Genomic DNA, 72,089 nt, shown 5'->3' with positions numbered 1-72,089 from the left:
GTTTTCTTTTTTTGCCTTTATTTCATTGAATCACGTGTTCAATATTTTTAAGACAATGAATGAGTTAAAATTTTATAAATTAAAATTTCATCATTAAAATAAAAAGAAAAACAAAATTTCATGTCACTTTTGTAAACAGGAGAATTAGACAATGTTAAAATTGTTCTTATTTATATGTTTTAAATATTACAATAATTAAATTGATTTATTTAATAATATAAGGATTAATTTGATTGACTTACTATAAAATAAGTCTTTACAAGTACATTTATTGAATTCAATATGTCATATCAATAAATTTAAATTTAAAATTTAAAAGTATAAAATTAATTTCTTGAAAATAAAAATACAATGACTAAATTTCAAGATTTCAATACTTTAACCTATTCTTAACTACTTGCAATTATATTAATATAAATTTTGAAAATTAAAAATGGAAAAGGACTTTAATAATAATGATGCAAAATCTCAAGATCTAGATCAAATAATAAGAAATGAGAATTGAATATTAAAGACAAGATTTATGTATTTTTTTATTTATATATATTTTACATATTTTTTTAAATTTTTAAAATTAGGATCAAATTGAGACCATTTGTAAATTTTGAGGTTAATTTTTAAAATTATGACTAAATTGATATAATATGTAAAAGTTGAGGAGAGGACTAAATTTATTATTATACCTATCTTTAGCTTACTGTTTGTAATTTTAACGTAAGTGACCAAAATGATCAAACTTTGTACCGTGAGTGCTTAAATTATAATTTTTTTAAATTTTAAGTTTGAATAAAAAATTGTGATAACTAGATTACCCTTATCGAAACCCTTTTTTTTAAAAAAAGAGAGAATTTTGAAAACGGGAGTCGCCACCAACCTTTTTAGGTGTGATTGGATCACTTTATAAAATATTTTGGTCTACGAAAAATGTAAGGAAACGGGTTCGGGAGTCGGTTACGCACGAGGAAGAATTAGCACCCTCGCAACGCCCAAAATTGGTACCAAATTAAATAGTTTTCTATCTTAATGTCAAAAGTTTGAAAGAATTTAAAAATAGGATTCTTTTTTAAAAATCGATATGATTTCAGCCGAAAATCGAGATTCTTTCGCTCCAAAAGAGTACAAACATCATATCCAGCATGGTTGGACACGATATTATTAAACTTTGGTGACTAAAATTATCTCGTGATTTACAAAATCTATTTAAAAGGATACTCTAGACATTTAGATAAACGGGAAATCGCAACCCAACATATTAGGGCACTACTTCCCGAATTCTTAAATATAAAAACATTGCCTCATTTTTAAAATTTTTGATTAAATGAAATATAAATTTTTAAAGCAATGATGCATTTAACATATTACAAAAGATCAATATTAAATAAATTAAACTACCTAATATATATTTTAACATTTCATGCAAATATAGTATATAAAATGATAGATAACGACATAAATTACACAATATACATTAACATTTCATGCATATATATAATCATAAATAACATAAATATACATACATTATCATTTCATGCAAGATACAATGAATATAACAATATTGATTACATAATATATATACAACAATAATTCATGGAAATAAATCAACATGAATAATTAATTTTCATGTAAATATATAAAACAATAAATAACATAAAAATACAAATAATTTACGAAATAAAATTTACATAATAAAACAATATTAAATAAAAAACCGAAAATGAATTAACACGTTATGAACATATATAAAATAAGTCAAAAACAAAGATGAAAACTAAATATCGTTAAAAATAAATGAGGTATCAAAATATTTAAAACAATATAAATAATAGAAGAAAATTTTAAAAAATAGTTAATATATATAAATATACTATATGATATAATAGCTTATTATATATTTATAAAATAATATTATATTAAATAGGAGCAAAACTTTATAGTAAATTTTAGAGTATTACATACTAAATTTGAATAATGATATACAAATGCAATATTTAATAATGATTTACAAAATTTTTTAAAAATTATACATAATAATAAATAATAAATAATTATATAATATAAAATAATATAATGAATAATATATAATAAAATGATATATAATAAAATGTATAAATAAAATATATAATTAGAGGTGTGCATGGGCGGGCTACTGCCCGGCTCAAGGCCCCCCCAAAAAATGGGAGGGTTTGGGTAAAAATATAGGCCCGAAATATGGGTTTGGGCACAAAAATAAGGCCCGTTTAGAAAATGGGCTGGGCTCGGTAAAATTTTTGGCCAAAGTTCTGCCCTACCCAAATTATATAATAAATATATTTTTTTATTTTTAATTATATTTTAATTTTAATTTTAATTTTAATATAATCGATTTTTATTATATATTTTCAATTTGTGTATTGTTTTAATATAATTTTTATTTGTTTCTTGTTTTAATATTTGTTTTAAACGTATTTGATTATTTAATATATTTTAAAATTTTTTATTTAATAAAATAAGTTAAAAAAATTTAATATGGACCGGGCCAGGCCGGGCTCGGGCTTAACAATTTTATTTCGGGTCGGGCTTGGGCAAATTTTTAGGCCCATATTTTGGGCCGGGCCGAGCCCGGGACTAGAAAATGGGCCTGAAATTTTTGGTGGGCCCGACCCGAACCCGGCCCGGCCCGGCCCATGCACACATCTATATATAATAAAATATGAATAATACATAGATAAAAAATAATATATATATGATAATTTTTACATGTAAATAATATTTATAGTAAAATAAATAATATATAAAATATTTAAAATAAATTATATATAAAAAATTTTAAAAGGATTAAAATGAAATAAAATAAAACTCTGAGGTTAATCTTAAAATAATAAAATGAATTTTGGGCCCAATTGAAACACGCACTAAAAGCCGAGGAACTCACTGGGAAATTTAACCCTAATCCTAAAACGACATCGTTCCCAAAGTAAGTCTTATTATTGCAGCTAGGACTAAATTAAAACAAGAATAAAAGGTCAGGGCCAAATTATAATAAAGATAAAATGAAATTATAAACATTAAAAATACGGAAGGGCCAATTGGGCAATTTGCCCATTTACCAAAAAAATGCGCGGATCCTCCTCGGGTCACGGGTCAACGTGCGGATCCTCAATCTTGAAACGACACCGTTTTGAAGCCTATTGTTTTAAGCCAAAATGACGTTGTTTCTATGAGGCTATATAAGCCAAATTTTGGCTTCAAAAATCATTTTAAACCTGTTTTTAAAAAAAAAAAACAAAAAAAACCCTTTGAAAGAGAATTGAGAGCAGGCCCTCGGAGCTCCGTCGAGCCTCTGTCCTCGGGCTCCCACGTACGGCGGTCGGAAGCTGAAGAGCTCCGATTTTCAGCGCACATTCGGCGGTAAATTTTTACTTTAATGATATTTGTATGTATTTGTAGCTAAAAGAAAAGAAAAAAAATAAAGGCAAATCACCTCTGTTTCTTCGATAAGATGCTGGTATTTTATTGTATATGCGTATATATCAATCGTAGTTTTACATTGGTTCGATTCGGGCTTTTATACCACTGAAAATAATATTTACCATGTTTGATTTTATTTCTTGCTATATTTATATTGCCTTTGCTGTTCTTCTTTCTTTTTTTGTAGGTACTAGCAAGAAATCTGGTGACGATTGGGTGTTGATGGTGATTCACTGGCGCGCTGATTGAGGCGATGATGGCACAAATCTATCGATGGTGGGATTGGTGCATCGATTGCGGCGCGAGTTTGGGGCCTTCGTCTAGTGCTTGCGACGCCTAGGGTTTCAGAAACCCTAAGCCTCCTGTCTTCTGTTAACCATTTGGGCCATTTGGGCCTTGTGTATTTTGGGTATTTGAGTATTTGGGCTACGGTATAGGCTTGGGTGTAATTAGGGCATTGGGCTTTAAATATCTGTGGGCCTTGTAAAATGGACTGTTAAAAAACTTTATTTTTCTTTTATTCGGTTTATTCTCCTTTTAGGCTTTTAATAGCCCGGGCAAATTGGGCCTATTACAGCTGCCCCTCTTTGCTTATTACTGTGTAACAGGAATAGATCAAAGATTATAAAAGGACCAATTTTGCCCGGCCTGGCCAAGTCTCGAAGTCTTAACCCTCATCTTCCTCAAAAGTATTCTGATAGCTTCAAACTACTTTACTGTAACTCAAGAATGTCAAATCTACTATCTTCAACCTGATCCTTGCAAACTTAGGGACGCCATGCTGAAATCTTTGATCTGCTCCCCGCCTAATACATAGAAGCCAAATCTATCATCTTCAATTTGTTTCGATGTAACAACACAAATGTCAGATCTGTTATCTTTGATCTGCTCCCTGTCTAATACAAAGACGCCAAATCTATCATCTTCGATCTGCATACAAATGTCAGATCTGTTATCTTTGATCTGCTCTCTGTCTAATACAGAGACGCCAAATCTGTCATATTCGATCTGCTTCGATGTAAACGCACGAATGTCAGATCTGCTATCTTCAATCTGCTTTCCGTCTAATACAGAGACGCCAAATCTATCATCTTCGATCTGCTTCGATGTAAACATACGAATATCAGATCTGCTATCTTTGACCTGCTCCCCGTCTAATACAGAGACGCCAAATCTGTCATCTTCGATCTGCTTTGATGTAAACACACGAATGTCAGATCTGCTGTCTTCGATTTGCTCCCCATCTAATACAGAGACACCAAATCTGTCATCTTCAATCTGCTTCGATGTAAACACACGAATGTCAGATCTGCTGTCTTCGATTTGCTCCCCGTCTAATACAGAGACGCCAAATCTATCATCTTCGATCTGCTTCGATGTAAACACACGAATGTCAGATCTACTATCTTCGATTTGCTCTCCGTCTAATACAGAGACGCCAAATCTGTCATCTTCGATCTGCTTCGATGTAAACACACGAATGCCAGATCTGCTATCTTCGATCTGCTCCCCGTCTAATACGGAGACGCCAAATCTGTCATCTTCGATCTGCTTCGATGTAAACACACGAATGTCAGATCTGATATCTTCGATCTACTCCCTGCCAATACAGAGATGCCAAATCTACTTCTTCGATTTGTTCCCCGTCAATACAGAGATGCCAAATCTGCTATCTACATTGTCCCCTAAAGGACATAACCTGTAGAATACGTATGTGCTCATGCCTAATGAATAGGATGCCATGATCAAAATGAGTCAAATACTCCTAATTAGACATATTATGATGCAAAATGTTATGGAAATGACTCCTATTTCGGACGTCTTTACTCATTCATCCATCAAAGTTTCATCTTTATTCTACTTGAAGTATCAATCATACTCTGCTCATATGCTTTGAATCAAATTGGTCCTATTATACCATTCTTAAAATGTTACGACCTGCTGGAGATGATCCTTTAGATTGAAGAAGAAAAATTTTTTCGAGTACTTCCGGCCCTCACTCATAGGAACTCTTCAAACAATTGTTCTGTTTTAGTTTCTCGTATTCTCTAGAGATTTCCAGAGTAATATGCAAAACTTCATTTGTAAAAATATTTAGTTCATCAATCATTATTTCAATGCAACACACTTTATAAATAATAGAAGACAAATAATTTGATCTTGAGAATAGTTAGATAAATCATCAAAATACAACAGGAAATTAATCTGAAAACATATCTTTGAGAAGAAAAAGAATCTACAGATAGTAAACAGGACAAAAATTAGATGTCCAACATATCACAGCTTGGGCTTCTGTATACAAATTCCATGAAGACTGTTTTGAGTTTAACATGTGTTTAGAAGATCCAAAGTACTTTGTTGATGCCCCGGTATGTAACACACTCCACTTCTTGTCAAATCCGGTATAGTAAGGTCACTGCATCCTTTTCAAAATTTGAGCAGCCCTTTTGGGTTTTCAACTCAAAACCCCTTTGGTCTCAATGCGCCCTTTGCGGGTTTTCACCTTGGCCTCTCCATTTTTTTTTTTAAAAAAAGTCTCAAAGCGCCCTTTGTGGGTTTTCACCTTGACTTCCCTTCTCTTTAGACAAATTACCTCTTGACTGAGTCTGAATTCACTGGATTGGGTAAACTCTTCCCAACCAATTCTGTCAAAATCAGTGCACCACCAGAGAAAGCCTTCTTCACAACATACAGTCTTTCCTAATTTGGCATCCATTTTCCTCTAAAGTCCTTCTGTATGGGAAGAATCTTTTTCAGTACAAGGTCCCCTTCGTGAAATTCTCTTGGACGAACTTTCTTGTCATAAGCTCACATCATTCGCTTCTGATACATGACGAATAGACCTTAGCCTCTTTTCTTCAATCAAGTTCAATTGGTCATACCGCGATTGAATCCATTCTGCTTCATCTAGCTTTATCTCTGACAAATTCGAAGAGAAAGTATTTCCACTTCAATGGGTAACACTGCCTTCATCCCATAAACCAACGAGAAAGGAGTTGCCCCAGTAGAGGTTCTGACAGACGTTCGATAGGCAAAGAGTGCAAATGGTAATTTCTCATGCCAATCTTTGTAGGTCTCAGTCATTTTCCCCACTATCTTCTTGATACTTTTGTTGGCAGCTTCCACTGCCCCATTCATTTTAGGGCGATATGGAGATGAATTATGATGTTTGATCTTGAATTGGCTGCAGACTTCTGCAATCATGCTGTTATTCAAGTTCAATGCATTGTCCGATATAATCCTCTCAGGCATTCCGTACCGACAAATAATCTCCTTTTTCAAGAAACGACTTACTTCCGACTTGGTAACACTAGCATATGAAGCTGCCTCTACCCATTTCGTGAAGTAATCAATGACCACGAAAATAAAACAATGCCCATTCGAAGCTTTTGGTGATATTGGCCCAATGACATCCATGCCCTACATAGAAAAGGGTCATGGAGAAGTCATAACATGCAAAGGTGAATGTGGTACATGAATTTTGTCCCCATATATCTGGCATTTATGACACTTCTTGGCATAGCTGATACAATCTCCTTCCATAGTAGACCAATAGTATCCAAACCTCATGATTTGCCTTGCTATTGTAAAGCCATTAGCATGTGTCCCACAAACACCTTCATGTACTTCTTCAAAAGCACCTGATCTTTCCTTCTTTTATAAAGGACGTCCCCATCTAGTACATATTCGCAAGCTAACCTCCTCAAGGTTCTTTTGTCATTTTCGGTTGCCTGCTCAGGATATTCACAATTTCTCACATACCATAATATATCTTGATACCAAGGATGGTCCTCCTTTTCCTCTTTTTCGATGTTACAACAATGAGCTGGGACCTCAGAAATACTCATCTGAATTGGTCTCACATCCTATTTTTTATTTGCTTTAATCATGGAAGCCAGTGTTGCTAAAGTATCTACCATCTGATTTTCGTCCCGTGGGAGAAAATTGAAGGTAATGTTATCAAAATCCTCAAGTAACTCCAAAACTACCTTTCGAAAATTAATCAATTTGCGGTCACTTGTCTCCGATTCACCCCTAAGCTGGTAAATTACCAACGCAGAGTCTCCATATACTTCCAAGGTTCTAATTTTTTGCTCTTTAGCTGCTCGAATCCCCATGATGCATGCTTCATACTCGGCCATATTGTTCGTACAGTCAAAATCCAATTTACATGTAAATGGATAATGATCACTGTTTAGGGATACCAAGACTGCCCCAATTCTATTTCCTACCTTGTTGGATGCACCGTTAAAGTTCAGCTTCTATGGATATTCTTCAGTAGTTGCCACATACATCAACTCCTCATTAGGGAAATCAAAGCTCAATGGCTCATAATCTTTTAGAGCTCTACTAGTCAGAAATTCTGCTATCGCACTTCCTTTTATAGCCTTTTGACTCACATAGACTATATCAAACTCTAAAAGCAGTACTTGCCACCTTGCCATTCTTCTATTTAGGGCTGTTGACTCCATCATGTATTTTAACGGATTAAGTTTCGAAATTAGCCAAGTCATATGATATAGCATATATTGCCTCAACTTTCTAGTCGTCCAGATTAAAGCACAACACAACTTCTCAATTGGCGAATATCTCATCTCACACTCTGTGAATTTCGTGCTGAGGTAATATATCGCCTTCTCTTTTCTTCCTGACTCATAATGTTGACCAAGCACACATCCCATAGAATTACTAAACACTGATAAGTACAGAATTAATGGTCTATCTGGACTGGGTGGAGATAACACTGGAGCATTTAACAAGTATTGCTTGACTTTATCAAAAGCATTCTGGCATTCCTCATCCCAAGTACTTTGGTTGTGTTTTCTAAGGAGGCGAAATATAGGATCACATTTCTCGGTTAATTGTGAAATAAACCGAGCAATATAATTCAACCTTTCAAGAAAACCCCGAACTTTCTTCTGAGTACGTGGTGGAGGCAATTCTCGTATGGCTCTAACCTTGTCTGAGTCAACTTCTATTCCCCTTTCGCTGACCACAAAGCCTAATAACTTCCCCGACCTAGCTCTGAAGATGCACTTTGCCAGATTAAGCTTCAACTGAAACTTCCTCAATCTCAGGAACAACTTCCTCAAGACTTCAATAAGCTCCGTCTCTGTTCGAGATTTGGAAATCATGTCATCAACATACACCTCAATCTCCTTGTGCATCATATCGTGAAATAAGGTCACCATAGCCCTTTGGTATGTTGCCCCTGCATTCTTCAGCCCGAAGGGCATTACCTTGTAACAAAAGATGCCCCACAATGTTATAAATGTGGTTTTATCCATGTTCTCAGGATGCATCTTTATCTGATTGTACCCTGAGAAGCCATCCATAAAAGAAAACAACGAATATCCCACTGTATTGTCTACCAAAGTGTCGATGTGTGGTAAAGGAAAGTTGTCCTTTGGGCTAGCTTTCTTCAAATCTCTGTAATCAACACACATTTGTACCTTCCTATCCTTCTTAGGGACAAGCACAATGTTAGCCACCCACTCTAAATACTTAACCTCTTGTAGGAATCCAGCATCAAACTATTTCTTGACTTTATCTTTTATTTTCAGCACAATATCAGGCCTTATCCTTCGTAATTTTTGTTGGACTGGCTTGCAATATTGTCTTATGGGGAGACGATGTACCACGATATCAATATTCAACCCCGGCATATCCTCATATAACCATGCAAAGATATCTTTGAATTCACGTAGTAGCTCAACAAGACCTTGTCTCATTTCCTTTGCAATATGTGTTTCAATTTTCACCTCTTTTCCTTCCTCCAAGGCTACATTCTCTATTGCCTCTTTTTCTCGGGGTAGGATTTGTTTCTCCTCTTGTTTCACCATTCTCAACAGATCTGGAGACAGATCACAATCCCTGTTATCTTCAAAATCCTGAGGTTCTTCTAAACACATGTCTTGCTCAAAAGAGAATTCAGGATTTGTAGTATCAATGCTCATGTCATTGATATCTAGGGACTGCATGGGTACGAAAGAATGTACAAAGAATGAATGAATTTTAAGAATGTTTATTTATGTGTTATGTATGAAATGAAAAATTTGAAAGGATTTAAAAAAAAGGTCAAAAGAATATTGATCGGTATAAAAGAATATTCACTCGAATTGATAACAAAAGTCGTGTTTTATTGAGATGCAAATATCTGAACATGAGCCTATTGTACAAATGAAATCTTATTACTCCTAGACTCTAGAGCAGCAAGAGTGTTCTGAAAATTACTCTGAAAAATCTTTAAAAAGTACAGGAAGTTCTTCTGCAGTCCAGTTGTTTAAAGAGCTTCCCAGTTCGTAAGGACGAATGTCCTCAAGGTTTCTTCGTTTAGACTTTTCATTATATACAGCATTGATATGATGACTTCCTTTTTCAAGCAATCCTCTCTTAGGGTGAATCATCCCTCCTGATATAAAGGTCTGGGATATATATGGGAACGTCATTGATTCCCACTCTACTTCTCTTCCACTTAAACGCGCCCTTCTTCTTTCTTGACGTTTCTCTATTTCCTTTCTCCTCTACCTGTGATCTGGCCTGAAACCCAAGCCAAAATGGTCTCTCTTCTCCTTTAGTTCTGAAACTTGAATCCCTCCTTGGAGATATCTTCCTAATCCTTTTCCTGGTAAGGCTCCTTTCTCTACTGTCATCTCTAAACCCATTCTTGTGGTTCTGGATATCTTAGGCACCGGCACCTCATTCCCCTCTGAAATAAATGTTGCATTAACGAACTCTAAAGAATGAAAAGAACACTTAACAGCTTCCTCGTTTGCCTCTACATAGGGTGCATCATTGGTGACTACTGCTATAATGTCTTCCTCCGCATTTATAGTGACCAGCCGTCCGTCTGTTACTAGCTTTAATTTCTGGTGCAAAAATGAGGGCACTGCTCCTGCCGAATGTATCCAAGGCCTCCCCAACAAGCAATTATAAGAGGGCTTGATGTCCATCACTAAAAAGTCTACCTCATACATATTTGGCCCGATTAGCAAGGGGATATCAATTCTTCCCATGACATTTCTTTCCGTGCCATCGAATGCTCTCACTACATTATGACATGTTTTCATGTGAGAACTGTCTATGGGCAATCTGTTCAATATGGACAATGGCAGGACATTTAAAGCTGACCCATTATCAATAAGCACACTCGGCAATGTATATCCTTTGTAGCGAGTGGTGATGTGTAAAGCCTTAGCTGATCCCATGCCACCAGGTGGGATTTCGTCATCATTAAAATAAATAAAGTTGTCAGCGCTTATGTTACTAACTAATCGATCCAACTTGTTGACGGATATATCATTAGTAACGTAAGTCTCGTTGAGCACCTTCATTAACGCCTCAGATGTGCCTCTGAACTCAGAAGCAAAGCCAATACTGATATACAAGCTGGTTGTTTGCGCAATTGTTCAACCACACTGTACTCACTGTGTTTCAGGAATTTTAGAAACTCTCTAGCTTCTTTTTCCTTCATTGGCTCATTAACAAGTACCTCAGCCATTTTTTCATTCTTAACATCAAAGGCTTTCACTTTTGTCGGCTCAACTCTAATGCCTTTTGCATCATAACGCTTCCCACTGCATATATAAGATCTCTCAACTTGAGCCTCCTTACAAGTACTAGCTATATCTTCTCTCTTCGGTATTGTCACATTGCAGTCATAATTTCAGGGTACCCTCTTGTTATCCTTATAAGGAAAGGAAACGGGTTTGTGAATAATGACTTTTGGTGCTGTTTGTGTCTCAATTTCATTATTCCTTGGTAGAGAAATAATGATCCTTGGCCGGTTGATTCTTTGATTTTTTGGTTCACCTTCCAATGTGCATGCATGACCCTCATCTGAGCCAGCTTCATAAAATTCTAGCTCCTTATTATCCATAAGGCTTTGTACCAAAGCCTTAAACTCGTCATATTCCTAGATCTCGTGTCCCTCTTCTGCATGGAACTCGCAGTAGTCCTTCGCTCCTTTATTTCCCTCTTCAGAGATTATTATTTCTCCTTTCATCATTTCTTCCCAGATTGCTTTCATCGGCATTTTTACCTCAGCCACGTCCTCTTTAATCCTTCTCATTCCAGTTTTCCCAATTGCATTTACCCCTTGATCACCATGGGTTGGCAACGGGTTTTCTGTACTAGGGGTGTCGTCAAATTTTACGACTCCCATCTTGATAAGTCTTTCCACTGCTTTTTTAAAGCCAGTGCAATTTTTGATTGAATGCCCTAATATCCCTGCATGGTATTCACATTTGGTGTTTGCATCGTACCATTTGGGATATGGGGGTTGCAGTGGTTTCAAATGAAAAGGAGCTATTGCATGTGCATTAAATAAACTTTGATAAAGCTCCCGATACGTCACTGGATAGGTGTAAATGAGACATTTTCAGAATTTTGTCTCGAACCAGATCCCTGCTTTTGGGAATCCTGTTGCCCAACTATAGTTGCTTTGGGCTGACTAACCGTAATCGCTTTTGAATTATAACTACTCGTATTGTTCACCTCATTATCTTTCCTTTTTGGGGTCGATCTTTTAGCAGTTTCCGCCTCTATCTTGCCACTCCTTATAGCATTCTCAATTATCTCTCCTGCCATAACTATATCAGCAAAGCTCTTTGTGGTACTTCCAATCATGTGAGTAATGAATGGAGCCTTCAAGGTGTTAATGAACAGCATGGTAGTTTCTTTCTCCAAAAGCAGTGGTTGAACTTGCATGGCAACCTCCCTCCACCTCTGTGTATATTGCCTATAGCTCTCATTAGGCTTCTTTTTCATGTTCTGCAAAGTGATTCTATCAGGGGTCATGTTAGTCACATGATTATATTACTGCATAAAGGCTTACACTAAGTCTCTCCAAGAACCAATCCTTGCGCGACTCAATTGATTGTACCACCTAGCCACTACCCCAACCAAACTATCCTGAAAACAATGGATTAATAATTGATTATTGTTTACATAGCCAGTCATTCGCCTACAGAACATGGTGATATGGGCCTTAGGGCAAGTAGTCCTATTGTATTTCTCAAATTCTGGCATCTTGAACTTATGAGGAAGTACCAAATCTGGGACCAAACTCAAGTCCTTAGCATCAATTCCATGACGATTATCAGCATTTTCCAATGCCTTAAATTTCTCCTCTAACCATCTACAACGCTCCTCTAATTGCCTTGATGATTCGAGCCTCATCTTTTCCCTCTTAGCTACATCTAAATCAGGGATGACTGGATTGGTAGGGTTATCTCCCGGGTTGAATCCCGAGCCAGTTTGAAAGTTCATGGGTATTCCAGCATCGACTTGCCCATGTTGAGGCCTTATTGTGATGGACGGCCTTCAGGGATATGCCTCAGGTTGAGTTTGCATATGAGGTAGAGTAAAACCAAGAGGATGATCCTCGTTATCCTCTTTAGTGATAGTCATAGGGGCCTTTCCTTTATCCGTTGCCCCCTTCAGCAACTGAGCCATTTCAGCCATCATATTCCTTTGGGCCTCCAACATTTGATCCTTCATTTCTTGCTAGATTTTTGCCAATTGTTCCTGCAATTGTTCTTGCATTTCTTTCTGGATCTGTTCAAATCTTTGATCCATATTCTTTGTCTTAGTGCATGTATCATAAGGATGTGTTGCTTCCAGATTTTCTTTCTCTCACTCTTTCTCTCTCTCTCTCTCTCTCTCTCTCTCTCTCTCTCTCTCTTTGTAATTTTAACTAATTAGGGTCCTTCTATAAATTAGAATACATATGATGTGATGAGATCCAAATGCATGAATGCAAAAAGATATCGATTCTGATTCAATTTCTTTTAGAAAATGTTATTTAAGAAACAAAAATCTTTCCACAAAATGAATTATAAATACGCTTTCGCCCTCAGGCCCAGAGTTTTAACCCTATTCAATAACAAAGCTAACTCTCGACCTCTATCTAACACTGACTCATACTTTGCACTCAATACATTAGCTTGCGTTGCCAGGTCTTGTAAATGATCAGCAACCTCTCGAATCTGGACTATGGCTTCTCCCATGAGATAGTCCCTATCTCTGACTTGATCTTGAAAATAGTGAAGCTCTCTCTTCCAATATCCTTCTCTTGCCTCGAGCTACTCAATCTGAAGTTCACAGTTCTGCAATGCTGCTTCTAATCCTCCAATATTGTGCTTCATTTCCTCGATCTTGTTCAGACTTGCCTTTAATTCGACCGTAGAGTTACGACTTCGGTGATGATGAAGAGATTGTCCAAGCTCCGTCACCTTAGCTTTTAATCCTTGATTCTCCTTCTCTAGGGCCTGATTTTATGCTTACATCTCTTGAAACTTCTTCTCCCAATACTCAGCTTTAGTTCTTTCTTCTTGAACCTCTTGTTGCCACTGCTCTGAAGACTTCTCCAAACCAGCCCTCTTCATTGAAAGTTGTATCCTCTTGTATTACGTCTTCAAGTCATCTCGGTCTTCCTCAATCTTCTTCTTTTCTTTCCTCACTTTTTCGGCCTCAATTTTCTGAACGTCAACGTCTAAGCTTAGGTACATCTTCTCCTCTTCAAGCCTTTCTATCTTTCTCCCGAGCTCCAAATTCTTCCTTTCGAACTCTTGCATTATGACCTCTAACTCTGATAGAATCACTCGTAAACTCTCTTCCAGCAATTGAGCAGCCTCCAAACTCAGCCTAGGGATGTTATCATTGATTCTCTTGCTAAACCACCTTTTGTACTCAAGAGTTGTCATTAGGCCTTTAGTCAGAATCTTCACACAGCAAATCTTCTTCCAAGCCTCGAAAATCTCTCACATCTTCTTCTTATAATGATCCCCCTTATATGAGAAATCACTTTGAGCTAACCCTTGTGTTGCCGGTATAAATTGCCCCGCTTTGTATTGCCCCAAGACGAGTAATGGCGCATAACCAATAACTCTCCAAATTCCAGGAAGAGGTACCCAATCAAAACTTCCGCAAGATAAAGGACTTCATTAGAAGCCATCCAAGGGGCTTTCTACATAACATCTTCCTCTCGGAGATTCTGAAGTATTTCCATCAACCTTTCCTCTGTAATGTCGTCCCTCATTGGCATAGCTGCTGCTTCCTTTAAAGGAGAATAATCCTCAAAGAACACTCGACAAGAAACCTTATCAACCTTCCAAAAGTGACTGTGGAACCATACTAATAACAACTGTGTGCATCCAATGAATCTACCTTCACCAACTCTCTGACATGGACTCAAAGATCTAAACGTCTCGGCTAGGATTGCAGGCACAGGTGTGTTTTGTTTACCAAGTCTATCAAATAAATCCGCAACTGCTTCATCTATGTGCCCCATAGCTTTGGGGAAAATCACCAAACCATAAATACTTAAGGCCAATACATCAACCTTCTTCTTCTCATCTGGGTGTGCCAATATCAAATCCCTCAAACTTGCCCACGGAATGCATTTACCATCACTCTTTTGTTGGATTCGAGCTGCGGCCCACTGTTCATTCATCCCTGTGATCATCATTAATTTCTTCACGAAAGTTGGGAGATTAGCAGCCCTAACATAAGCTTTGTTACCTTGAATTTTTGGACAGCGAAGCAAAGTCGTATACTCCTCCAAAGTAGGTACTAAATCTACCTCTCCAAATGTACAACAGCTATAAGCAGGGTTCCAAAACTGTACCATAGCTCGAAACAGATGCTTATCCACCTTGATGTCTAGCAAACAGGGAAGATCTCCATAATTCTGGTAGAACAGCTGCTTAGCCTCGTCATCCCATTGGGCCCAAATGTCCTTCAACTCCTGAAACTCATTCTGTGTCGAACTAATATGAGTAAAGTCCCACAACTCCGACGTATACCCTTCGGTGACATTATCTCCTTTCTCTAATTGGGTTTTCTCTGACCACGCACAGACAGAAGCGTTGTCCTCCACTTTATCAAGATATTCGTTCCTCATTACAAAACTTTCTAATCTAGAAATCGAACCGTGAATCAATACCTTTAAATGTTGAGTGACATGCAATAATAGCAAAATAACATAAGTCAGTATCATATATAAAAGGCATAATAAACAAGCACTTATAAGGGTAGCTTACTAAAGGCTATCACTATACTCCCTAGGGTAAGCACTTAAAGTTCACTATATGTGTTTTAGTTCTAAAGTGAGGGTACCTGAACTAGCAGATTCCTCGATCCTCACCCATTATAGGCTCATATGGACCAAGTTCAGTTTAGGGGGACACATTTCCCTATTGCCATGCGGAGATGAAAATCTCACGAAGACATAGGTACAGATGTATCCCGGAAGCAATCCACTAGCCCATGCAGAGGTGAAAACCTCACGAAAGTGTATATTCTCACTCCCACTTAAGGGTGCGACCACAGCGGTCATGTAAATGCAATGTGTGCAAAAACAAAATAACATCTGCAGTAAATACATGTAAAAAGATCGATATTTTTTAGAATATTTTCAAACTTTTAACATTAAGACAAAAAAAAATAATCAATTTCTTGGCTTGACTCTTTTATGAACTCCCCAGTGGAGTCGCCAAGCTGTTGAAACCCTTTTTTTTAAAAAAGAGAGAATTTTGAAAATGGGAGTCGCCACCAACCTTTTTAGGTGTGATTGGATCACCTTATAAAACATTTTGGTCTACGAAAAATGTGAGGAAATGGTTTCGGGAGTCGGTTACGCACGAGGAAGGATTAGCACCCTCGCAACGCCCAAAATTGGTACCAAATTGAATAGTTTTCTATCTTAATGTCAAAAGTTTGAAAGAATTTAAAAATAGGATTCTTTTTTAAAAAATGGAATGATTTGAGCCAAAAATCGAGATTCTTTCTCTCCAAAAGAGTACAAACGTCATATCCAGCATGATTGGACATGATATTCTTAAACTTTCGTGACTAAAATCATCTCGTGATTTACAAAATCTATTTAAAAGGATACTTTAGACATTTAGACAAACGGGAAATCGCAACCTAGCATGTTAGGGCACTACTTCCCGAATTTCTAAATATAAAAACATTGCCTCATTTTTTAAAATTTTTTGATTAAATGAAATATAAATTTTTTAAAGCAATGATGCATTTAACATATTACAAAAGATCAATATTAAATAAATTAAACTACCTAATATATATTTTAACATTTCATGCAAATATAGTATATAAAATGATAGATAACGACATAAATTACACAATATACATTAACATTTCATGCATATATATAATCATAAATAACATAAATATACATACATTATCATTTCATGCAAGATACAATGAATATAACAATATTGATTACATAATATATATACAACAATAATTCATGCAAATAAATCAACATGAATAATTAATTTTCATGTAAATATATAAAACAATAAATAACATAAAAAATACAAATAATTTACTGAAATAAAATTTACATAATAAAACAATATTAAATAAAAAACCGAAAAGGAATTAACACGTTATGAACATATATAAAATAAGTCAAAAACAAAGATGAAAACTAAATATCGTTAAAAATAAATGAGGTATCAAAATATTTAAAACAATATAAATAATAGAAGAAAATTTTTAAAAATAGTTAATATATATAAATATACTATATGATATAATAGCTTATTATATATTTATAAAAATAATATTATATTAAATAGGAGCAAAACTTTATAGTAAATTTTAGAGTATTACATACTAAATTTGAATAATGATATACAAATGCAATATTTAATAATGATTTATAAAATTTTTTAAAAATTATACATAATAATAAATAATAAATAATTATATAATATAAAATAATATAATGAATAATATATAATAAAATGATATATAATAAAATGTATAAATAAAATATATAATAAAATATGAATAATACATAGATAAAAATAATATATATATGATAATTTTTACATGTAAATAATATTTATAGTAAAAATAAATAATATTTAAAATATTTAAAATAAATTATATATAAAAAATTTAAAAAGGATTAAAATCAAATAAAAATAAAACTCTGAGGTTAATCTTAAAATAATAAAATGAATTTTGGGCCCAATTGAAACACGCGCTAAAAGCCGAGGGACTCACTGGGAAATTTAACCCTAATCCTAAAATGACATCGTTCCCAAAGTAGGTCTTATTCTTGCAGCTAGGACTAAATTAAAACAAGAATAAAAGGTTAGGGTCAAATTATAATAAAGATAAAATGAAATTATAAACATTAAAAATACGGAAGGGCTAATTGGGCAATTTGCCCATTTACCAAAAAAACGCGTGGATCCTCTCCGGGTCACAGGTCAACGCGCGGATCCTCAGCCTTAAAACGACACCATTTTGAAGCCTATTGTTTTAAGCCAAAACGACGTCGTTTCTATGAGGCTATATAAGCCAAATTTTGGCTTCAAAAATCATTTTAAACCTGTTTTTAAAAAAAAACAAAAAAAAAACCTTTGAAAGAGAATTGAGAGCAGGCCCTCGGAGCTCCGTCGAGCCTCCGTCCACGGGATCCCACGCGCCCACGCGCCGCTGTTGACTCCGCCACGTACGGCGGTCGAAAGCTGAAGAGCTCCGATTTTCAACGCACATTCGACGGTAAATTTTTATTTTAATGATATTTGTATGTATTTGTAACTAAAAGGAAAGAAAAAAAAAAGGCAAATTACCTTTGTTTCTTCAATAAGATGCTGGTATTTTATTGTATATGTGTATATATCAACCGTAGTTTTACATTGGTTCGATTAGGGCTTTCATAGCCACTAAAAATAATATTTACCATGTTTGATTTTATTTCTTACTATATTTATATTGCCTCTGCTGTTCTTCTTTCTTTTTTTGCAGGTACTAGCAAGAAATCCGATAACGATGGGGTGTTGATGGTGATTCACTGGCGCACTGATTGAGGCGATGATGGCACAAATCTATTGGTGGTGGGATTGGCGCACCGATTGCGGCGCGAGTTTGGGACCTTCGTCTGGTGCTTGCGGCGCCTAGGGTTTCAGAAACTCTAAGCCTCCTGTCTTCTATTAACCATTTGGGCCATTTGGGCCTTGTGTATTTTGGGTATTTGAGTATTTGGGCTACGGTATAGGCTTGGGTGTAATTAGGGCATTGGGCTTTAAATATCTGTGGACCTTGTAAAATGGACTGTTAAAAAACTTTATTTTTCTTTTATTCGGTTTATTCTCCTTTTAGGTTTTTAATAACCCGGGCAAATTGGACCTATTACAACCCTAAAATGAAAACAAAAGAGAAGTAAAAGGGTTATTGATGTTGCAATGGGGCGAAGGATGAAAGGGTTGCTGCGGAATGTTGTTCTACGCCCAAACCTTTGGAATACTTGCTCCAAAATGCTAATGGTGGAACCACATTTCCTTATGTAACTGTTTAAAGTTTATTTTTGAATTTTAAAATCTAAAATTTTTACAATTTTCATATATTTTGGAAATAAAATTTCTTTTTAAAAAAATAAGAGAATATTTTGTAAGTCCTAACCCTTTATTAATAAGCCAAATTATATAGTAGATATAATATACTAATTATTTAAGATAAATAACTTATTTACATCATAAATGAATTAAAAAGATGATAAATAGCGTAATATCCATCCAATCCAACCATGAATAGAGATAGTTTTATCAAATTTCTTTGTTACTAAATATAATTTTTAGCCCTTAAATTTGACAATTTAGATTATTTTGGTATTTATATTTTTTATTTTAATTTTAATTTGATAATTAGATTCATTTTGGTCTTTAAATTTAGATTCTGTCAAGATTTGATGATGTGATTAGTGTTACTAGAAAATGATCAAATCGGACGAATTGAGAACTAATCGATAAAATTGTCCGAACAAAAAGGTTGAACCAATTGACTTGTAAACCGCTTGAAATTGGTAAAAATTAAATTCGGGACAAAAATCAACAATTGAACAAATTGATTCGATTTAATAAATTTTCTATATTTCTATTTTTTAATTGTTATGAATTTTTAATTAATTAATTAATTATTGTTGGTTGAAGGTCGAATTGATCGAACTAGTTGAATCAAAAACCAACTATCTTATTAGAATACTAAATATGACACTTTGAGATTATACCACATCATCACCTAGAGTTATATATATTTTAGATTTTAAGTGATGATGTGAAACAATCTCAGAGTATCACATCACCAAACTTTTATATTTTTCAAGTTCAAGAATCAAAGTGGACCTAGTTATCAAATTTAAGTACCAAAGTGGACAAAAAAAATACAAATACCAAAAATTATATTATCCCTTTAATTAAATCAAAACTCTTATTTTCTTCCAAACTAAGAAAGATCCTAGGCCGAATTTCCTCTTGCTATGTTGCCCAAAATCTCTCGGATTGGTCCCTTAAATCTTTACTCAATTCAGCCTACAAAAATAAAACAAGGCACAAGAATGGGCGGCATACCCATTGGATATTTAACCCAATATATACAAGTCCATATAACCTAAATATAGAAATTACTGAAACGTATTTACCAAGAATTATTACAAAGTAGCAAAATTGGAAAAAAATAATAATGAAATAACCAACTAAAAAACATTAAGAATGCTATTTTTGACAATTTCTCGATTTTCCAATCTCTATGAGACAATTCTGAAGAATTATTCATTCTTTTGGAAACCAAGTTAGAGACTCGAGAGGCTTACTAAAACCATATTGATAAAATGTCTAAATTTTGAGAGTTAAGTTTATTGATAAATCAATTAAAAATATGTATAATTGAAGAAAAATATTAATGTCAAAATTAATTATCTTTATTTATTGACTTTTAAAATTAACAATGATTAAATTACTTTGGTTATTTTTTGAAAGTGATTATTTGTTTGAAATGGAGAGAAATCAATTAACAATTTTAAAATATAATAATTTTACAAAGTGAAAAATGGTAGCTCCTTGAAAGGAAACTTTTCAAGAACTCTTTAGATGCATCCAACGAAGAACAGTGGTGAAGGTACATGAAAGATGGAGTCAATTGACCCTAGGAAAAATTACTTCATAAAAAAAAATTAAGTATTTGATTCCACAGAACAATTTGAAAAAAAAAATTACTAAAATCCAAAATTCATTATTTTTTATACTTCCTTTCAAAATCATTATTTTTCCGGTTGTTGTTTAATTTAATAACAATAAAACAAGGCAAGTTTTAATGATTATTTCTTAAAAATTAGAATTGTGGCTTTTTGGGTTTTTAATTTTGATCAAATTCTGTTATTAGTCTTTGTACTTTGTATTAGTTATAGATTTAGTAGTTGTACTTTAATTTGGTCATTTTTTGTCCCTATACTTTTAGAATTTGAAAACTTTAGTCCTAACAGAATTATAATTATTAAATTCATAAAGTAATGTTATTTTTAAAATTTGATGCGTCAAACATAATGTTCAATGTGTAATGATATGTTTGTTTGTTATTTTCATATATTGCTCACAAACGATCAGTTAATAGATCTAACATCTGTTGTTTGCATTAAGATTAAAATTTTGAAATTCATAAAATATAACTACTAAGAATGATCAAATTGGTGAACAATGACTAAATCTATATCTTTACACATAATATAGGACTAATAACATAAGTTAACCAAACAAATTTAACTGTCACCATTAGGTCAGGATTAAAATTTTAAAATTCGAAAAGTGTAGGGACTAAAATTGATAAAATTAGTGAACAGGTACTAAATTCACAATTTACACAAAGCACATGGTTTAATAGAAGAATTTAACCTTTAATTCTTTATGCAATATTATGTTTTTATTGTGCTTATTATCTTGTATTTCTTAAATATATATTAGAAATTAACATTTCTATTTAAAATTATTGTTGTTAGTGTGAATATTGTGTAGTTTGTGTTTGTGTTTATCTTATAATTTACTATTATGTTATCCTGATATCAACACCAAAAAGTGGCTTTTATTTTTATAAAGCAAATTATATTTTATTCCCTAACCATATGCAAAAATTGAGAATTAATGGTATGCATAAAAATTCTAATATTTATAAAATGTACAAAATGGTGGTAAAATTTTGATTGAAAATAAATATATTAATCATGTAAAATAAAAAATTAAAGCTCATTATTTGACTTAGTTATCAATCAGAAGATTTAGCTTGTATAAATCAATATTGATTTAACACTAATAATATAATTAGCTTTATGAAAATTTGTATGTGTTTAAGGATTATATTTATTTAGTTACTATTTTAATAGTCTTACACTTAACCCTATCATATGTTTGTTTAATGAGTGTTGATTTATGTATTAATTTATACAAAATTTTTAAATGTTTATATTTTTTAAAATTTTAAATTCATAATTAAATTTTAAAATCTTCAATTTCATTTAGTGCACCTTACTCTTAGTGATTAGATCACTTGTTAAACTAAGGTCCTTTGGATAAATGACGGTTGTGATATAGTGGAATTGTAACACCCCAAACCCGAGACCATCGCCGGTGTCGGACCCGAGGGTTAACAAACTAAGTTCACATGTTTTTGCCCACCAATTTGACATTTCCAGTCAGGCTGGAAAACTGCGTCACTGTCGCCATAAAAATCATATCTCGAGTTTCAAAACTCGGAAACTGGTTTCGTAAATTTTCCCTGAATTTAGACTCATATATCCATCCATATTTCATCTCACATAATTCAAGTAAGGTCACTTTTTGAGGACTTACCTCGGATGTTGGCGAACGGCTTTTTCGGCTATTCGATCACCTTTTCCTTCCCCTTGTCCAATTGTGGCCCTCTTAGCTCTTGAGCTAATTCAAACAAATTCAATTTATTAAAACCTCATTGTGCTTGCTTATGGCCGAATATGACAAGGATTTTAAATGGTCATATGGCCACTCTTTAGCTTGAATACACAATGGTCATGCACATTTTATACTACATCAAGCAATTCAATACAATTTATTTGAGCATCAAGGAAATGCTAAGGCCTTCAATAGGCTACCCAAGGCGAATATTCATGTACATGTTGAGGTCAATTTTGCACTTAATACCTCACAAAACAGCATGCAATCTACTAATTAATGCTTTGCACATTGTGGCCCAAAACTTATAATATAGCATCAAGCACTTATATGTGTGCTAGGCGAATTGTGCTTGCAATTTCACAAGCATTCTTCCACATTTTCTTCTTTAAATCAATATATTCATCACTTAGTTCATAACCAAACATAATGTGCAATCATATATATGCATATATGAGCATGGCGAATTTTCAAGGTGTCCATAGCCATCCAAAACACAAATTTTAACTAACATGAAAGAAGCATGAATCATGCTCAAGAATGCATCATGGCGAATATGACAATCATGCTCCTTTTCAACTTTAATCATGATAAAACAAAGAGAAAACTCAAAATCTTACTCATGAATAGAAAATCCATCATTGCATGCATCATCATCAAGCTTCACACTTAGCATGCAATGGCTTTATCACCATAACAACTTTGCCCAAATACCATTTCCATGGCATAACAAAGATTTGAGCCATGGCTAGCATGCACATCAAGTTAGTAACCAAGTCATGCATGAAACTCCAAACACAACCTCATACATACCTTAATCTTGGTACAAGTATGGCCAAATCTCCTTCTAGTTCTCTTCTAAACCAAAAAAATGGAGCAAAATCCTTTCTTCCTCCTTATGATTTTCGGCCAAAAGATGAGAAAGGATGAACAATTTTTTGTTTTCTCTTCTTGGTTGCACGGCAATGGGGGAATGCTACTCTCTCACACACATTTTTTTTTCATTCTTTTCTTACCCATGCTTATTTGTTTATGATTTCTCCCTAATGCCCAACAAAACATGTTTCATGACATGTTTAGCCCATATCTCTTTGTCATGGCCGGCTATCACTTGTAAAAAAGGGAAATTTGACATGCAAGTCCATTATTTTGCATGCATGCTTTAATTAGTCATCACATATTTCCCTATCGTACTTTCAAAGTTCACTACTAAGTCCTTTCTTATAAATTAGCACCTAATTAATAAAAATCGAGACACGAAATATTTACGCATACCAATTCCACATACAATAAGCACGGAATATAACACTTAATTATTCTTGTGACTCGGTTTCGTGGTCCCGAAACCACTCTCCGACTAGGGTCACATTCGGTGTCACAACTCTCCCCACTCAAGAGATTTTCGTCCCGAAAAGCTTACCGGTAAATAGGTTCGGATATCGCTCTCTCATAGAGTTCTCGGTCTCCCAAGTAGCTTCTTCTATCCCGTGCTTGAGCCATAACACTTTCACTAGCGGAACCCGCTTGTTTATAACTCTTTCACTTCTCGTGATAGGATACGAATTGGTTCTTCCTCATAACTCATATTAGCTTGAATTTCAATTTCGATGGACTAATCACGTGCGTTGGATCGGATCTATAACGTCGAAGCATCGACACGTGGAAGACATCGTGAACCTTTTTGAGTTCAGGGGGCAAAATCAAACGATATGCCACTGGACCGACTCGCTCTGATATCTCATATGGCCCAATGAACCTCGGGCTCAACTTGCCCTTACGGTAGAACACGAGTATCTTTTTCCAAGGCGATACCTTGAGAAACACTTTATCACCCACCTGATACTCGATATCCTTACGCTTCATATCCGCGTACGACTTCTGACGATCGAAGGCTATCTTCAAACTTTCACGGATTACTTTCACTTTCATTCAGCATCCCTAATCAAATCCACCGAAAATCTTGCTTTCACCAAGCTCGGTCCAAAACAATGGTGTACGGCATTTACGCCGTACAAAGCCTCGTAAGGTGCCATCTTAATGCTCGATTGAAAGTTGTTGTTGTGCGAATTCAATCAATGGCAAATACCGTTCCCATGAACCACTAAACTCGAGGACGCAACATCTTAACATATCCTCAAGTATCTGAATTACCCGCCGGATTGACCATCGGTTTGGGGGTGAAAGGCGGTCTTTGAAATGCAACTTGGTACCCAAAGCTTCTTGCAACTTTTTCCAAAACCGCGAGGTAAATCTCGGATCTCTATCCGACCACGATAGAAATAGGCACCCGTGTAATTTCACAATGAGAAAGCGTACAATTCCGCTAATTTGTCCATTGAAAAATCCGTGCGACGACGGGACAAAGTGGGCCGACTTAGTCAATCGATCTACCACGACCCAAACCGCATCCTTCTTACTTGTCGACAATGGCGGTCCGGATACAAAGTCCATTGTGACTCGATCCCATTTCCACTCGGGTATCGTGATTGGTGAAGTAATCTGAAGGCACCGATGTTCCGCTTTCACTTGTTGACATATTAAACATCTTGAAACAAAGTCGGAGATGTCTCGCTTCATACCATGCCACCAAAATCGACGTTTCAAATCATTGTACATCTTCGTACTCCGGGTGGATTGCCATTTGGCTACAATGGGCTTCATTGAATTATCGAAATGAGTTCAATTCCTTGGGACACACGACGACTTTTGAACCTCAAACAATCGTCATCGTCGATTTGAAACTCCGAGTCCTTGTTCGAACACACGCAGCCCGCTTTTGCAACCAACTCGTCGTCGACTTTCGAGCTTCTCGAATTTGGTGTGTCAATAGTGGTTTGGCTTTCAATTCACCACTAACACACCTGTCGGATCGGACAGACAAGTGCACATTCATCGTCGTAAAGTGAATAACGATTTACGACTCAAGGCATCCGCAACCACATTCGCCTTTCCGGGTGATAATCAATGATCGATTCATAATCCTTTAAGCTCAAGCCAACGTCTTTGTCGCAGATTTAAGTCTCTTTGGGTCATCAAATATTTGAGACTTTTGTGATCCGAGTATACATGGCACCTTTCACCAAATAAGTAATGTCGCCAAATCTTTAAGGCGAATACGATGGCGCCAATTCGAGATCATGAGTCGGATAATTTTTCTCATGTGGCTTTAATTGCCTCGACGCATAGGCCACAACTCGACCTTCTTGCATTAATACGCAACCTAACCCAAGTAGAGAGGCGTCGCTATAGATAACAAACTCCTTGCGGACTCGGGTTGCACTAGAATTGGGGCTTCATCAAATAAGTTTTCGATTGATCGAAGCTTTTTGGCATTTCTCGTCCATTCGAACTTAACATCCTTTTGGAGTAAGCCGTCATCGGCGTGGCTATCGTTGAGAACCCTTTACAAAAGCGTCGGTAATAACCTAAGCAAGCCCCAAAAAGCTTGAACCTCAGTAATATTTCTGAGGCTTCCAATTTAGTATGGCTGAAATTTTATTCGAGTCGACTCGAATACCGTCTGATACCACATGACCCAAGAAGCTAACCTCTCTTAACCGAACTCACACTTCTTGAACTTAGCATATAATTGCTTGTCCCGTAAAATTTGCAAAGACTAACCGCGGTGTTCAAGATGTTCGGTCTCATTTCTTGAATAGACCAAGATGTCATCAATGAACACGACTACGAATCGATCCAAATATGGTCTAAAGATTCGATTCATTAAATCCATAAATACCGAGGGCATTAGTGAGCCCAAACGGCATCACCAGAACTCATAGTGACCATATCTCGCTTCGAAGGCGGTCTTGGGCACGTCTGAATCTCGGATTCGCAATTGATAGTAGCCCGATCTCAAATCTATTTTCGAGAACACCGAGGCTCCCTTGAGTTGATCGAACAAGTCATCAATACGTGGCAGCGGATATTTGTTCTTTATCGTCGCTTTGTTAAGTCGACGATAGTCGATGCACAATCGCATGGTTCCATCCTTCTTCTTCACGAACAAAGACCTACGGCGCACCCCAAGGCGAAAAACTCGGGCGAGCAAAACCTCTATCCACCAATTCTTGCAACTGAACTTTCAACTCCTTTAATTCGTTGGTGCCATACGATACGGAGCTATCGAATTGGAGTGGTACCGGTACCAATTCGATGCCAAATTCTATTTCCGACAGTGGTAAACCCGCAATTCTTGGGAAAACATCCGGTATTCACAAACCACGGGCGCAGATTCGGGTTTCTTCTCGATTCCTTGTCATCGAGTACGACGCAAGGTACGCCGCGCCCTTTTCTTACATATTTACGGGCCAACATCGCGATATTACGGTGGCAACCCCTTTAAGTCCGTGGACTCAACCCGAATTATTTCATTATTCGCGCACTTCAAATCGATAGTCTTGCTCTTGCAATTTACAACCGCATCGTGCATGGTCAACCAATCCAAACCAAGAATAACATCGAACTCATCGAATGGCAAAAGCATTAAGTCCGCGGGAAAACAAGAACCTCGGAACACTAGGGACTTTTCTTGCACACTTTGTTAACAAGCACGTAATGACCCAAGGGTTTGACACCGAATTACAAACTCGATGAGACTCAATGGGCAAAGTCTTCTTTGGATGCTAAGGTTTCACATATATATGAATGAGTAGAACCGGGGTCAATCAAAGCAATTACATTTGTATTGAAAAGAGTGAAAGTACGGTAATAACATCCGGAGAGGCGGCATCCTCGCGTGCGGCGTATGGCATAAGTCCTAGCAGAGCACGAGCCTCGAGATCGATGGTAGCATCTCTAGATCCTCTCGACCGCCATCGACATTGCCCATATTTCTAGGTGGTCTACCTCGGCGATGGTAGCACCGGGTTTGCACTCGACTTGCATTACATTCATGCATCCTCGGGCAATCCTTCATAAAGTGGTCGGCCGATCCACACTTATAGCGAGGAGCGATCACGAAACCAACAGCTCCCGAATGCCATTTGCCACAATGTGGACACTCGCCTCTCTCGGCGATCATTTCCGCCACCGCGATCGAGGTGACTCGTGTGGTCACAGGGGTCGATCGCGTCCTCGTCTAGAAAAGCCCAAACGCCTCTAGACCGGCTCGCATCATCTCGAAATCTCTTGATGCTTGTTGAAGAGACTTTCCGAGGACCTCTTCGAATTCTCCAATCCCACATCGACTTTTGTTTCTCCTTTCTAAGCTCTTGACTTTACAAGCTCGCTCAACAAGTACTACGAACTCTCGTATCTCGAGAATGCCAACAAACATCCTTATATCATCATTCAGCCCATCCTCAAGCGTTTACATAATAGCCCGGACGAAATGCATTCTCGCGTCTGGCTAAGCCTCACAAACTTTCGTTCAGTAGTCGATAGCGGACATAGAACCTTGCTTAAGATCAAGGAATTCCCTCCGCTTTTGGTCGATGAATCTCTGACTAATATACTTTTTTCGGAACTCGGTTAGAAAGAATTCCCAAGTCACTTGTTCTCTAGGCACCACAGAAGTCAGAGTACTCCACCAATAGTAGGCGGACTCGCGTAGCAAGGAGATGGTACACTTTAAGCACTCATCGGGTGTACAGGATAGCTCATCAAGCACCCGGATAGTGTTATCTAACCATAATTCAGCTCGCTCGGCATCATCATCATCCGTAGCCTTAAATTGGTGGCCCCATGTTTTGAATCCTATCGATTGGGGCTTACGACCTTATTTGGTCGATTCATCGGAGGTATTGTAGGTCGGGGTTGCATTCGTCGGGAATGGAGGTGGTGGAACAGTAGTGTTGGTTGAATGTATTGATTAAACCATTCATTCATCACACTATAAAAGGCTTGCCTAGCCTCGTCATTAGGATTATGGCCATAGGTTGAGAGTCCGCCATTGTCCCTTGCGCGAGCAAAGCGCCACACTCTCCACATCATCGCCTATCGCTCGGTTGCGATCGGGATCCATTGCTATAAACAAACATGAAGTCAAATTGTCGAATTCATCACACTATCGATTCATCATTTAATGGCATGTATAGCTAGACCCCAAACACATCACGGTAGTCCTAGAATCGACTAAACACAGCTCGATACCAATAAAATTGTAACACCCCAAACCCGAGACCATCGCGGTTATGGGACCGAGGTTAACAAACTAAGTTCACATGTTTTTGCCCACCAATTTGACATTTCCAATCGGTTTGGAAAAGCTGCGTCCTTGTCGCCATAAAAATCATATCTCAAGTTTCAAAACTGGAAACTGGTTTCGTAAATTTTCCTGAATTTAGACTCATATATCCATCCATATTTCATCTCACATAATTCAAGTAAGGTCACTTCTTGAGGACTTACCTCGGATGTTGTCGAAGCGGCTTTTTCGGCTATTCGATCACCTTTTCCTTCCCTTGTCCAATTGTGGCCCTCTTAGCTCTTGAGCTAATTCAAACAAATTCAATTTATTAAAACCTCATTGTGCTTGCTTATGGCGAATATGACAAGGATTTTAAATGGTCATATGGCCACTCTTTAGCTTGAATACACAATGGTCATGCACATTTTATACTACATCAAGCAATTCAATACAATTTATTTGAGCATCAAGGAAATGCTAAGGCCTTCAATAGGCTACCCAAGGCGAATATTCATGTACATGTTGAGGTCAATTTTGCACTTAATACCTCACAAAAACAGCATGCAATCTACTAATTAATGCTTTGCACATTGTGGCCCAAAACTTATAATATAGCATCAAGCACTTAAATGTGTGCTAGGCGAATTGTGCTTGCAATTTCACAAGCATTCTTCCACATTTTCTTCTTTAAATCAATATATTCATCACTTAGTTCATAACCAAACATAATGTGCAATCATATATATGCATATATGAGCATGGCGAATTTTCAAGGTGTCCATAGCCATCCAAAACACAAATTTTTAACTAACATGCAAGAAGCATGAATCATGCTCAAGAATGCATCATGGCCGAATATGACAATCATGCTCCTTTTCAACTTTAATCATGATAAAACAAAGAGAAAACTCAAAATCTTACTCATGAATAGAAAATCCATCATTGCATGCATCATCATCAAGCTTCACACTTAGCATGCAATGGCTTTATCACCATAACAACTTTGCCCAAATACCATTTCCATGGCATAACAAAGATTTGAGCCATGGCTAGCATGCACATCAAGTTAGTAACCAAGTCATGCATGAAACTCCAAACACAACCTCATACATACCTTAATCTTGGTACAAGTATGGCCAAATCTCCTTCTAGTTCTCTTCTAAACCAAAAAAATGGAGCAAAAATCCCTTTCTTCCTCCTTATGATTTTCGGCCAAAAAGATGAGAAAGGATGAACAATTTTTTGTTTTCTCTTCTTGGTTGCACGGCAATGGGGGGGGGAATGCTACTCTCTCACACACATTTTTTTTTCATTCTTTTCTTACCCATGCTTATTTGTTTATGATTTCTCCCTAATGCCCAACAAAACATGTTTCATGACATGTTTAGCCCATATCTCTTTGTCATGGCCGGCCATCACTTGTAAAAAAGGGAAATTTGACATGCAAGTCCATTATTTTGCATGCATGCTTTAATTAGTCATCACATATTTCCCTATCGTACTTTCAAAGTTCACTACTAAGTCCTTTCTTATAAATTAGCACCTAATTAATAAAAATCGAGACACGAAATATTTACGCATACCAATTCCACATACAATAAGCACGGAATATAACACTTAATTATTCTTGTGACTCGGTTTCGTGGTCCCGAAACCACTCTCCGACTAGGGTCACATTCGGGGTGTCACAGGAATCTTTTACTTCATAGCTTTGTATCTAATCTTACTATCATTGCTATTTTTAACCTTATCAAAGGTAAACACATCATCCATCCAAAGGCACCCTAAAGCGTTGTATGTGATAATTAATGTCGATAATGACAATAGAATGATCGCCAATCAATAAAAATAAGAAAAATAAGAACACACAGATTTTACGTGGAAACCCTTTCGAGAAAAAACCACAAGCAGAGGAGAAGAAATTCACTAACTTTGAAAAACTGATGATATAAGAGGAGTTTTGACTACATCTACTTAAGGGTTGAAAAATCATGTTCTAATCAAAGTCAAATAGTAGAAGTATAGTTATATATGGACTCAACTTTGTGCAATATGGTACGTACCGCGGTCACAGCCCAATCCAGTTTTGTGCTTAATGGGGATTTGTGGTGGGCTTCGACTTCTCACCCCCACAGATCCCCTTATTTTGTCACTGTATTTATTTATTCAACAAGTGACAAGAATTCAGGTTACACAAATTCTAACACTGTAAATCTCCCATGGTTCATGTGCGGATTAGGATTACTTTGAGAAATAACATACATTATTAAATCAATGTATCTTTCTTTCTTTAATTGGGAGTAGTGAAAATTTGCCTAACTCTTTTTACCAATTACAAAACCTAAGCAAGGTTTTTCAATTTTTTTTTAAAAACACATGTATTGTAACAGCCCATTTTCAGTGAAATCGGAACAGTGGTTTCGGGACCACAAATCCGAGCAAAAAAGAAAATTTATTTTAATACTATTGCATGACCCGTATTATGATAGGAACGTTATATGAAAATTATGATAAGAAAATTTTACCGATTATGTGCTTAATTATGGAAAAGACCAAATTGCATAAAATGTAAAAGTTGGATTCTAGTAGCTAGAAGGATAAAATAGCTATGAAATTCAAAACTTGAGGTCCTTATATGGTAATTAGATCATTAAAGAAAAGTTAGTAGATATTTTTGGTGATTCATCCATGGAAAAAATTAGAAAAGGTTAATGGTTAAATTAAAAACTAAAATAATTAAAAGATGATAAAAGAAATATCATCTTATTATATATCATCTTCCCCAAAATTTGCATGGAAACCTTAGGAGAGAGAGAGGAAACTAATCAAGCTTGATTGGGTAAGTATTCTTGTCCCGTCTTTAGTAATTTTTATATTCTTGAAATCGGGATGGTCTAATCTATCTATTTGGGGGGATTAATTTGAAAAGTTATCAAAGTATAGAAAATTTTCCATGGATGAATATGCTGAAAATTTGAAATTTATGGTAGAAAATAAAAGGTTGTTGATAGATAAACAATTTTTACAAAGTGAATTTTGATGAAATTGTGATTTAGGGGCTAAATTGTAAAGTTGAGAAAATTGAAGAAAAATTCTAAATTTTATAGAATAAATGCTGTCAATTTTATATTGAAATTTCAATTAGGCTTGGAATAAGGAGTAAATTGCATAAATTTCATTTTTTGAGTCTAGGGATGAAATTGGAATTTATGGAAAATTTAGGGGTAAAATGGTAATTTTTCCTAAGATGTGAATTAAGTTCAATAAAATATGAAATGTGAGAAATTGATGATTAAATTCATTTATATAGATCCGGATAACACAAATTCAAAGCTAGATCAAGGAAAAGAGAAAGTTTCGAATTAATAGATTTTCTTGTACGAATTATTATCGAGGTAAGTTCGTGTAACTTATTTATGCATATTAACTTGTTAAATTGATTGTTGATTATGATATATGGTTATGTAATTTATAGAATGTTATAAATACTTGAAATAATTTCATGATTAGAAATGTGTTTAAAATGTTAAGTTCCGTTGGAATAATGGAAATCGATGGATACATGTGATTTCCCGAATATGAAGGTGATTCTGCATATGTTGCAGAAGGGATTTAGCTTGGAAAAGTAATCCTGATATACCCTCTCGAGCATATTGATATATATATAGTTTTTTTGCGAGCATCCTGATTTATAGTGATATTACATTTGTTGCCCATTACCGCAGCTCTTTGTGAGCATCTTGACATATGATCGGTTGTGGTCCTGCATATAATGCAGACACAAATGCAATGAGCGTCCTGTTAAGATCGCTTGAATTCTTTGTTACCTTATCCGAAGCTCCTTGATATTTTCTCTTCGGAGATATCTGAAAGGCTTTATGAGCTTCCTGAGTAAAAACTCTTATGAGTTTCCTGATTATCTCGGATAAGTGTCTTGTTATATTATTACATGTCTCGTTTGAGCATCCTGATATGTGACTCAAGAGTATACTCTCCGAATAAGAATTGACAATTTATAGATATGTACCCCTTAAGTGTACTATTTAAGTATCCATCGAAATTTCAATAATTCAACGGACAAAACTCTTGACATGAGAAAATGATGAAATAAATAGAAATATGTCCTGAATATCTCTGAATTATTTGATGGAGGATTATATGATGAGCTCATCTATGTTTATTTGATGTATAAATGTATTATATGGTTAACTTGTTTAATTGAGTATATGTGTTTAGGTAAACTTGTCAAAATGATGAAAGCATGTTAGTTGTATGCTTAATATAATTAAATATGAATGGCAAGTTTTAATTCCTGTTATACGAACTTAATAAGCATATAATGCTTACTAGGTTTTATTTTCTCTATTTTATAGTGCTCGAAAGCTCACAGAGGTTAGAGATCTGTTGAAGCATCATCACACTATCCACTAACTTGTTTTGGTATAAATAGAAAACTTATTTTGGTATAATGGCATGTGTAGGTAACTTGGCCTTTGATGGCATATGGATATGGTTTGTAAACTAGCTATTGGAATGGCTAGTAATGTTTTTTTTGGTATATTTATAAGGTTATATTAAGACAAATACCTATGTGTTACATTTATTGGTATCAAAGGTACGGCTTAGTCGATTCTCGGATTGAACGTAGCAAGAATGAGTTTAGCTATTCATGCTATTATATAATTTGTGATAGTGTGATATCTCCTAATTATTTTAAATGTGTTGTTCATATAGCAATGTCATCCAACCAAGCTAGAGCTAAATCCGAGGAAGCTGAGAGCAATGCTTCAGCTTCAGTTCAAAGAGTTGCATCTAGTAGTGAAAGGCCTGTATTTGAGGGCCGAAGTGAAGAGGCAAAACAAGCCTTCTTTCAAATGATGAATGAATGATTCACTCAGTATATAAGAACAAATCCTGCTGCACAACAACCTCCCCCACCTACTCCTCAACCGATTCCTGAGATGCCACAAGGTGCTGAACCTATTAGAACTAGTAAGCCTTTGATGGATAAAATCCATAAGTATGGGGTAGAGGAATTTAGAGCTACTACAGATGATGATCCAGAAAGGGATGAGTTTTGGTTGGAAAATACCATCTGAGTTTTAGATGAATTATCTTGTACATCAGCTGAATGTTTGAACTGTGCAGTATCTTTACTGAAAGACACAGCTTATCATTGGTGGAATACTATAACTTCTGTGGTATCAAGAGAAAACATTTCATGAGAATTATTCCAGAATGAATTTAGAAAGAAGTATGTTAGTCAGAGATTTCTAGATCAGAAAAAGAAAGAATTTTTAGAACTCAAACAGGGAAATATGATTATGTCTGAGTATGAGTGAGAATTTGTTCAATTGAGTAAGTATGCTAGAGAGTGGGTTCCAACCAAGGCTGATATGTGCAAACGTTTTGAAGAGGGCTTAAATGAGGCATTAAGCTATTGATTGGAATTCTTGAATTGAGGGAATTTGTGGTGTTAGCCATCGAGCACATAAAGCTGAAGAATTAAGTAAAAAAAAGAAACAAGCTGAGAGAGAAGCTCAAGTTTCTGGTAAAAGAATTATGAGCAAGTAGCAATCATCTGCTTCTAAGAAATCAAAGAAGTATTATGATCGTTTTACAACATTAGCGGGATATTTTGGAAAATAGCGAGGCTCTAGCACTCTAATCCTATATCCTCGTCTCCATCTGTAACCAATGTTGGTAGTGTCAATAATCCTAAACCGAAATGTAAATTTTGTAACAAATTTTATTTTGGGGAATGTTGTTTGAGAAGTGGAGCCTGTTACCGATGTGGTTCTCTTGATCATTTTCTCAATGATTATCCGGAAGGAATTGAAAGAGATATTGATCAAACTTCAAAGCCGAGTAATCCCGCTTTAAGAGACAGACCACCCTGTCATCCCGTCAATGTCAATAGTAGCCAAGGTACTACAAGGGATACAACAGTTAAATCTGAGGCACAAGCACTGGCAAGGACATATGCTATTCCTGCTAGAGAAGATGCCTCTGCACCAGACATCATTACTGGTACATTTTCTCTAGACATCATTACTGGTACATTTTCTCTACTTGATACTGATATTACTGTTTTGATTGATCCTAGTTCCACATATTCATACATATGCACAAATTTAGTGTTTGTTAAAAATTTACCTATTGAATTCACTGAATTTCTGTTAAAAATTTACTTATAGAATTCACTGAATTTGTGGTTAAAGTTTTAAACCCCCTAGGCCAATATGTTATGGTGGATAAAGTCTGTAAAAACTTTCCGTTGACGGTAAAGGGTTATTGCTTTTCGGCTAATTTGATGCTATTGCCCTTTGATGAATTTGATGTTATTTTGTGGATGGACTGGTTAACCCAATATGATGTAGTGATGAATTATAAACATAAATATATTGTATTGAAATGTCAGAGTGGTGAGTTGCTCCATGTTGAATCTAATAAATTAGATGGGTTATTTAATGTGATTTCAACAATATCAACACAGAAATAGGTTAGAAAGGATTACGAAACTTATCTTGCATATGTGTTGGAAACTAAAGTATTTGAATCGAAGATTCAGTCAGTGCTAGTTGTATGTGAATTTCTTGATGTATTTTCGGAGGAATTACCCGATTTACCACCGGTTAGAGAAGTGGAGTTCTCTATAGATCTTGTACCGGGGACAACACCAATATCTATAGCACCCTACAGAATGGCTCTTACCGAATTAAAAAAGTTGAAAGCACAGTTGCAAGAACTAAATGTAATACCCCACACCCATACCCCACGCCAGGACGGAATACGAGGTCTTACTCAACTTGAACGCACACATTCACAAGTTTTCGAATCACCAAAATCTGGTCAAATTTAAAACTTTTCCATTCTTAAAAAAAACTCCATAATAAGGGCCTACTAGGCTATAAATGTTCATTTTAAACCATTCGAGAATGATTCGAGTCTTACCATGAACCCTGAAAAATGTTACTAGCCACAAGGGCACACACCCATGTCAGAGAGGCAACACGCCCGTGTGACCAATTCAACATGGTCATGCTGTTGGCCAGTGTGGCTCACACGGCCTAAGCAATACATTGACACGCCGTGTCCTATACTCGTGTGAAATTAATTCTAAATTCATACCTACAGGGATTTTCACACGGCCTGGGACATGCCCGTGTCCCTGACCCGCGTCCTTCACACGGCCATGACACGTCCGTGTCCTAGCTCGTGTATAAAAACTTAGACATTCTGTTTCTGACGTCAGCAATTCTTAAGGGTCACACGGCCAAGGCACACACCCGTGTGCTAGGCCGTGCCCTTCACACGGCTGAGACACACGATCGTGTCTCTGTCCTTGTGTTTACTATCATGCATACACGTGCAGGGGACACACGGCCGGACAACACGCCCATGGCGCTAGCTGTGTGTCATACACGGCCTAGAATATACCCATGTAGAAAAATAGGGCTATTTACCAAGCCTCTTTGCCACCCTTACCTACATAACTTGTACAAAATCACTCTATACCAATACATCACATAGCCAAAATAGTCACAATGGACAACATTTCATTTGTGCAATTTACTCATCCATGAAAATATCATCTTCTATTTATAAATCAAGTGAGTATTGACCATTATCCATGGCCTTATACAAAATAAAGGGATTTATCCCAAGCCAACACATTTATCTAATTTCTCAATGACACAAAATATTAAAGTCTAAGCCCTATACATGCCATACTTAAAAACAAATATTCTGACTATACCGAGTGCTTCTAATGATAGCGTGATCGTAGCCTCCGACGTCCGATGGTTTTTGAACTATTTAGGCGATACTATAAGAAAATGGAAAAGAGAGGGAGTAAGCATAAAGCTTGGTAAGTTGCATGCAATAAATATAACAACAACTTTTCCACTCATCATCATGCTCATAGTACTAAAGTAGGCATAAACACAACTTATAGTACTAAAGTAGGCATAAACACAACTTACTCATCAATAACTAATGCAATTCACATAGCATATATATATTAAGCTCACGTCTCATAAACTTCAAATAGGTACCTGTACCACTCACAACCTGGTTATTCTTTTCTCGTTTAACTGAAATTGTAACTCTCACCGTTGAACCATTTGTTATGCTATTGAATTTTCATTAAGCCTAAAACATAAGGTGTAATACCGATGCCATGTCCCAGACATGGTCTTACACTAGCTCATCCATCAAGTAGATGACATGTCCCAGACATGGTCTTACACTGACTATCGAAATCGAGGTTGACGTCATGTCCCAAATATGGTCTTACACTAGCTCTCACATATCCGTGCCGATGCCATGTCCCAGACATGGTCTTACACTGACACATCTCGTAGCCAATGCATGTCCCAGACATGTCTTACACTGGCACACAAATAACCCGAATGTCATGGCATGAATATCCAAATTGCTTCTTAAGGTTCAAACGGGAATTTTACTATCTCAATATTCATCATACATAATCATTTCCACAACCAAGCAATTCATGCTATATCAATTTAAACACATATAATAACAATGTATTTGTATTATTTACATACAACTTACCTCGGTTACAAAATATGGTGTCAAGTCGGTCTAATCAATTTGCTTGGCTTTCCTCCGGTCTAAGTTCGAAGTTTGAATTTCTTGATCTATAACAAAAAAATTCACAAATTTAATCATTTCATCAATCTAGGCACTCAATAAACTATACTTGGGAAAAATGACTATTTTGCCCTAGACTTTTGCAAAATAACCATTTTACCCCTAGTCTGAAAATCAATTTTTATCGAATTTCCCCTTATCAAAAGCCTAGCCAAACCCTTAATACTCTTATAGCAATCCAAAATTTCCACTATCTCACCCATTTATCAACAAATTTCCAACTTATGCCAAATAGTCTCTATTAGGGTTTTCATGAGGAAACCCTTCACAAAAGTTGTTCATTACACATCTAATACTCATATTCTTCCCTAAAATTTCAGAAAGCTAAACACATGATTTCATGGAAAAACCCTAAACTCTCCACCATTTTGCAAAATAGTCCCTTTAATAGAAAGCTTATCCTTCAAGGGGTCCAAAAATATAAAAATCATCAACAAAAAGTATGTAAATCACTTACTTGCAAGAGGAACAAGTTGCTAAATTTTTTAAAGCTCAAAACCCTTAAAAATTGCTGAAAAATCAGTGGTAGTGAAGAATATGAGAATGTGATATCTTCTTTTTCTTATTTTATTTCTATTTTAGTCAATTTGGCCACCAAACCCACCAAACTTACTTTTTGACCAAATTGCTTCCTATGGCCGGCCATGCACTATCTTAGGGTCTAATTGTATTTTAAAGACCTCAAATTTAGGTTCTTTAGCTATTTGGCACCTTTAGCTATTAAAATAAGACTTTTGCACTTTATGCAATTTAGTCCTTTTTCTAAATTAAGCCCTCAAACGCTAAAATTACTACACCAAAATTTTCATACACCCTCATAATCATGATATAATCCCAAAATAATTAATAAAATAATTTTCTCGACTTCATATTTGTGGTCTCAAAACCACTGTTCTGACTAGGCCCAAAATCGGGTTGTTACACTGATTGACAGAGGTTTTGCTCGACCCAGTTTCTCACTATGGGATGCATCGATTCTATTTGTAAAGAAGAAAGATGGGTCATTGAGGCTGTGCATTGATCACAGATAGATTAACAAAGTTACAATAAAAACAAGTATCCATTACCTCGAATTGATGATCTGTTTGACCAGTTGAAAGGTGCCATTGTATTTTCAAAGATTGATCTTCGTTGTAGTTACTATTAGTTACGGGTAAAAGATTCAGATTTACTAAAGACAGCTTTTAGTACCAGGTATGGAAATTATGAGTTTCTTGTGATGCCATTTGGTTTGACAAATGCACCTGTAGTGTTTATGGATTTGATGAACATAGTTTTTAGACCAAATTTAGACAGGTTTGTGGTGGTATTTATAGATGATATTTTGGTTTACTCCCAAGATGAAAATGAACATGCAGATCATCTGAGAATTGTGTTGCATACTCTGTGTGAGAAGCAACTGTATGCCAAATTTATTAAATGTGAATTTTAGCTACAGGAAATTGGTTTTCTTGGGCATATTGCATCTGCAAAAGGTATTCGAGTAGATCCAAGTAAAATTTTAGCTATTATAAATTGAAAGCCACCAAAGAATGTTTCTGAAGTCAGAAGTTTTCTGGGATTTGCTGGATATTATCGGAGATTTGTTAAAGGGTTTTCAATGATAGCCTCTCCAATGACTCGTTTGTTGCAAAAAGATGTAAAATTTGAGTGGTCTGATAAATGTCAGCAGAGTTTTGACAAGTTGAAAGCTTAATTGACAAAAGCACCTATATTAGTTCAGCCTGAATTGGGTAAGGAATTTGTAATTTATAGTGATGCATCGTTAAATGGTTTAGATTGTGCTTTGATGCATGAAGGTTAAGTAATAGCCTATGCTTCAAGACAACTAAAACCACATGAAAGAAATTACCTGATACATCATCTTGAATTAGCAACAATTGTGTTTGCATTGAAAATATGGCGACATTATTTGTTTGGTGAAAAATGTCACATATTCACTGATCATAAAAGTTTGAAGTATTTGATGTCACAGAAGGATTTGAATTTGAGACAGCGTAAGTAGCTTAAGTTATTGAAAGATTATGATTTGGTTATTAACTATCACCCGGGAAAAGCCAATGTGGTTGCTGATGCTCTGAGTAGAAAATCCCTGTTTGCTTTGCAAGCAATGAATACTCGATTGATGTTATCTGATGATGGTTCAATCATAGCTGAGTTAAAAGCTAGACCGACGTTTTTGCAACAGATTTCTGAAGCTCAGAAAGATGATAGGAAGTTACAAGCAAAACAGATTCAGTGTGAATCGATTCCTAATTTAGAATTTCAAATTGGATCTGATGATTGTTTATTATTCAGAGGCAGAATATGTGTACCGAAGAATTTAAAACTAGTATAAAAATTTTGAATGAAGCTCATAATAGTAACATGTCTGTTCATCCTAGTAGTAATAAAATGTATAATGATTTGAAAAAGATGTACTGGTGGTCGGGAATAAAACGAGATATTTGTGAGTTGTATCAAAATGTTTGATATGTTAGCAAGTAAAAGCTGAGCATCAGTTTCCTTTGGGATTATTATAGCCAGTTACAATACCAGAATGAAAATGGGAAAGAATTACCATTGATTTTGTATCGGGATTACCCTTATCTCCAAAGAAGAAAGATGTCATTTGGATAATTGTTGATCGATTGACAAAGTTTGCACACTTTATTCTAGTACGTATGGATTTTTCTTTGGATAGATTGGTTGAATTATATGTCTTTGAGATTGTTAGATTGCATGGAGTACCTTTCTCTGTTATTTTAGATAGAGATCCTCGATTTACATCTCGATTCTGGAGCAAACTGCAAGAGGCTTTGGGTACACAGTTACATTTCAGTACTACATTTCATCCCTAGACAGATGGTTAATCTGAACGTGTGATACAGATTTTGGAAGATATGCTTCACTGTTGTGTTTTGGAGTTTGAAGGTAATTGGAAAAAATATCTGCCTTTAATTGAATTCACTTACAATAATAGTTATCAGTCTAGTATCAAAATGACACCATACAAAGCTTTGTATAGCCGGAAATGTAGAACACCATCGTATTGGACAGAGCTTAGCTAGAAAAAGATACAAGGAGTTGACTTAGTCCGTGAAACTGAAGAAAATGTGAAAACAATTCAGGACAGTTTGAAAGTAGCCTCTGATCGTCAAAAGTCCTATGTTGATTTTAAACGAAAAGAAATAGAATTTCAAGTTGGTGACAAGGTATTCTTGAAAGTATCACCTTGGAAAAAAGTTCTTCAGTTTGGCCGTAAAAGAAAATTGAGTTCACAGTTTATTGGGCCATATGAAATCACAGAAATAATTGGACCCGTTACATATCGGTTAGCCTTACCACCAGAACTTGATCGAATTCATAATGTTTTTCATGTGTCTATGTTGTGAAGGTATATATTGGATTCTTCATATGTTATTTCTCCATTAGAGATAGAGATTCAGTCTGATATGACATATAGTAAAGAATCGATTAAAATCTTGGCCCATGAAACAAAGGAATTAAGAAACAAAAAGGTGGCTTTAGTAAAAGTTCTTTGGCAACGACATGGTATAGAAGAAGCTACTTAGGAATTAGAGGATACCATGAGAAAGTAATATCCAAATCTCTTTATTGGCAAGATTTTTGAGGACGAAAATTCTTAAGAGGGCAGAGTTGTAACAACCCATTTTCAATTAAATCAGAACAATAGTTTCGGGACCACAAATCCGAGCCGAAAAGAAAATTTATTTTAATACTATTGCATGGTTCGTATTATGATAGGAACATTATATGTAAATTTTGATAAGAAAATTTTATCGATAATGTGCTTAATTACGGAAATGACTAAATTGCATAAAATGAAAAAGTTGGATTCTAGTAGCTAGAAGGATCAAATAATATGAAATTAAAAACTTGAGGTCCTTATATGGTAATTAGACCATTAAAGAAAAGTTAGTAGATATTTTTGGTGATTCATCAATGGAAAAATTAGAAAAGGTTAAGGACTAAATTGGAAACTAAAATAATTAAAAGATGATAATAGAAATATCATCTTATTATATATCATCTTCCCCAAAATTTGCATGGAAGACCTAGGAGAGAGAGAGGAAACTAATCAAGCTTGATTGGGTAAGTATTCTTATCCTGTTTTTAATAATTTTTATATTTTTGAAACCGAGATAGTTTAATCTATCTACTTAGGGGATTAATTTGAAAAATTATCAAAGTATAGAAATTTTTCCATGGATGAATATGCTAAAAATTTGAAATTTATGGTAGAAAATGAAAGGTTGTTGACAGATAAACAACTTTTACAAAGTGAATTTTGATGAAATTGTGATTTAGGGACTAGATTGTAAAGTTGTGAAAATTGAAGAAAAATTCTAAATTTTATAGAATATATGTGCTGCAAATTTTATATTGAAATTTCTGTTAGGCTTGGAATAAGGAGTAAATTGCATGAATTTCATTTTCCGAGCCTAGGGACGAAATTGAAATTTATAGAAAGTTTAGGGGTAAAATGGTAATTTTTCCTAGGATGTAAATTGAGTTCAATAGAATATGAAATGTGAGAAATTGATGATTAAATTCGTTTATATAGATTCGGATAACACAAATACAAAGCTCGATCGAGGAAAAGAGAAAAATTTGGATTAGTAGATTTTCTTGTATGAATTATTATCGAGGTAAGTTCGTGTTACATGTTAAATTGATTGTTGATTATGATATATGTTTATGTGATTTATAGAATGTTATAAATACTTGAAATGGTTTCATGATTAGAAATGTGTTTAAAATGTTAAGTTCCGTTGGAATAATGGAAATCGATGGATACATGTGATTTCCCAAATATGAAGGTGATTCTGCATATGTTGCAGAAGGGATTTAGCTCGGACGAGTAATCCCGATATAGCCTCTCGAGCATATTGATATATATATAGTTTTTGCGAGCATCCTGATCAGTAGTGATATTGCATTTGTTACACATTACCGCAGCTCTTTGTGAGCGTCTTGACATACGATCGGTCGTGATCTTGCATATAATGTAAACACAAACGCAACTCTTCATGAGCGTCCTGTTAAGCTCGCTTGAACTATTTGTTACCTTATCCAAAGATCCCTGATATTATCTCTTTGAAGATATCTGAAAGGCTCTGTGAGTTTTCTAAGTAAAAACTCTTATGAATTTCTTGATTAGCTCGGATAAGTGTCCTGTTATATGATTACATGGCTTGTTTGAGCATCCTAATATGTAGCTTGATAGTATACTCCACAAATAAGAATTGACGATTTATAAATAGAAATATGTCCTGAATATCTCTGAATTATTTGATGGAGGATTATATGATGAGCTCATCTATGTTTATTTGATTTATAAATGTATTATATGGTTAACTTGTTTGATTAAGTATATGTGTTTAGGTAAACTTGTCAAAATGATGAAAGCATGTTAGTTGTATGCTTAATATAATTAGATATGAATGGTAAGTTTTAATTCATGTTATAAGAACTTACTAAGCATATAATGCTTACTAGGTTTTAATTTCTCTGTTTTATAGTGCTCGGAAGCTCGCAAAGGTTGGAGATTGGTTGGAGCATCATTACACTATCCACTAACTTGTTTTGGTATAAATAGTAAACTTATTTTGGTATAATGGCATGTATAGGTAACTTGGCTTTTGATGGCATATGGATGTGGTTTGCAAACTAGCTATTGGAATGGCTAGTAATGGTTAGTTTTGAAATAATTATAAGGTTATATTAAGACAAATACCTATGTCCTACATGTACAGAGGTAGCAATATCTACATTATGATTGAAGTGTTATAGATAAAGCTAATGTTAAGAAAAAATAGTTTAAATTCATATATTTATAATCAATTTATTTGAAGAGATTATAAATAATTATCAACATTAAATAAAAACTAAGGGTGTGTACGATAAATTAAAAAATAAATGTTGAAAATTTAGTATTAAATTTTTATTGTTAAATTTTATAAGTGTTGAATTTATATTAAAAAGTGTTTGATAAATTAGTAAATATAAGTACTTAATAAAATTATATTGTTTGATAAAAGTAAATATTGATTTTATAAAATTACTGATTTTTAATTTTATTTATATAATATTTTATATTAGTTTGGATAAAAATAAATAGATTAATTTGAATATCTTATTTAAAAATAATAATTTATTTTAATTTTTTAATAAAATAACATAAACTTAATATTTTCTACTTTAAGTGATAAGTAGCTACGTATCTACTTATCTTATTCAACACTTTTTGTTAAAAATTTTATATTAAGTAAAAATTAAAATGACTATCAAACATATTTAAAATATTAAATGTTGAAAATTTTCATTTTCAATGAAATGGAAAATTTCATGGTTTATCAAACACATCCTAAGATAGTATTAAATTGTTATAAAAAGAATTTAAAAGATAAAAGGCATAATAACTTAGTTGGCCCTCTAGCTTTACAAAAGTCATTTTAACCATTCATTTAATTTTTTGCCTCTTTTAACCTTTGAACATGATTATTGTCAAATAACCCCAAAATGGATGGAAAAATTAACATATATTAACCTTGTTAACGTGGCATCCACGTGTAAGTCTATATGCACGTCACATTAGCAATTAATTAATTTTTAAACAATTAAATATTAAAAAATATTTTAATTTTTTTATATTTTTGAATTTTTGAATTTTTTATATTTAAAAAAATTAATTAATTGTTAATGTGGCATCCACATCAGCAAAGTTATCAAATGTTAATTTTTTTTATCCATTTTGGAGTGATTTGACAAACAATGCAAATTTAAGGACTAAAAGAGACGAAAAATTAAATGGAAAGCTAAAATGACCTCTCTTTTTTGTAAAGTTAGAAGGTCAAATAAATCATTATGCCAAGATAAAAATATAAAAAATATTACTTGTGTTAAAGTATGAATAAGGAGTGAGAATTGAAATATAAAATATTGTTTTAACCTTACTATTGTGATTGTGTGTCATTTTCCAGATTTAGGCTTTATTCGGTAGAATGGAAAGAAAAATTTGAATGATAAAAATTAAATGGGTAGAAAACTAGAAGGATAGAAAACATAAAATTTCTTTTGATAGGTGTGCTTGGTAAGAGATATGGAAAATGGAAGAAAATATTTTTCTTTTCATCCATTGCTTGGTAGAGTTGAAAAATGGAAGGAAAGAAAATAAAATATTTGAAAAATGTATCATTTTGAACTAACACATACATCTCTCTCATTTTCTCTCTTTTCATCATTCCAATTTAGAATGATTGATTTTTATGTACTAGTGTCACAGACTTAGATTTTTCCCACTCAATTTATGCGGCCTTAGGCAATTTCTTCACTTCAAAAATGCCTAAGTTAGCCTAACTCCCAACAACTAAAAATTTAACAAAATTCTTCTAAGGCACCCATAAAGAACAAAGCAAAAGTAATGAAAATTGAAAGAACTCGAAAGATGAACAAAGTCATAGAAAAGTAAGAACACAAGAGAGAAAGTTTTGAGTGAATGCTCTCAAGAATTCTATTACTCCATGAATGATTTACAATGAGGGGGAGAGACCTCTATTTATAGTTAAGCCTTCCCAAAATCAACGGTACAGATCAAAGTACATCAATGGCTAGAATTAAAAGTTATCTACAAATCAAATCTCTAAGATTACAGAATCGTATCATATCTAAGATTACATATCATATCTAAGGTTACACATTTTTGAAGATCACGTTCTATATTTGTCATGCTTTATAAATGGGCCTTCAATCTTTCCAAGCAATGGGCCAGTCTGGTTGGGCCAAATGACCTTCCTTGAACATGATAGATCACACAAGTGCACTATGGTTGCGAGCTTCCATGCATAACCCATAACATTCTCCCCCACCCATTCTAGCGACGCTATCGTCGCATCCTCCTCATGGAACTAATCTATGTTTCCTTGGAACTACCATAAGGCATCAACAGTTTCCCAACTGGCTTCACTGTCAAGAAGTCTTATGTATCAAACTAAGCAATAATGTCGCGGTCGATAGTAATTTTGTTTGATCACACGGTCTACCTTGATGCTTTCAACTTCACGATTGTAGGAGACCTTTACCCCCATCAGTGCTCGTTCAGACTTACCTCGACCTGGATCCTCTTGATCCTCATAGAATAGCTTAAGCATGCTCACTTGAAACACTAGGTGGACTTTGAGCTTTTTCGGCAACTCAAGCTTGTAGGCTACCTTGCCTACTCTTTTCACAACTCGAAAGGGTCCCTCATATCGTCATACAAGCCCCTTGTGCAAACCATTATGTCACAAAATCAAGTATAGTTTAGTAAGGGCTGAATCACTAACCTAAAATTACACATCCCTTTGATTATGATCCGCCCACTTCTTGTTGCGCTTACTTAGACAAGCTTTAGCCAAGTTATTTTTCTCTTTACAATCCTTCACAAACCGATAAGCTGCTGGATTCAGTTTTATATAATGAGGCACAATAGCATTGGGTGTGAGTTGTTGTTGTCCCGTCACTATCTCGAATGGACTTTGATTCGTGGCCCCTTTTCTCTACAAGTTGTATGAAAATTGGGCAACATCCAACAACTTTGGCCAATCCCTTTGTGTGGCACTCACATAGTGCCGAAGATATGTCTCCAACAATGTATTCACTTGTTTAGTTTGCCCATCAGTTTGCAGATGCATGTTAGTGGAAAAATTTAAGTCTGAGCCCATCGACTTAAACAACTCCGTCCAGAACTAGCCTGTGAATAGCCCATCTTGATCACTAACGATAGACAGTGGCACTCCTCAATATTTCACCATGTGTCTAAGGAACAAACGAGCCTCCTTAGCAAGGCACTCTTTGGTTGTTGGAATGAATGCTGCATACTTTGAAAACCTGTTTACCACAACAAGAACACTTGCAAACCCATCAGACTTAGGCAAATCAACAATAAAATCCATGGATACACTCTCCTATGGTTGTTTCGGAATGAGCAAGGGTTGTAGCAAACCAACCGGAGTTTTCAACTCAACCTTGTCTTGTCGACATATTAGACAAGTCTTCACATTGGCCTCCACATCATCACCCATGTGAGGCTAATATTAGCGATCCTCCAAAAGGGCCAAGGTGCGATGCATTCTTGGATGGCAACTCATCTTGAGTCATAACACTCCTACATGACTTTCTTGTGCAATTTCCTATAATGAATAAAGACGGTGCCCATGAGTGTCTAGTAATTCTTCCTCAAGCCAAAATCTCATTGTTTTCCTCTATTGGCAAGCTCGAGTAAAGTTACGGTGGCTTACACAACGAGGTATGGTTAGGAAGTATGTGCGGGAGTTCAGTGAACTCATGCTCCAAATTTCTGATTTAAGTGAAAATGTAACATTTTTCTCCTTTACGAATGGGTTGAAACCATAGGTGAAGCAAAATTTGCAATGCTGAGAAGTCCAAGAACTTATCAAAGTCATTACAGTAGTAGAGTCCTTAGTAAAACTTGTTTTAAGAAGAGATATGTTCGAGTCTTCCAAATCCAATGAGAAAGGCAACGGTGGGGGAGACCATAAGAAAGATGAAGAGGGACGTAGCGATGATGGCAACAATAGTAGTAGCGACAGTGGTAATGGAAAACCATGAAATGGGAAGTAGAAACCCAACAACCCAAAAGAGAAGATGAGCAATATGAGATGTTACCTTTATAAGGGACCGCATATAAAGAAAAACTGCCCAAATGTATGTTTTAAAAGGAACGATGAGCCAGAAGAAGCGAAGCCTGTTGAGAAAAAGACATCGATGATTAATTTGATGGTACTCATTCCTATAAAAAGGAATGGCAAAGAAGGGTTGATATTCGTAAACATCAACATTGCAGGCCAGAAGAGGAGTGCTCTTGCTAATACAGGAGCATCGGACTTGTTCATATCAAAAAGATGCGAGAAAACTTGGTCTTTTGATTAGAAAATCAAATAAGAAGATCAAAACGATATATTCTGAGGAGGCTCCAACAGTAGAAGTAGCTCGAGACATGGAGCTAAAAATCGATGAATGGAAAGGTGAGGAAGAATTTGAGGTAATCCATTTAGATAATTAAAATTTTATACTTGGATTAAACTTTGACAATATTCAGGTGGTTATGTTTCCATGGGCTAATCAAATTCATATCGTTACTGATCCATTATCACAAATCGTTGTGTTGATGCATTGGGATATAAAGGTTGGGACCATGGTGTTGTCGTCAATGCAACTAGTCGAAGATGTTTCGTATGGAGAAAACATTGATTCGATAGAACAAAGTGCTAGGAAAGCCCTTTTGAAAATGTTTGTGGCGCATGAGACCAATATGAGGCCTAGAGAGTCGATTGTGGAGCTACCACTTTTGGGTAAGGTGGGTTGTTTCATGGACTTTGAAGGAAAAGTAGCGATGCAAAAACAGTTGAGACGAGTAAATGCTGCGAGTAAGGCACATTTTGAACACTTTGGTAGTGTTTTGAATTCTGACTTGTTAGCTTGGCAAGATCGTAGGGACCATTTCAAAGTTCTTAAGTAAGAAAGCTGAGGGACTATGGGCAATTCGAAGCCAAGTAGTATGAATCAAGAGGATTCCAATTAGAGCAAGTCAAAATTGGGGCAAGTTAGAGCAGAGACTTCTTGCCAATGAAATGTACCAACGGGTGCAACAGTTTAAGTTAAAAGGTGACGGAAGTCGAGGCGAAGGTTCTGAAGGAAGGGACGACCTGATAGCAAGTTTAGTTAAGAAGAAGCCAAGGCGACGAGAGAGTTCCAAGGCGAATTACGTCAGTGTCATTCTAAAGGTGCAACGAGCGCGTTGTGAGAATGGGTGGGGGAGAACGTCATGAGACAAAGTGCAAAGCCCTGACCATCACATAAAATGCATCCCATGGAGGTCTAACGATTAGATGGGATTATTTAGCCCACGAGAACTGGCTTGATTCAAAGAACTGTTAGAGAAGCCTGCCAGATATAAAGCATGGGTGGCCCAATGATACTGATTTGGAAAGATAGGTTACCTTGATAAATATGGGAAATAATCTTAGAAGATTAAGAGGAATAATATCTTGTAAGATTAGATTAGATTTGGCTATGTAAATTGATTATGTAATCTTGTAAATCCCTAAATTTAAGGAATCGATTAATCTCGTCCGTCGATGTAACTTGATTTAAACTGTCGATTTTGGAGGAGCTCAACTATAAATAGAGAGCCTCTCCCTCACTTGTAAATCATCTATTGTATCTTGAATTCTTAAGAGTAATAGAATTCTTTGAGAGCATTTACTTAAACACTTCTCGTGCATTGTTTTTTGTAGCTTTCTGTTCTTTTGTGCCTTCTTTTGGCTAGAGTTACTTTGGCTATATAAATTGGTTTCTTAGAGGAATTCTTTGTGAATCATCAATTGTTTGGTGGTAAGGCTGACTTAGGCTTGTTCGCATCGAAAGAATCGCCTAAGGCCGCACAGAATACGAGACTAAAGTTCTAGCCCCGTGACACTATAGTGTGCTTGGTTGGGCGAAAAAGTGGACGAGTGAGAGTAGCTAGTGAAAAAGTGGAAAGAAAATAAATTTTGAGTACGCTTGGTTAGGAAGAAAATAGAGAAAAGAAAATAAGAGGCATAAAGATCAACCCTTCCAAATCTAGATGATGAGAGGAGAGAAATTTATGTAAATTCAAAATTATACATTTTTCAAATATTTTACTTTCTTTCCTTTTATTTTCAACTCCAGCAAATAATGGAAGGAAAAAAAATATTTTTTCTTTTTATTTTTCCATCTTTCTTATCAAGCACACCTATGAAAAGAAAAAATATATTTTCCGTCATTCTAGTATTTTACCCTTTCAATTTTCTTTCCACTCTACCAAATGTAATAAACTAAGGCAAGGCATGTTTGAAGTTAGAACTTCATCCACAACAATGAAGGGTGGGTTTGGATGGGCAGCGGGGTACTGTGCGTTTAGCTTATTTTTTATCTCATGCTACAATATCGCTGCAGTATCTAATCTCACCGCCACTGCTGTTTTTACACTAACAGTAGGTAAACGCATTGCCCATCTAAAACCACTTTAAGGCTTGGTTTAGATGGGCAGTGTGTTTACCTTCAGTAAGGTTGAAAACGACGATAGCAGTAGATTAGTTATTGTAGCGATAAGATTAAATATTGCAGCAATGAGATTAGAAACAACAGTCAGGTGTGTGTTTGGATTCAAACGCAATTGTAGCGGTAAGGTTAGAATAAAAAAATGACTGTTAAGGACATTGGATTAGAAACGATATATAATAAACGTTTTTAAATTTAAACTATTTTATTTTTACAAAATTATTAAAAATATGTGAATTTATAAATTCATTTAATAAAATATTAAAATATATCTTCGATATTTTATTATAAATATTTTAATTAATTATATAATCAATTTAAATTATTTATTAGATAAAATGATAATTATTTTAATTATATTTTATATAATAAATAAAAATTGTATTGTTAATAATATGTATTATTTTATTATATAATAAATACAATTTTATTTTAAATTAAGAATTAAAAAAAGAATGTGACGGAAAAACCAATAAAAATGAAAAGAATAGAAAGAAAACAAAACGGGATATAAAAATGAAAAGAACTCCAGTAAGAAAAAAAAAAAAAAGGGGCTTCTAGTGTGTTAAAACTTCTTGATTGTTCTGCACCGTTGCAATCCAAACAGATTGCTGTGGTGCGGTTGGGAGTTAAAATGCTTCAAACGTGCTGAAGTGCTGCACTGACGGAGTTTATTGGTCTTGTAATTGAATATTTATATGTATACATACCACCCGGCGACAGTGGATCCATGGCGCAATGGTAGCGCGTCTACTCCAGATTTGAAGGTTTCGTGTTCGATTCACATTGGGTTCACCTCTCCTTTTTCTTTCTTTCTGAAACGTGGGTTTATTATTGGTCAATTTATGCTAGTAGAACTTGTACTTCGTATAAGTTATGGATTTAGTACCTCAACTTTAATTTGATTAATTTTAGTTCTTATACTTTTTAAATTTTAGTTCCAACCAAATGATAGCAGTTAAATATGCTTGGTATTTATAATAGAGGTCCTCTTGACTGTTTATATGACATGATAAGGTACTTATCATCATTAAGAACGTGAAGGACATACACTGAGGTCATTTTGTTATTCCTTTAGGCAATATGAGGTTATTACATATAAGTAGATCTCATGGTCTTGAAAGGAATGTTCACACTTGGAAAAACATTCGCATTGAAAAGCGAGTGATCAGGCCATGATGAGCAGGTGACTAGTTGAAGGGAGGATGTCTCTTCTACCAGCGGGTAGCTCCATAATGGTTGGCTGATTTGGGAGGTTGGACAACTGAAGACGACTTGATGGATGGAGGGTAAAGGTCTGCTCTCATATGTCCAACTGATACATTTTGGAGATGCCACATCTATCTTTTAGTCAGGATTAAAATTTTAAAATTCTAAAAATAGGATTAAAAATATCGAATTAAAGTATATGAATTAAATTCACAACTTAAGAGATTAATAGCAAAATTTAACCATTATTATTTATTACCAAATTATTCTATTTATTATTATTGTTATTATTAAAACTTTGTTTTTGCCACTCTCACAGTCAGACCCCATCTGCTGCAACTTCGTTGTAAGGCTTTTGTTTTCGTCCCCTAACCTGTTCTTTTTACTCATATTTTTTCTACAGTTCTATTCATAGCTTTCAAGTCACTTTTTTAGAGTGTTAACTCCATTTCGAGAACGTAAGTTGGTAATCTTTTTTTTTAAAAGCAGTGTGGTATTCTGTTTTCTCAGAAGTCAAACGAAAAGAAAAATTGTGACAAAAAAGGTATGCAGATGTTATGTTTGCTGAGCTCTGCTTTTCTTTCAAATTGCAGTGAAGTTGGTATTTCTGTATATAAATCTTGGATTTGCTTCAAATTCATTTTTATTCTAGTTTGTCATTTTACCATTCATTTTCTTTGATTTTATGGCTTCTGTTTACAAACAGCCCCAACAAACAACATAGAAGGCTCAAACAGATTATTATTTGTGGCTATGTTTGGCCTTTAATGGAACAAAAAGAATCCTGTTTCTCTTCATTTCTGATGGTATCATGTTCTTAAATTTTAATGAATCAGATACGCTAAATTCTTTGTTTCACTAACTTCAATGTGGAAAAAATGGCAAAACTAAGGTAATCACATCTTGTTAATATAATTCTCCAGCTTGCAAACAATATAAGATTCATATTTACAGGTTTTATGCTCAAGAAGTTTCTTTCTTTCTTTCAAACATTATAAGCATATATATATATATATATATAAATATCATGTAGTATATATTGAAGTTCATATGACAAGACCTCCAAAATATATTTGCTTACCAATTGAGGAGCAAATTTGTGGTGATCCTACAGCCTAGATATATTGGTGGTTAACGTGGATGGGTAGCCCAGAGTGAACTGAGAGCTCGGAGACGGTGGAAGTAATCCCCTAAGGCGAGTAAACCTCGAGCTGCTTGGTGTGTTGTTAGGATACGAACCATCTGTAGCAAAGTCTGTTCCCGAAGGTGATCGGCCTGTTTTGGGGGAACAACACAAGCATAACTTAGTAAAACTAATGTACATTTCGGAGACATATCCATAACCAACATTCAAATCAAAGCCTGTAACGTGGTACCTGATTTACAAAGCCCTCAAGGGCTTCTATTATATCAGTTGCAACAGCCATCTGAGCTCTGTAGTGTCCCCAACTCAAATCAGATGCTACACTGCAGGAGAAATTCTGCTGAAGTTTATCTATTCCTTGGGAAAGAGCATCTTCAGCTTGCTGAGAAGATTGTCTAAGGTTACAAACCTCCAACTGTTGTTGATCAGTCAAGGGCTCAATGTGTGACATCACAACCTATGCAAACACAAACCACTCTTCAAAAAATTCATGAAAAAGGCTTTTATACCTTCATGCATTGGAACTACAGTAGTTGGTCTTCATAACAAGTTATTGACCTCAATAGGCAGCTCATATGTGGGGCATTTCCAGGAACAGACTAAAGGGTCTCAAGATGATGAAGTGAAGCTTATCTAAAGAAATTGATGACATTAAAACTTTGTAATGAAATTGAGTTGCATCTTTCTTAATGCCTGTGTCCCACACATTGGGTATAGAGATATGGCTTCCTCCGATTATCCAAATACAAGGAAAAACTTTAAAAAATTTTAGTATTCCTACGGTGGACTCATGTCTATTCAGTTAAACACCATTGGTATGGCCTAACCTTATTCAGCAGCCAGGACCATACAGATCCCTGTTCATGCAGTTACAATCTATGTTAACTCTTCATTTTTCTTTAAATACTCATATTTGACACTCCAACACATATTTGAATGAGTATGAGGATATGGCCCTTTAAACAAGGGCGAAGTCAAAAAAATTTTCTAGGGAGGCCGTAATTAAATTATAATTTTTACAATAGTAAAAATGTAATTTCACCATTTGAATAGCCTATATTTTTATAATTCTTAAAAGATTAAATCGATTTTTTATCATTTTTTGGGGGCCAATGTGTAATTTTAACTTTACTAATTTAAAATTTTAAAAAGTTTAAAGGGCCTAAATGAAAAATTTTCCATATTAGGGGGGCAGGGCCCCCACCCCAAATACGCCCCTGCCTCCAAGTATCCTCCAAATTCAAAGAAAACATAGGAAAAAAATACTATCATTTTCAAACACATACCTGTATCCAACTCACTCAAGACCAAGTAGCATATGTTATGGTTAGCAATGTGATAATGCAAGTTGCTAAGTACTGTTCAACAATGAAGCATGCTCAAAAATAGTATTCCACAAAAGACAGACAATAAGCATAACTAGTAACCAATAATCACATTAGCAGCTTTTCAGGAAATTAAAAGAAAAAGGTTATATGAGACTAAGCATTACATTTAAAAGCTCTGACGGTCGGAATCCTCCAATCCAATGGAAGAAACGCTCAGCTGAAGTTCTCCAAATACCGGAGTTCAAATAAAAGACATCTGCCTTTGCGGCATCAGCTTTCATACGGAACAGATTGCAATAGTGATTCAAACCATGTTCTACCAGTATTTGTAGCTCTATATCAGTGATATGTGCCTGAAGTGCACTTCTAAGTTCACAAGTTTGTTTATTTTGCACCTCAACCCAGTGTCCATATTCCATCTCAAATGCAGTAATCCCTGCAATATTTACATGAAGCTAATCCAAAGAAGAAACCAAGATGTAGGTACCTTATATTTGCATGAGAAAAATATGATATTGCAAGATTGATAATTGCAATAAGTTAAAAATATGTCTAGTTTCAAGAAAAATCATGAAAATACATTAACTGATGTTTTCTGCATTGTAAGACCTTTGAATATCATTTTCTAGTAAAAGAGAAAACTATGCAAATGGCATGAACAAGATGACAAAATCTCTTTTTTCACAAAGTAAATATTTGCAGTGCATTAAGATGTTGGGAGACTAAATACTCTGTGATCTGATGAACCGACCTGAGTTTACGGTTCCAGACAGTCCAAAATAACCAGTATCTGATGGACTGCTTATGTATATACCCTGCATTAAGGCATTGCATAATTGTTTAGATATGCCACATATGTGAACATGATTGACAGAGATGTGCTTTTTCTTGGAAAATAAAGGAAGGCCTTTGAGAGTTTTCATTTCACCTGCTGCCTAGTTCTTTCGAGCTCTTGTTCCAGTTGAGCTAGTTTCAAACGACTTGATTCTAATTGTTGAACGTAGGCCTATAAGATAGAAATTGAATCATAAATATTTGTATACACCTAAACAACGAAATCACTACCATCAAGCAAATATTGTATATGGACTACATTTTCTATCTACCTTTTTCCGTAGACGACTTTTACGAGCAGCTTCTCGATTTTGTTCCAGACGTCTCTGTGTCTGCGCAGATTATGTGCACTTAAATAAAAGATGAATACAATTGAAACAAGTAGGAGGGCCAGAAGTACTAAAAGGTTTAGAATGTAAAACGATTTTCCATGGCTGCAGAACAAGAACACTGTTGCTGGAAACTCAATAACAATAGCATTTTCTTATTAAGAACAAAGGACTTGAATGATTTTTAATACTTTACTATATATATAGTCTATGATACTTCAACCCTGGGAAGAGAATTTATCTTATATTGGCATTGCATATAAAATAATGCTCGTATCCGAACTTAAAATATAACACTATAAAAAACACAAATTTACACTAGTGCATATGACATGAAGGCTAGTTATGGATAATAGTGGATCAATAGATATCATTTGTTACTTAAATGAAGGTGCTGGGGAGAAAGATTGAAAGCAGATGCTACAAAATCATCACCTTATCAATGGGCTTGTTTGTTTCTTGATCACTTCTTGAAGGTTCAACTTGATCACAAGAAATATATCCAGCCTATGATTTAAATCAGAACAATATAGTTATACCCCCAGCAACTGGACGAAAAAGCATAAGAAACCAAGCTAGAAATAAAATCTGAATGCAACTTCACCTTGTTCTCTAGCCTAACATCCCCCTCTACAATTGTGGATGATCCTGTATTTGGACTATCACCACGATTGAATGAGTCTCCCCACCGGCTTATTTGGTTTAGTTGCTCGTATATTGTCATCCTTCTGGTAAGTTCAGTTGATGGAGAGCTCATATTGTGTCAAGCAAATGGAACAGACAAACAGCTTATTGATTGTCTTTTGCAGCAGATGAATGTAGAACAGAACTTACATGGGATTTGTCTTCTAAAATACCAACCAAATCTCCATGGCTCGTTAAACAAATACAGTGTTGCAAATGCCTGGACAAGAATATGCAACAAAAATCACCTTCATATTAGCAAAATCGGGGCAGACGTCCCAGAACTACCAAGCAAAACCAGCAATGGTAGGATTAGCAGAAGCTGTAGGACAAACCAACTCAAGAACAGGAAAGCAAGCTATATATATATATATATATATATATATATATACATGGAAGTGGTCATAATTATAGACATAAAAAGAAAATCTGTTAATAGAAATCATGCAGCTAAAAGAATAGCAAAGTTATAAACAAGATGTTCCCTCTCTGTCGATCAACATTATTGCATTCCCAGAACCAATACAAGGAACCAAAGCCACTAAAATATGAATCTAGACTTTTTAGAGTATTGACTACAGACTAAATCTTCCTCCAAGTAAAAAAAGTAAGGCAAATAATCAACTTGATCAACTAGTAACCAGAATCATGAACTAAAATACAAGACAACAAGCTCAACTTTTTATTTATGCTCTTAAAAGCAAGTTACCAGAGTCAGCTCAAGCTCTTAATTGGCCCGAACTTACATGTAACAATCATCCACCAAGTAAAACTGCATAGCCATCATATATTAACCAAAGAATAAAAAATACAAGCACATGGTCAGCAAAACTCAAACACCAGCCTAGTAGACCACAAACTTACTTAAATGATGTGATCTAACAGGGGAAAGATTGAATCCTTCAAAACTTCCAACTTTCTATAAAAACCACACAATAAATAAATAAATTTGAGGAACCTTACAAACCGACCGGATCAATTGAACTTCCAAAACCCAAAGTTCTTCAATAAATAAATAAGCCCAAATGAACACTCAAATTTACTCTTTTGTGTATTTGTACAGCACCTTTCCGGTCTTCCACCACTCCTTGAAAGCAGACAAAAGAATAAAAAACAACCAACACAATCAATAAATAGTGAGGAACAAAAGTTAAAAGAATGTGACATTACATATTATATATCTACACTTATATTAAGCACCATAGCAACTTCAACAGAGAGGTTATTAAAATAGGCAACTCGAATATTTTTATATAGAATTCATAAAAAAGTTTAATCAACTTAACTTTACCATTTTACTTTTTATATAAAATTTTAATAAAGATATTTATTACCTATTTTTTTCACTCATGTGTTAAATTATATAAAATGCTAAAAGCAAGGGTTAACGTCTTAGTGTTCCAAGTTTCCACCAGTAACAAAAAAAAAAAAAAGTTAATTGCACTATACATCTCCAAATTATTACCATAAATTTAAATTAGTTTTAAATTTTAAAATATTTTAATTTTATTTTTAAATTATTAATATTATATCAATTAAATCATTCTATTAGCGAAACTATCATATTTAGTATGGATGAATTTTTAGAAATACATGCCTATGTGGATCATGTTAGTTAAAAAAACTTAAATGTGGCATGAGAAACAAAACAAATAACTTTAAATTAATTAACTTATACAAGTAAGCGATTACATTATAATGAGAAAAGGGTGAAAAAATTTACAAATACAAGGATTAAATCTTGGACCTTGAACCGATCAACTTGAAACACACACAATTTTACCACTAAACCAATGTCATGATTAACTTAAAATTAACTATTTAATCCTTGATTAATTGTCTTTTGAATAATTATTAACTTGATTCAATTAATTAATCACAAAATGATGGTAAAAGTATTAAGAAGGCCTTTGTACTAGGAGCTAGATTGCATTTTGCCCTCCCTACTAAAAAATTGTGTAAGTTAATCTCTATATATTAGATCAAAAAGCAAATTGGCCCTTCTATTAAAATATTCATCTAATTCTATTGTTAAAAACTGGTCCCTGTATATCATAATGAGATACATGTGGCATGCCACGTGTAACTATCTGATTATTTTGTCAGCCACACCAATTTTTAATTGTAGAAATGAATAGAATTTTTAACAAAATAGACTAATTTATTTTTTGATATAATGTACAAAGATTAATTTATTTATTTTTTAAATAAATAAAATAAAATACAATTTAAGCATGAATTTAGAGGAGTGGACATTAATAGAAAAAGAAAAAGTTAAAATCTAATAAAAGAAAATAAAAACATTGCATGACACTGGGTATTTGTTAATGCATGCTTTTTGGTTACATGAATGCCACTAAGTTTTGAATAATTTAAACATCATTGTCGTTATCATTAATAATTAAGATATTACCAACTAATCAAAATGTAGCTAAGATTATGGAGAGGAAGAGATAGGCAGAATCTATGTTTTATAGTGGTAAACACATACATCATTCATGCTTTTTAGGTTTTTTAGACAAAAAGAATTCTATCGCAGTGATTAAATCTTTTATTTAACACTATAAATATTAAAATTTAAATTCCGTTAAAAAAATATACATGAAATCAAAATGAATTCACTATTCCCACCTTTGGAATTTTTCTTTTCTTTTTAGTTTGCTGTGATAAGCTAATGGCATCCCTTTTCCTACATCCCATTACTCATGGAATCTGAGTGGCCTCTTTCATATATTATTGCTAACCAAACATAAGATAACTTTTTCTAAAAGAAAAGTTTAAATGGATCTGCTTTTGAAAAAAAAAAAAATATCAGCAAAGGCAATTGAATTTTCAATTTGTTAAAGAAAAAATCGGCAAAACAAGATTTAAGTACAGCTCAAGTGTACCAAAAACTTGGGCATGCTTAGCTACAAGATTCTTTGAATCTATGACATTCCCAAGTGCTAATAACAAATTCATAATTAGAAGAGTAAGACAAAGAAATTAGTGGAAATATTTATTTACACCAAGAAATAAAAGAAAAGAATAACATATCAAACACTATCCTTTCTTTCTACCTCAATTAGGATTCAATTAATAAACGATTTGATATTAAATATTTTTCTTTTTAAAAATTAGAGTGATTTAATTTCTATCAATTTCGAAAGTAAGTATTTAAGAATAATTAATTATAATATTAATGTTTTTCTTCAATTTTATATAATTTTATTGGTATAAGAATAAATTTAACTCCTAATGTTTACACATTCTATTATATATATTGAAGCTAATTTTTACCTATTTTCTTTTTGAATTTTTAGATTTTAAAAAAATATACATTTTCAAACATTTTTTTAGAATCAGGCTCAATAGATAGAATATATAAACATTGATGACTTAATTTGTTATCATATCAATCAAATGCACAACTAACAGAAAAAATTAATCGTTGCCATTAATTGTTCATAGTTGCTTATTTTCAAAATTTACAAAGCTTAAATTGCTTTGATTTTTTTACAAAGACAAATTTAATCAATAGCTAAATTGAGAGGGACTACAGAGGTGCTTTTACCTAAATATTTAATTGAGAGTAATTACGAATTTGATTCATAGATATTTTTTAATTTTTCTTTTATTGAGAAAAAAAATACTCTCATGATATATATAAACAAGGTTAAAGGGTACAATCAAACCTTGAATTTTTAAAACATAATAATTAAGTTCCTTCGCGAAAAATACACCCAAATAAGTGAATTCATGGTAAATTGGCATATGCAATTAAAGTTTCTTCGTGCTTATTTTAGTTCACTTTCTAGTAAAATCAAGTTGCTTTGGTGCAAGTCAAATATAGGGTATAACATCAAATATAAAAATTTAAAATATCAAAATACCCTTAAAACGTGAGTTCGAGCTGTCCACTCCACCACAAACAAAGAAAAATTCGAGTCGGGAGGGTCTTTGAGGTGCGGTCTTATGTCGTTGGGATGCAAGTAACATGGAATTGGGGGCTTGTTTACATCGGGATGCACCCGTCTTCGGGTTCAGGCTAACATCGACTGCAAGTGTCCTCTATCGTGATGGGGCGTAGTATCTTGCACTGAGGCACTGGGGCACTGGGGCTCATAAGCGATTGTGCAAGGGCTCCAGATTTGGTGCCATAACTCCAAATCTGGGGCTGGGGCTCCACATTTTTGAGTCATGGCCTACTCATCCTTTTTTTAATTCTTTTCTTTTTGCTCGTTTTTGTTCATTCGTTTCACTTCCATTATTTCTCAGACTTGCATCCCAAGTTCATATGCACCTAATTAGAGTCATGAAACACCAAATTAATTAATAATACTAAATCATTTAAAATTAGAATAAAAATGCTAATATATTAATATGTGACACTACACATGTAAATGAAGCTAAAACATAATATTTTACTTGAAGAGTAATGAAAAGTAAAGCAATAAAGGTCCAAAATATATGAATTATTTGCAAGTCCTCAAGCAAAAAAAAAAAAAAAAAGGTTAATGCACATGAAAATGCAAATGCACATGTAACCTAGAGATGCATTATATATGCAATACAATGAAATAAACAAAGAAATATTATTTAACCACGGAGTGCCTCTCTGTAAGCGTCTTTGTTTAATATTTTTAATGAGATGTTGTTCTTTTGGATCTATCTAAGTAATCGCATTGAGCTGAAGAGTGCTTCTATCTTGCAAATTCTTTGTTTTAGCTAATTAGATGGTTTCAATCTCTTTTGTAATGGTAAAATTTTTTGTGATCCTTTAAGAGAGATTTCTACAAGGAAGCACTTTCGAACTAACAACATTAGTAGATTAAATGGGTTAAAAATGTCTATAGCAAAAACACAATATACAACACTCAGATTTCTAATGACATCATAAATATTGAACTTAGTTACCTTACCATCATGGCTTCATGCATGTCAATTTTAGTTTAGATGTTTTTTGAAAATGTCTTCCTAATAAAATTTGTGTCGAATGATGAGTAAAATCATTTTTGATATCTAGTACATAAAAATCGGTGGGAAGGACTAACCTATTAACTTACAGTAAAACATTTTCCAAGCCCCTTTCAGGATAAACCCCGAATCTAGCAGCTAATTGAATTATCACACATGTTCCTTTTAAAGACGAATAAATAGATGAAGGCATGATATTTATTGAAACTTATATAGATCACACAAGGCAAGCTTAATTTTTACCTTACCTATTGTGCGAGGGATGGTGAACATACCTAGGTCTTCGCACTTATGAGGTAATTTCTTTTGGAGAATGACAAATATATTCTCCCCCATACTTATTTTCTCATTACCTCTTAGCTTTTTCTTGTTGGTGTATAATTCTTTGAGAAATTTGGCATATCGAGGTATTTGTTTAATAGCATCAAATAAAAGGATATTTACTTCGACTTAACGATACATCTCAAGTATTTCCCTATGTGACTGTCGCATGTGAATATGATATGCAAATTGTGTAAGTATACATGTCGAATCAAGTAATAAAGTGATGCGTGAATATCGTTTCCATAAAGATTGAATTAAGGCACAAAAGTGCTCAAGTTATTATTATAAAATGAGATTAATATTATGGCAAGTCAATGATAAATATGCAGTGGCAATTAGTGGAGTAATGATGTAAGAAATATGTGGAATTAATGAATACTTGGAAATGCTATGGTAAAACGAGAGGAGAAATGTAATAGAAATTATGAGAATTACTACGAGAATATTGGTAAATGAACAAATAAATATCTAAGAATGAAATGGAAAAGATATGGCAGTAATAGTTTAGGGATATACGATGTTGATTGAGAAGGTCTAGATTACTAAGAATCTACCCTTACTGTCAATAATACCTTGACAAAATCGTAACCATCTACTGCTCAGAAGAGTTTTAAAGTGGTTTGCTTCTTTCAAGAGCAAAAACCTCAAGTTACCTTGCCCGTGTTTGTGGGCCTTTAATATGGTACCCTACACTATTTTCCTTCTGTATGAATGTTTCTTTATGTCTAAAGTCTACTGCAAGTCTCTGTCGAGTACTTGCTCATATCGTTCAATATCGATCTATCTAATCCAACCTTTTTAGTAGTAGACTTAGTTTATGGACATGTTGAACAATTATCTATGCCTAGGGATTGCACGCATACAATTAAAAATAAAACAATTGAATTAAACAATAAATTAATTCAGATCTATGTTTAACCATTTAAGAAAATAAAGGTTTCATCAAGTAATCCCAACCCTATGAAATTTAGCTCATGGGTTGGCTCATAAAATTCAAAACCAAAATAACATCTAAAACCATTTTCATCACTCAATTCAAAAAAGAACAAAGTAAGAAATATAGAAGACTTTGGGAAGACAGCTTTCGTGTGTCCAATTCACACTCCAGCAACGCAGTGTCCTGCGATAGCTAAGAGGGACTGCTTTCATATTCCTTTTTCCGTCTCTACTCAGTCGCTACCCTATATTTTTTACCTAAGGATCTCTTCCTCTTGTTCGTTCCTCTTTGAGATTCCTCTTTTGGCTTTTATGGGCTTTTTCCCTAGGGTAAATTTAACAACCCAAGATTATCTTCTCCCCCATTTTAAGCAGTTTTGGCACAAGTACAGTTGGGCTGAAACTGGTATGCGTTGAGTGTTGACTCAGTCTTCTTGGAATTGCCACGGCATTTGTGCTAACAAAATTTCCAACCTTTTTCCCTGGCAAACTTTCACTTATTTATTTCTTGTTCCTCAACTTACACCTGTCAAACCACCAAATACAACCCTTCCACATGCAATTAAAAGTAACAAATAATAATATTTAAACATAGTTCAAGCTCTTAAGGAAATGATGAGAATACAAATAAAATGTCCTAAAATGCAACTAAATGTACCTAAGTACAAGCAATTAGCAACGTCTAGAGGTATGAAATTTAACTCTTTTCAAGAGTTATCACACCCCCAAACTTAAGTGATTGTTTGTCTTCAAGCAAAATACATATGAATGAACGAATTTTTGCCCTTGCATATAACTATCTTGTACTATTAATCTATTAAAAGAACAACATATACAACGGTTTTCAGCAGACTTCTTTTCTTTAAAACTCGTTCGAGTGCTAAACGGTTGCTTAACAAAGGAGTGCAAAAAATTATCCCTAAACACAGAATCTCCTAAGTACTTATGGATTCTCTCTTTTGGCCTATAACAACCATCTTCTAATTTACTTAGTTTATTGATTACCTAAACATGAGTTACTTTCTTTAAGCCCACTCAGAATATATTAATCATATTTATGCTTTTTCTTCTTTTTTTGGATAGTATTGTTATTATTATTAGGGGATTTAGCATGTCGCAAGATTCTTTGGCTCGACAATCACAGTGGAGCATACACCGAATTGTCAAGTATTTAATCATGTCATAATTTAAACCAAAAGTCACTCATGAAGCTCAAACTTTTGACTAAAAAGATGGATGGAGCATATAACTACTCATTAGCTACTCAGTCCTTTTTTCCATAGCAAAGTGGCCTTAATTTTATTTCCATGAAACACACTCTTGCTTAGACTCACCTTTCTAATCAACAGCACAATGGAGCAAATAAAGTGATGCTGACTTACTTGGCAATTCTAAACATTGGGAGTGCCTACTATCCTTTATTTAAATAATGTTGTGGCAATATAACTAATGATTGGCTTTAAAAATCCCTAAGTTCATTAAAATATACTTACTATATCCCAAAAACAAAAAAAAAACCAAGTATAGAACATCTCATTTTTAAGAATAAATTTTCATGCAATCTAACCTAAGCTAAACTCGCCTCATCCACTATCACATGTACTAGATATATTGAAGAATATAAGCTCATCATTGAACATCACAAGTAAAGATTGAACTTCTTACAGATAAAACAGTACTTAATAATCACATAGCATTGGAAAACAACTTAACTGTACCAGGATGAACATATATATACTAGATACTTAATGTAACCTAAATGCACAATACACCCCCAAACCTAAGGGATGCATTGTCCTTAATGCATGAATAGATATATGCAAACTATCTATATACATATAATGTCATGGCAAAATACATGCAATACAACATGTATGAAAGAAAAAGAAAACTTTCATTGCTTAGACTATATTGTAGATACTTCATTCTATCTGACGGGTTGATTTACGAGTAGCAACCTTGTACCTCTGCTTCCTCTTCGTCCTCACGGTCAGTCTCAATGCTGACAACTCTATTTTCTCTAGTTCTTCCTCTAGTTTTTTGGATGCATTCTTTTTATTAGCAGGATTCGCCTCAACAGGCTCTGAGTCACCAACCTAATCATTTCTAGCAGTTTATTAAACAAAGGAAATGAAATAATTAAAAGAAATTTAAATTGACAAGATGAAAATAAAAATAATTTTTTTTCAAGATGTTGAAGTTAAACATATCGAAAATCGATAGACTATTTGTCTCACTCTACATAAGCACCCTAGTAGTGCTTCAAGCATTGTCCATTAACTTTAAATGTGTCTACCATTTTCATGTCCTTGACATTAACAGATCCATGTGGATGGATATATATGAGCTACCAAGCATTGTTCATCAAAATTGAAAAGTCTATTTTGCTCCAGCAAAATGCACAAGGGTCTCCGTTCAAATGAATCTTCATCACTATCAAAATTGCTGTGGCAAAATCTTGTGAATTCTTCCTCCACTACTATTTCTATCAAGTCAATGGCTCGGCATTCTTCATTCTCATCAGTATATTTTACGGCATTAAATACATTGAATGTGATTTGCTAATCATTCATCCTCATGGTCAATTCACCTTTCTGCACATCAATTAAAGTCCTGCCAGTAGTAAGAAATGGTCTTCCAAGAATAATCAACACATCACGGTCATCTTTACATTCTAAAAATAAAGAAATTAGTAGGAAAGATAAATTTATCTACCCTTATCAGCACGTCTTCAATTTTACCTTTTGGATGTGCGAAAGACTGATCAACTAGCTGAGCGTAACAGTAGTAGGTCTTACTTTTTTTATTCCTAGCTTCCTGAAAATAGGCAGAGGTATTAGATTTATACTCACTCCTAAATCACATAACATATTTCCAACATAATGATTTCCAATGAAACATGGGATAGACCCTAGGTCCTTCAACTTTGGAGGCAAGTTATTCATCGACATTGCTATACACCCTTTAGTGAGAGCAACAGTCTCAAACTCTCTCAATTTTTGCTTTTTTTATAGTATACCCTTCATAAATTTCACATATCTAAAGCTTCTACTAATGATATGTTGATGTGGAGCTGCTTCCAAACATCTAAAACCCTTTTAAACTAAATATCCTATTTAGAATTCTAGAATCGCTGAGGAAAAGGTAAAGGTGGTTGTCCTTCAGGTTGCTGATATTATTTTGCTGTGGCATTTTTGTTGGCAACATGATCTGATTCTGTTACAACATTTCTCTGTGTACCCTTTTTAGTGTTGTCTGCCGTTCAGTAGGTTCTGAGATCTTTTCCTGATTGCGGCTGGATTTGTCTTCCTCTACCCTGGCATATTTAACAACTTCATCCAACTAAGTCCCACTTCCAAGAGTGATGGCCTTGCACGGATCCTTCCCTTGGGTTCTTTAATTTTTAGTATCACTTGGAAATTCTCCTTGTGGCCTTGAATTTAGAGCGTTCGCAATTTGGCCTGCTTCATTTTCAAGAGCTAAGATAAATGTAGCTTGACTCTGAATCACAGCATCATTTTTTTCCATATTTTCCTTCAACAAAGATTCAATAGAATTAGAAAATGATAACTAACCTCGTTGAGCATTTTGCCTTAGCATAGGATGATTATAATCGGGTGACGCATTGGGAATATTTTGTCTTGCAACATTGTGTGATATAACGGCCCGATTTTGGGCCCAGTCAGAACAGTGGTTTCGGGACCACTATTTCGAGGGTGAAGAAATTATTTTTAATATTATTTTATGTGTTGTGGCATGATTATATGAGAGTTTGAAAATTTTGGTGAATTAATTTTAGCGATTTCATGTTTAATTGTGAAAAATGACTAAATCGCATAAAGTGCAAAAGTCTTAATTTGATAGCTAAGGGTGTTAAATTGCTATGTATCATAAATTGGGGGTCTTCAAAGGGAAAATAGACCCTAGAATAGTGCTTGGCCAGCCATGAGACAAGGATGTCAAAATTAGGTGAGGTTTTGGTGACCTATCTTGACTAGCTATAATATTAAAATAAAAAAAAAGGCTTCATCTTTTTTTTCTTCTCTTCCACCAAAAATAGCAGCCATTAGAGGGGTTTTTGAAGCTTGAAATTTTAGGCACTTAGTCTCTCTACAAGTAAGTGATCTTGATGGTTTTTCTTGATGATTTTTGTACTTTTAGAACCCTTGTAGCATGAGCTTTCAAATAAGGGAACTATTTTGCAAAATGGTCGAAAGTCTAGAGTTTTACCATGAGAGTGTTTATGTTGTTTTCTGAAATTTTATGGAAGAAAATGAATCATGGTTGTGAAATAAACAACTTTTGTGAAATAGTTTTCATAGAAACCCTAACTAAGGACCATTTTGCATAAGTTGTAAAATAGTTGATAAATGTGTGAAATAATGAGACCTGTGGGCTGCTCCTAGTATAAAAAGTATAGGCTTGATTAATGATAAAATGTGATAAAAATCGATTTTCGAACCTAGGGGTAAAATGGTCATTTTGTGAAAGTCTAGGGGCAAAATGGTCAATTTGCATAATTATGAATTTTTGAGTGTCTAGATTAATATGCTGATGAAATGAATAAATTTCTATCATTTTAGATCAAGAATTACAAAATCCGAGCCTAGACCGGGGAAAAGCAAAACAAGTGGACTAAGCCGAACTAGTCGTCTACATTTTGTATACCGAGGTAAGTTTAACTAATACAACTACATTGTTATTATATGTGTTTGAATTGATATAGCATAAATTTCTTGTTTTTGGAAATGATTATGTATGATGAATATTGAGATAGTAGAACTCCCGTTTGAACCTTAGGAAATAAATCGGATATTCATGCCATGACATTCGGGTTATTTGTGTACTAGTGTAAGACATGTTTGGGACATGCATCAGCTACATTATGAAAGCCAGTGTAAGACCATGGCTGGGACATGGCATCGGCATTGAGACGAGAGCTAGTGTAAGACATGTTTGGGACATGCATCGACTACAGGATGTGTCAGTGTAAGACCATGTCTGGGACATAGCATCGGCACGTATAGAGGTGTCAATGTAAGACCATGTCTATGATATTGCATCGGCACGGATATATGAAAGCTAGTGTAAGACCATGCCTGGGACATGGCGTCGGCTTCGATTTTGATAGTCAGTGTAAGACCATGTCTGAGACATGGCATCGACTTGATGGATGAGCCAGTGTAAGACTATGTCTTGGACATGGCATCGGCATCATACCCTATGTTTGAGGTTTAATGAATATCTGATAGCATTTCAAATGGTTCAACGGTGAGAGTTACAGTCTAAGTTAAACGAGGAAAGTATAACCATGTTGTGAGTGGTACAAGTACCTATTTGAAATGTATGAGAGACACGGGCGTGTCATGGCCGTGTGAGAGACACAGGCATGTGTCAGGCCGTGTGAAAACCCTTGTAGGTTCAAATTTAGGATTTAATTCACACGGGCATGGGACACGGGCGTGTCCCTAGATGCTTAGGCCGTGTGTGTCACACCAGCCATCAGCACGGCCATGTTATAATGACTACACGGGCGTGTTTCCCTTCCACACGGGTATATGCCCTATTTTAAAGGTTATTTTTATTAAGTCAGTTTAAGGACTCGAGTTGGTTCCGAATGGATTCCAATGAATGTTTGAGGCCTCGTAAGCCCATGTTAAAGAGTTTTAACAAAGTTCAAAAAAGTTTTAAATTTGATCAAGTCTTGGAGACTCGGAAATGTTTAAATGCATGTGTTTAAGTTTAGTAACGCATTGTATTCCGTCCCGGCATAGGGCACAGGTGTGGGGTGTTACATGTGAACTATCCGTTCCTTGATTATTCCAACTAAAATTTGGATGTTGCCTCCACCCCAAATTGTAAGTGTTGGATATGGATTATTATTCTAGTTAAAATTACCCATGTAGTATACTGATGTTGTAACACCCCTTACCTGTATCCGACACCGAGACAAGGTTCAAGGCGTTACCGGACTTAAACATACAAAATTTCGTAAAATCGGGCCATAAAATTTCATTTAAATTAAAAACATTCAATCACATGCATAATGTCCCTTACATGAGCTACTGAGGCTCTAAACATGCATTAAAAGTGGATTGGACTAAACCGAGAACTTTGGAACGTTTTGGAAAAACTTAAAAAAATTAATGAAACAGGGTCACACGCCCGTGTGTCTTCAACACGCCCGTGTCCTCAGGCCGTGTAACTCTCTGTTTATGATGTCAGCAAAAGAAATTGAACCACACGGCCAGGCCACACGCCTATGTGCTAGGCCATGTCTTTCACATGGCTGAGATATATGGTCCTGTCTTTGCCCGTGTGACTAGCACTTATGCTATTTTTCAAGCCTTTTGTTACCATTAATCCCTCACATTTTTACACACATCAAAGATATACATCATGGCATCATTTTAATGATTTAGCATACTTCACTAAGGTGTATTCTTAACATTAACATGCTATCTTTCATGAGTTACACATACTGGTATAATGCTAAATCTAGACATAACAATCCATATTCATTGACCCTGTCATATGATGACCGTTTATACTAAATTTTCATGTTCATCGACTTGTCAAATGACTTTATTTAAACATCAAGCATGTATGTCCAATCATCATCGTCTTATTTCCATATCATACAATTACTTCATGGCTATAACCATTTCGATTGGTCATGAAGCATTTACTATACACATATGTCTTAACACCAATCATGCATGTCCCACAAGCATAAACACATCATCGCATCACAAGCATTAGAACATAATATAGATAACTAGGCTTACAAGTCACAATCATTATAAGCCACATCTCTTGGCTATATACAATGAATCAATATAAGCCAATACATTTGGCTATTCATAACAACATCTATCATAAAAACTAAGTTCCTATACATGCCACTCACTTGAAGGTGCTTAATACATATAAGTCAATATTCCAAAGGTGATGACTTGATAGTATGTTGCTGCCTCTAACGATCTTCAACCCCAAGCTAACCTGACAACACTAAAAGAAATGGAAAGGAGAGGGGTAAGCTTTATAGCTTAGTAAGTCTATATGAAAATAATAGGCAATACGTCAACATGCTTCTCAAGGTAATACAATATAATTACATATTTACTTATGTTCTGGTCAAGTTGTTTTCTCAAGTCATAGTTACTATATTATTTATATCTACGGAACTCCAAATTAAGATCCACTAATTTTTCCTGAAACTAGATACATATATCTTCTTATCATAAAATTTCCATAATTTATGGATTAGCCAATAAGTACAATTTATTCTTCAAAGTTACCCTGTTCTACTGTTTGACAGCTTCGACCTTTCTTTACTAAAACTTAATTATCTCATAGTACAGAATTTGGATAATGTTCCCGTCTATTTAGCTTGAAAATATACTCAATAATTTATTTATATAAATTCTAGCCCATAGTTATTTTCATACAAATTTTTAATGATTTTCTAAAGTTAAGACAGGGGAGCCCGAAATCACTCTGACCTTTCTCACAAAAATTCAAATATCCCATAATATGAAATTCTTTTGCTTACACCATTTCCTCTATGTGAAACTAGACTCAATAATCTTTGATTTCATATCTTATTCAATCTCTAATTTGATTTCCACAATTTTTGGTGGTTTTCAAAGGCGAAGTACTACTACTATCCAAAACTATTTTAGTGCAATATGATGATAACTATCGTAAGTTCATTTTCAACTAATCATAAACTCACCATATCATGGATTCCATGTTCAATTACACAATATAAGTTAGCATGATATTGCAACAAAATTCATAATCATAATTCATACATCTTAGCTCATCCAGGTCTTGACATTTCAAAGTCTCAGTAACCATAAGCATAAAGATTGTTCACCATTCAAACCTTTTTGCATACTTATCATATGTTCATATATGTATATATATATATATACATATACATAAAATTTCTCATCATAAGTCATTTTTCATCAAGGTATTGCTCATGAGTTTAGCGTACATACTTGAAATCACTCGTAGTATATCACATAACCATACCTTCTTTAACATGCCCTCCTTGGGTCTTTCATCACATTATCCATTGCATTACTCGTTGAACACTCGGAATACTATTGGATACATAGAAAACTTGCACATAAGTTCCACATAAACATATGTAGCCGAAACTACCTCATATCATGTAACACTCGCAATAGAGCTACTCACGGGCTTGCTCATATAAGCTATCGATCAAGGTGTAACTACACGGGCTGCTCACAAAAGCTGCCAGGTATCCGACCACTCAAGGATTGCCTAGCTACTGGTAGGACACACAAGATCATTGCCCGGAACTCAATCACATGTATTGCATCCATTATGAACTTGGACCACTCAACAAGCTCGGATGCTTGCATCCATAATGAACTCAGACCACTCAACGAGCTCGGATGCCACGTATATCACGAACCCGGACCACTCAACGAGTTCAGACTTCTTAATTCTTAGTGACATGTCACTTGTATCCTCAACTATTCCTAAAGTTCAAACGGGATTTTTCGATACCACATTTCTGTCGAACTTACTCGAAGTGTCGATCTCACTATCTATAGTACCAATTGCCCATTCATAGCATAATAAGGCATAAATCAAATAGCAAATAAGCTTTTAAGAATTTACATCACATATATCACATATTTCATATATCACTTGTCATGTATAATCATTTTCTTGCATTTCATGTAATATCCTTCCATGTCATATACACCATTCCATCAATTTTTCCAATATATTAAATCATACAATACATGCAATAATAGTAAGGAATATAATTCAAATATAACATTGCATTATTATTAACATACGAACTTACCTCGAATCCGAGCACGGCTAATTATTCAATTTTAGTCCATAATCTCGTACTTTCCCGATTTAAGCCCGAATCTCAGTTTTCTTGATCTAACATGTCAAATATAGCTTATTTATTACTCACATTATTCATTTTGACCCAAAATCATACTTTTACAAGTTTACATATTTACCCCTAAACTTTATCATATTTACACTTTTGCCCCTAGGCTTTTAAAATGATTTTTATTCAATTTATTTTCACTTTAATCCTAGCCGAATCATTTTCATAACTATAGTAGCCCACAATTTCTACTAAAACACACTTTCATGATAAATTTTATAACTTTTACGATTTAGTCCTTTTAAGCATTTTCACCGAAAATCACTTAGCAAAAGTCATTTATTTAACACCCAACATTCATTTTATACCATTAGACATCAAAACACATGCATATCATTCATGGGTAAATTTTTAAACATGAACTCTAGCTCAAAATAATGGTAGAAATAGTTAAATCGAGTTACCGAGACTTCAAAAATGTAAAGAACATTAAAAATGGGGTTCGGGATCACTTACAACTGAGCTTGGAAGCTTGAACCAAACCCTAGCCATGGCTTCCATGGTAGATTCGGCTGGTACATGAAGAAGATGGACAAATTGGGCTTACTTTGGCTTTTTAATTCTTTTAATTATTAGATTACCAAAATGCCTCTAACTTAAAAATATTCTATTTCACCCATTTCATGTCTATTTTTGTCCAAAAATTAACCAATGGTCTAATTACCATTTAAGGACCTCAAATTTAAAATTTCAAAACAATTTGACACCCCTAACATGTAGAACACAACTTTTACATTTTTTACAATTTAGTCATTTTGACTAAATTGGGTGCCCAAACGTCAAAATTTTTGAACAAAAATTTTACAAAATCATCCTGTAAATTTTTAGACCATAAAAATATAACAAAAATAAGTTTTCTTACATCAAATTTGTGGTCTCGAAATCACTGTTTCGACTAGGCCCTAATTCGGAATGTTACAGATGTTAGGTTTGATGGGCATTCATCAAAAACATGATCTTCGCCACAATAAACACATGAAAACTTGGCTAATTTCATCTTCTGGACTATAGTTGGACTTTTTATTATTTTAATCATATTAGCTAAAGAAGATACGCGGGCTGTCAACGAAGTAATTGCGTCGAGCTCCATGGTACCAGCAACTCTCTTGTACGTTTCAACTCTTGTGGTAGGGTACTGATAGTCATTGGTGGCAATCTTTTCCAAAATCTCATATGCTTCATTGTAAAATTTATCCAACAATGTACCATTGGCAGATGCATCAACTATCATTCTCATATGTGCATTCAACTCATTATAGAATATTTCCATCTGAGTTCAGTGCTGAAATCCATTCATCAAACATTTTCCCAAGCTTCATATAATGTTTCATCCTCTAACTGCTAAAAAGATGTGATGTCATTTCTAAGCTTGGCATTCATGTTCGATGGATTATACCATAGCAAAAACCTCTCGCAAAGATCATTTCATGATGCCACTGTTCCCGACGACAAAACATTTAGTCATGCTCTAGCACGAGCTCTTAAAGAATACGATAATAGCTTAAGCTTAAAGGCGTCTTCAGGAACACTATACTTTTTGAATGAATCATATGATTTTATAAAAATTGTTAAATGTAATAGTGGGTCTTCAATGGGTAATCCACTAAACTATCCTATCGTTCGTAATTTCTGGAACATTACCAATTTCAGTTCAAACTATTGAGCCTATATGGTTGGTCTGACTATCCCTAGGTTCAGGTAATCCAGCATTGGGACAACATGCTTTCTAATTGGCCTATCTCAATCATCCACCACACGTCCAATAGGAGGATTTTCATTGCGATCATTTGGATTATCATTAAGACCATTCCTATTTCCAGTCATTTTTCTCAATTCTTTTCTTTTTCTTCACAAGGTTTTGTCAATCTCCAAATCAAAAAGGTATTCAGTGTTTGTAGGAATGTCTCTTCTCACGCACTGATGGCAAACCTATAAAAAGTAAATACGCTAATTTAAATAAAACTACCAATTAAAATAATTAAACCAAATTTCACCAAATTGTTGATCTCCGGCAACGGTGCCAAAAACTTGTCGTGTGTGAATATTATATGTGAATTGTGCAAGTATACACGTTGAATCAAGTAATAAAGTGATGAATGAGTAACGTTCCCATGAGGATCGGATTGAGACACAAAAGTAGTCAAGTTATTATAATGAAATGCGATTAATGTTATGTCAAAGTCAGTGATAAATATGCAGTGGCAATTAGTGGAGTAATGATGTAAGTAATATGTGGAATTAATGAATACTTGAAAATGCTATGGCAAAACGAGAGTAGAAATGTAATGGAAATTATGAGAATTACTACGGGAACA

The 72,089-nt window shown here is 34.6% G+C and overlaps 1 protein-coding gene across 18 annotated transcripts; it reads right to left on the bottom strand.

The window, feature by feature from the left end:
* Positions 1 to 51,187: 51,187 nt before the first annotated feature.
* On the bottom strand, positions 51,188 to 55,843 carry LOC108459587 (transcription factor TGA3-like). Of its 18 annotated transcripts, XM_053025850.1 has the most exons (11): positions 55,564 to 55,769; positions 55,315 to 55,377; positions 54,756 to 54,825; positions 54,526 to 54,649; positions 54,357 to 54,428; positions 53,865 to 53,924; positions 53,687 to 53,764; positions 53,510 to 53,573; positions 52,923 to 53,194; positions 51,663 to 51,887; positions 51,188 to 51,561 (listed from the first exon to the last, which is right to left on the bottom strand). In XM_053025850.1, exons 4-11 carry the CDS (start codon positions 54,643 to 54,645, stop codon positions 51,418 to 51,420), a joined length of 1,035 nt encoding a protein of 344 aa, XP_052881810.1. In that variant the 5' UTR covers positions 54,646 to 54,649; positions 54,756 to 54,825; positions 55,315 to 55,377; positions 55,564 to 55,769; the 3' UTR covers positions 51,188 to 51,417. The 18 variants fall into 18 exon arrangements, with proteins under 18 accessions (XP_052881810.1, XP_052881814.1, XP_017614480.1 ...); XM_053025854.1 differs by lacking the exons at positions 55,315 to 55,377; positions 55,564 to 55,769 and adding an exon at positions 55,776 to 55,843; XM_017758991.2 differs by lacking the exon at positions 55,315 to 55,377 and having other exon boundaries at positions 55,672 to 55,799.
* Between the last annotated feature and the right edge of the window lie 16,246 nt (positions 55,844 to 72,089).

The sequence above is a fragment of the Gossypium arboreum genome, chromosome 3 (genome assembly GCF_025698485.1).
Source record: "Gossypium arboreum isolate Shixiya-1 chromosome 3, ASM2569848v2, whole genome shotgun sequence".
In the NCBI taxonomy this organism is placed as follows: domain Eukaryota; kingdom Viridiplantae; phylum Streptophyta; class Magnoliopsida; order Malvales; family Malvaceae; genus Gossypium; species Gossypium arboreum.
Note: the sequence above shows the minus strand (reverse complement) of the source record. Positions and strands in the feature narration are given on the sequence as shown.

Excerpts from the sequence above, each read along its gene's own strand:
- LOC108459587 (XM_053025849.1), bottom strand. The coding sequence starts at position 54,678 with ATGAGCTCTCCATCAACTGAACTTACCAGAAGGATGACAATATACGAG. Across the intron at positions 54,429-54,525 it reads ATGTTAGGCTAGAGAACAAG|GCTGGATATATTTCTTGTGA; the intron begins GTGAAGTTGCAT and ends TTTAAATCATAG. Across the intron at positions 51,562-51,662 it reads TTGAGGGCTTTGTAAATCAG|GCCGATCACCTTCGGGAACA; the intron begins GTACCACGTTAC and ends CCCCCAAAACAG.